Source organism: Cupressus sempervirens, chromosome 9 (genome assembly GCF_028749045.1).
Source record: "Cupressus sempervirens isolate cs-2001-9-10 chromosome 9, ASM2874904v1, whole genome shotgun sequence".
Lineage (NCBI taxonomy): Eukaryota > Viridiplantae > Streptophyta > Pinopsida > Cupressales > Cupressaceae > Cupressus > Cupressus sempervirens.
In genome coordinates, this window is record NC_143126.1 from 133039856 (window position 1) to 133111944 (window position 72089).

General features: G+C 35.7%; 2 protein-coding genes across 2 annotated transcripts; both read left to right on the top strand.

Moving 5' to 3' along the window:
- The first annotated feature begins 41123 nt into the window (after positions 1 to 41123).
- Positions 41124 to 42507, top strand: MAMYB (Duplicated homeodomain-like superfamily protein). Its single transcript, XM_089799279.1, has one exon. It carries the CDS (start codon positions 41307 to 41309, stop codon positions 42252 to 42254), a length of 948 nt encoding a protein of 315 aa, XP_089655405.1. The 5' UTR covers positions 41124 to 41306; the 3' UTR covers positions 42255 to 42507.
- Positions 42508 to 42662: 155 nt separating this feature from the next.
- On the top strand, positions 42663 to 47510 carry LOC149537886 (uncharacterized). Its single transcript, XM_089799278.1, has 7 exons — positions 42663 to 43891; positions 44259 to 45010; positions 45162 to 45460; positions 45603 to 46000; positions 46110 to 46333; positions 46451 to 46638; positions 46735 to 47510. Exons 2-7 carry the CDS (start codon positions 44910 to 44912, stop codon positions 47013 to 47015), a joined length of 1491 nt encoding a protein of 496 aa, XP_089655404.1. The 5' UTR covers positions 42663 to 43891; positions 44259 to 44909; the 3' UTR covers positions 47016 to 47510.
- The last annotated feature ends 24579 nt before the right edge of the window (positions 47511 to 72089 follow it).

Consider the following 72089-nt stretch of genomic DNA (forward strand, 5'->3'; position numbering starts at 1 on the left):
GGCTTACAATGATCACTTCTGGTGATCTGCCCTATTAGGAGCACAGAGGATTGCTAGATCCACCTGGTTAGAGGATTTACAAACATACTTTACAAGTATGCACTCTGTTAGGAGATTTGAATAAAGACGGTTAAGTCTACCCTGTTAAAGGATTTACAAGAATGATTCACCTGTTAGGATGAACCAACAGATCAACTTACAACTTGACTGGATTCTTTATTGTAGATCACCTTCTATGATTTATGAAATCATTTCTGCTCCTTGTAGACCTTTCTGAGTATTCTTTACTGCTGATGAATTCGTATATCATATCTTATGTCCCTCTTTTGTGCAATATTCTATATCTTGTATATCTTTCTTGTATCTCTATTTTGAATGATATAATACATTACATATATATACCATTCCAATAATTATTCATGCAAGGTCGTCCAAACACAAGTAAATAAAATATAACTGAGTCGGCCAAATAGTAAAATAAACTCGGGTTCTTCAGATAGACTTGATTTCTGATACGCGGCATCCACTATGTTACTCGGCATCATCATGCACTCGGTAGAGGTAGGGGCTCGGTTCATACTAGTCATACAACATTGCCTGGAACTCAGTAACCATTGGTGACTCGGTAGATATAGTGTCACTCGGTAGAAACTAACTTCTTCGTTAACCTCCTGAGCTTGGTTATCACTGAGTCCTTCCTCACTGGGTCATCACTGAGTGCTTCCTCACTCGGTTAATACTGAGTGCATCTTTACTTGGTTAACACTAAGTGCATCTTCACTCAGTTAACACTAAGTGCTTCTTCACTCGGTTAGAACTGTGTCTTCGATGCTCGATTTGGACTGTATCTTCGACGCTCGGTTTGAACTGTGTGTTTAGTGCTCGGTTTGAACTGTGAGATGAGTGTTGTCACTAATGGAAAATAACTTTATGCCAACAATCTCCCCCTTTGGCATTAGTGACAAAAACAATTATGATTCAAAGTTTATGTGCAAAAATTGACATACAGTTCTGAATTTTCAAAATTGATCTTTGCAAGTCTTATTACACATATCTTTCTTACATGTATCTCCCCCATACAATATGCACAGTTTACACATATCTCTTTCACAATTATCTCTTGGAGTGTGTTATCTCTCCCTTTTTGACAATAATGCCAAATTAAACAATATATATTTACACAGAGATTCCAAAATGAGAGATAAACTCAGAATGTACCTTGAGAATAAGAGCCAATGTCTTATCCCAATTTTCTTGCAAAAGTTTGCTGGTGGAGAGTGCTATTTGAACTTCTGCAGAGAGTTCAATCATACGATCTGCAATTTTTACAGGATCATCTTCCTCCTTAGCTTTTTCAGCTTCTTCTTCCTCCATTTCATATTCCTTGTCTTCTTCCTCCATTTCATCTTCCTTGTCTTCTTCCTCCATTTCATCTTCCTTGTCTTCTTCCTCAACATTTATCATCATTGAATGCAGATCCCCTAGAATATCTTCAATATCATCATCATCACTACTGTCATTGTCCTTGATTTGAATAATATCCTCACTGGATTTATGTAGATGATAGATATGTTTCCACATGTTTGTTGCATCATTTACAACATGCTCAATGTCTTTGATTAGTATCAAACAAGTATGGAATCTAATCATCATATTACCTTCATGATCTTTCAGTGATTTCTTCACTTCTGCATTAGTGAGACTCGGCAGGAGAATTTTCAGGGTTTGCTCAAAGATATCCTTGACAGTCTTGATTGCAATTTCCCATCTTGGTTGCAACCTCTCCAATAGCTCTTTAGGGATCTGAGAGGCAATCTCATCCGGAGAGTATTTCCATCTTCCCATTTTACTCAATACCAGTTCCTCAATCTGCATTTTCTCATGTTCTGTTCTTGTTTCAAACTTCAATGCTTTGAAGTTTGTGAAGCTAGTACCTTCTTCTAATTGCTTCAACCTTGCCTCAAATGTGAGTGGAGGCTTGACAAGTACAGGTTCCTTCTTCCCCTGTCTTGTTCTCCTGGAGAAGACTGCAGTAGCTTGCTTTTTAGGTTTGGTGATAATCACCTTACCTTTCTTCCGTTGAGGCTCCTCTACTTTTTCTGACTCAGTTTCCTCTTCTTCTTCATCATCTTCTCCTTTCCCTTCAGTAATCATCAAAGGACCAATTTTCGTTTTTAGCTTTGCAATCTTCCTCTTTCCTTTGCTAATGACCTGAGGGATTTTGATTTGAAGCTCAATTCTGGCCTTAGCTTCATCATAAGTTCCAAAGACTAGTTGCTTTGGGTCTACTGGTTCATTCACCAGTGCTTCTATGATATCTCTAGTTTCATCAATATTGACCTCATAAGGAAGAGGTTTCACCCATGCAACTCGGGGCCTAACTGCCTGTATGTGTACTTTGTCACAATCTACCATAAAGCATACATCTTCTTTGTATTCCTCAACCAGTTTAGGTGGAATCCGAAACCTATTGTTCATTCTTTCCTTAAAATCTTCAAAGTAATTATCCAAAACACTGTCAAAATTTTCACCTAACTCTGCAATGAACTCATTTATTTGATAAAGAATGGGAATATCTTTTCTCCATACTACTGATCCTTTTGATGGAAAAGACTTTTGAACATAGAAAAATAAACAAATCAAAAGTGAACCGAATTTGTAGGAGTTGTTCTTTGAAGTCCTTATGCTTTCCATATTTTTATTAAATTGAGACAAAAGCAATTTAGACAGATCAAACTCAACATTCTTCTTTACTACCTTATATGCTAAATCTACTGCTTCACAAGGTACACTATTTGGACGGCTCAAACTATAAATTTTATGAGCAATGACGTGAATACCAAATCTTAATTTAGCATCAGCTACTGTACTGAGCTTAAGTCCTCTACCATCCCATTCTTCTTGGGTTAGCCTTTGCAATTCTTCCCGACCTAGGGTTTTGGTAGACTTAGCTTTGCTTAACATGGGAAGGACAGTAATCTTGTTAATCATTTTCTTTGTGATAAGCACTGGTTGCTCTAACCACAATTTCCCGTTGTGAACCTGACTGAGTACATACCTAACCCATTTAACTTGAAAATTCCTTGGCAAATGTGAAATGTGGGTTCACCCTTTTGTTTCAAGATGCGTATGCTCGGGTTTCAAATTTCCATCTACGCTCATTTCTCCTAGGGCATTATCAATTTATAGGTTTCCAAGTTCTTGAATGGAACATTTGAAATGAGAGTGAATGTCATTTATAAGGAGTACCTTTGGAGGAATTTGAAACTGAGCACCGTTAGGATCAAGTGATTCTGCAATTGTTGGTGCCAATTTGAAGTTCGGCGCCTTCCATTCTACACCTTTAACCAGCATTTCGGAGCCTCTCTTTGCCTTGGAGCTGCTACTTCCGGATGCCATTGCTGCTTGGTAAGTGAAGAAAAATTCTGAACAAATTATTTGCCCTTTAAAATTTGCTCAAAATTGCTTTAAGCTTGCTCTAGAATCGCAGAAGATAACTTAGCTCTAAGTTCATAGTGAAGAATGAGATCAAATTTTGCCCTTTTTGACAAAAAATTTGTCATTAATGCTTGGTATGACGGTAGATGAAATGACAAGTTGTCATCCACTTGCTCGGTAGATACTATCAACTCGGTGATCAAAAGAAAACATTGATGTACCAACCTAACTCGGTAAGGTTACGAACCGACCTTACTCGATTGATATAACTCGGTAAGTGAAACTTTATTATACCCTACCGAACTCAGTTAAGTCTAGGATCAAAGTGTATCTAAATACTGTTCTGATCATCTTTCTTCTTGTGGAACTGTTTAGGATAATTCTTGGAGGATGCAGTTCCATACTTTCTTTTATGAATATTAATCGAAAATGGTGGAGTCACTCATTTCTTGAGTGATATTGCCATTGCTTGACTTATCTTGTTCGGTAGATTTTGGAATCCACTGTTGCTTCATTTGCTTCCGAATGTTGTCTGCTTTGATTTTCTTCTCATCTTCAATTCTTTCTATATTCATGCAATTTTTAGCTATATGACCAAGTTCTATACATGTATAGCACCTTACAGTAGTGTCCTTCTTCCTTAGGTGATGTCTTGCACAATTTATGCCAGTATGTCCATATTCTCCACAATAGTGACATCTGCACCAGGTGTTGTAGTCCCATCCAAATATGGCTTTGACAAGTTGTTCAGCTGGATTGAATGATTTGGATCTACATTGGAATGCCTTGTGACCATGTTTTTTGCATTTGTGACAGTTGCCTTCAAATTTTGGTTTTTCTTTGCACTCATTTGCTTTGTGACCATGTTGATTGCAATTGAAGCATTTACCATTGAATTTTTCTTTTCCATTGCTCTAGCATTTGTTTGATGTATGACTTAACTTGCCACAGTGATTACAAGTGGGTTTTTGATTCCTTTGTTCACCTTGTTTGGAGGATTCACCTTCTTCCTTGTAACCAAGACCAGCTTTACCTTTATTTCTATAAAGATTTTCCTCATTTTGTTGATTTAATTGATTCATATCTACTTGGGATTTCATCATTCTTTCATTGACTTGCCTTTCAGAGATTAGATCATTTTCCAAGCTTTCATTGATTTGTCTCTCAATTCTTAAATCATTCTGTAGACTTTCATTTTGTACTCTAAGAATCTTGATTTCTTCATTTGCATTAGAGAGTTGGTCTATAAGGTCTTCATGCTGATGGGATTGATTATGAATTTTATGGCTTTTATCTTCCAATTCTTCTTGTGCTTTGTTTCTTTGTTCCAAAACTTCACATAGCCTAATTGACTTTATTTCTTGCTCTCTTTTAAGCTTTCGTACCTCTTCTTGCAGAGATCCATTCTTTTCTAAAAGTTCTTTGATTGCCTTGTCAGCTTCTTTTGAACTACTTGATGGTAACAAATCTTCAATCTTTTCTTAACATAGTGATGGTCATTCATTTGTCTTGCAAGTTCCTTTATTCTTTTTAGGGATTGAGAAAGATGCTCCTTTGCTTCTTTGAGTTGAACCATGGCCATTTCTAGATCTAACTTTTTATTTTCAATAACTTTCTTCAGTCTGAATATCTCCATAACTTAGATCTTTGCTCAAGCTGTCAAAATTTGTCCTGAGAACCAAAAAGCTTGGATACCAATTGTTGGAAATATTCAAGATATAATAGGTTACTGAGAGGGGAGGAGTGAATCAGTAACAATGAAACTTTTAAGTCAATTCAGAATAACCATATACAACATTCACTCATCTAGCCTGCTGCATAAAAGAACTATTAAACATTTAAACCATATATGCACAAAGATTTGGTGACCTAAAAACCTTCCAAAATAGAAAGTAAAACTGGGGTGGGGATGATACCCACAAAGCTTCGTTACTGCAGTATGAAGTTGGTCGGTTAAGGCTTACAATGATCACTTCTGGTGATCTGCCCTGCTAAGAGCACAGAGGATTGCTAGATCCACCTGGTTAGAGGATTTACAAACATACTTTACAAGTATGCACTTTGTTAGGAGATTTGAATAAAGATGGTTAAGTCTACCCTATTAAAGGATTTACAAGAATGATTCACCTGTTAGGATGAACCAACAAATCAACTTACAACTTGACTGGATTCTTTATTGTAGATCACCTTCTGTGATTGATGAAATCATTTCGGCTCCTTGTAGACCTTGCTGAGTATTCTTTACTGCTGATGAATTCGTATATCATATCTTATGTCCCTCTTTTGTGCAATATTCCATATCTTGTATATATTTCTTGTATCTCTATTTTGAATGATATAATACATTACATATATATACCATTCCAATAATTATTCATGCAAGGTCGGCCAAACACAAGTAAACAAAATATAACTGAGTCGGCCAAATAGTAAAATAAACTCGAGTTCTTCAGACAGACTTGATGACCTTTTGATACGCGGCATCCACTACGTTACTCGGCATCGTCATGCACTCGGTAGAGGTAGGGGCTCGATTCATACTAGTCATACAACGTTGCCTGGAACTCAGTAACCATTGGTGACTCGGCAGATATAGTGTCACTCAGTAGAAACTAACTTCTTCGTTAACCTCCTGAGCTCGATTATCACTAAGTCCTTCCTCACTCAGTCATCATTGAGTGCTTCCTCACTTGGTTAATATTGAGTGCATCTTTACTCAGTTAACACTAAGTGCATCTTCACTCGGTTAACACTAAGTGCTTCTTCACTCGGTTAGAATTGTGTCTTTGATGCTCTGTTTGGACTGTATCTTTGACGCTCAGTTTGAACTGTGCCTTCAATGCTCAGTTTGAACTGTGAGATGAGTGTTATCACTAATGGCAAATAACTTTATGCCAATAATGATACCATTAAAACTACTTGTAATAGTAAATGAACACAAGCATTTTTATTTGAACAAGATCAAATATAAAGAAAATAGATTACTCATATATATCACTAAGGGAACTTAAAATGATACTTCTTATTGAACTAACACAAATGAAACCTCTTTATATGAACCATCTTTTGAGATGCATTTTATTATATTGATTCATGAATCAAAATGAGTTTAATTCTACATTTGCATGTTCATTACTTGAGCATTCAAACACAATGATTATCCTTTGAAAATAATCTCTTTAATATACCATTTTGACTATCATGTTGCTACTATTCCTTCACTTCATTACATTTAAATGTATGCTATTGAATTTTGCAATGCAACACATATGATAATATCCAAATTTCTTCATTTCTTTCATGGATTCATTCTTCACAAAAATATACAAAAGGTCAAAATCTCACTTTTACAATGCAATACACAAAGGACATAAGTAAAGGGTTCAACTTTCACAATGAAATATAAAATAACATGGAGAAGTATTTCATCCTTCCAAATACATTACAAAATGACACATCCCTTTCTTATTTCATCAATACACGAGTGACACCAAACTTCTTCCTTGGATCTAGTAAGCACAAAACTTGTAATTACATAAGACAGAAATAACAAGAACCATGGAGATTCTCCTCCCAACCATAGGCCTCTAAAGAGAGCACCCCCGAGCTAGGGGAATACAAGGCTCAAACAGGATACCACATACAATCTTGCAAATGTATAAACACCACAATAACACACTTGAACAATCCCAGCCCAATGTATTTTCATTATGGTTCACAATAGAACCATGAACATAGGGTGAAGGAGGGCTTTTCAAAGAGGAGTCTTTCCATATCAAACAATATCTGCAATAAGCAATTTCCATGCACTTTTGGGGCTTTCACAATCATCCTCCTCTTCACAATAAATTTTTGAACACACTACCATCAACTATAGCTTTCTTGGAGCCCATACTCAATAAACTTCCCTCCACCATATTTACCTTATCACTCCGAAGAAAGATATGAATGATTATGGCTACAACGGAGCCCATACTCCAAGGCTCTCAACTACATTGTGAAGCCCAACTAAGCCCTTCACCTTGGACTTCTCTTCCCTTCCCAAAGGGTGAGTTAAGTTCTTACACCCATAAACAACACTCATATCCAAAAACAATGGAAATAAGAGACAATAAAACAATGCAACCAATCCTCATGTACATCACAATGCAATCTACTTACAATATGAACTCACACTCCTTCATGCTCATGAATGCAAAACCATTATGCAAGTTTTCAAGAAAAATAACTACATGGCAAGAAGCACCAACCTTGGTCCTATGCAAAATGGCCATGAAAGTTGAAGAAGAGTGACCTTTTCCTTCCCTCCAAGTCTCCAAAACCCTAAGTGTCTCTAAAGTTAGAAAGTGGGTAGACAACTCATTCATTTCCCCCAAGCCATCTAAAAAGGCCTCTAACTCCCCACTAGCTAAAAATGGCCCTAACAAGAAGCCTCCCTTTTCTTGCATCCTTGTCCCCTTCTAAAATTGTAGCCTTGATCAAGTAGGAGGTGGTGAAAGAAAATATGTGAACACTCAAGTTTCTAAATTCTTGGAAAGTGACTTGTTTGGAGGGTCTCCAAAGTCATCTAAACCAACTTATGGTGGAATTTAGACCCCCCAACCCATACTACTATCATGTGGACACTAATTTTTCACCAAAATAACCCCATAGGACTACTTTTAGATCCCCTAAAGTTACTAGGAAGTTGGGATTAGAATTTCAAATGGATGAAGACTTCTCCTAACATTTTTCTGTGTGAGTTAACTTGGGTACTACATTGGGGTTAGGTTTAGGTTAGGTTACTTCTTGCCAAAACCCTGAATGGCATGTCATCTACACATGGACAATACAAATGTCAAATGGCACATTAAAACACATTACATCTCATAATGACATGTCTCCAATTTCTCATTAAATTAAATCCATCACACATATACAATTCACATTGACAAAAAGAAAAACACATTACAATCAGGTTTCAAATCTTCCAAAGACTCAACCTTGGCTTAACCGTGTTCACATAAGTTTGAGCCTCGATTCTCCAATTTAATTTCATGGTTAATTTCCTACACAGTAAATGTTGGAAATATATAAGAGGAGTAATTGAGAGGGGAGGGGTGGATCAATTACCACAAAAATAAATTCTAGATCCCTTAGATGTCAGCACAAAACATAAACTTCACTAAAAATATTGATGCTTGATAAACATATAAGCACTCGATTTACACTAGTAAATGTTATAACTCGACAAATGCTTAACATGAAAATCTTAAGATATTATTTTTGATTAACCTTACTTAACTTAGTTGCATACACATAAAATAAATAGCATGAACACAAGTGACACCAAGATTTAATGTGGAAACCCAATTTGGGAAAAACCACCAATTGCAACTGGTTACTGATTTTCACTCTTTTGAAGTAAGTCCTGTTAGGAGCCAACCCTGTTAAAGGTTATAAAACATGTTGTTAGGTGTGACCCTATTATAAGATTTGATCACCCTATTAGGAGTGGCCTTATTAGAGGTCTTTAGACACTTTAATCTATAAATGCCACCTTGTTAGAGGATTTACAAATAGTTGTTAAGCTAACTTTATTAAGATATTTAGATCATTGCTATAATGGTTGGATAGTAACAATGAGATGACCTAATTTCTAATGCAAATGAATTACTAATTACAGATCTCAATTCTAGCTTTTATACTTGATCCTTTTCAATCGAATGTATCTTTGCAGCTCCATAAGGATATTTTGCAAGTATCCTTCTAATTCACTTCCTCCAAACATCTTCAAATATTCTATTCTCTTACACACTTTCAATCCTTAATTTGACCTTATATTTATATCATACATATTGTCAAGTTAGCTTGAATACAACTTAGAATAATTAATATTCATCTCCTTAGTTGGCTAGAACCAACAAACAAAACTATTGAACTCAATATGCCAAAACAAGAAAATCCTTTCTTAGCTAACCTTGCTCGGTAGACACTAACTTAGAAATAATTTTCCTATGTTAACCAAGTGAGCTTGGTTAACACTGCATATTCATGAAGTACCTTTGGTAACTGAATGACCCTGGTTAACACTAGTTCCATCCAACTTTTCCTTCATTAACCGAGTGAGCTCGATTAACACTCAACTTTAGCAAACTTCTCTTTATTGCTCGAGCAAACTTGGTAGACATTATCTTTTGAACTTGGAAAACTCTAGAATGCTCAGTAGACATAGGAAACCATTTTCAATGCCGGAGTGAGCTTGGCATACATTGATTAGTAAAGATATGTCATTTTGTGTAATATTAAAGACAATACACAATTAATCAATTGTTTTCAACAATCTCCCTCTTTGGCATTGATGGCAACACAACATGTCATAATACAATGAATTTTTTAGAGCAATAAAGTAAGTAACATATCCTTAGTTTCATTTTGATTCTCATCCTTGAGAACTCCCTCTATTAGTGTGAACTCCCTCTACCTTCAGTTTCTCCCTCTGTCAGTAAACTTTGTCTTCGACATCTTCTTCTGATAGCAAACACTCCCTCTTTGATATCATCTCTAAATATTTTAGACAAGTTCTTCCTCTTTCACATCTCTAACTGATATATGACTAAACTCTCCATAAACTCCCCCTCATCACAAAACTCTCCTTCCTTATAATTTTTTTGTGAATATGACAGCAAACTCTCCCTCTTTGACATCTCATGCCAAAGACAATATTCAGTGAATATCAATGTAGCTCATGTATTGATTCATATGCAATATGCCCTTTTCAATACTCCATCAACTGACTAATTTTCAACATGCTCTAGTTGATGCATCACTAAACTTCATTAAGTGAACTTCAAATAGGGGAATGACCCCTAACTTACCTCTTATATACAAAGATGCATCCTTAGCTAATGGCTTAGTGAATATGTTTGCAATTTATTCTTTAGAATTCACATATTCCAATCTTACCTTTTTATCTTAAACCAATTCTCTCATAAAATGATATTTTATAGCAATGTACTTGGTTTTGGTACAGGATTCTTTGATATATTAATTGCACTAGTGTTATCATAGAAGATAACCATTGGATCCTTGATTTCTATCTTTATACCTGCCAACAATTGTTTGAACCAAACAACATTGGACCAAATAATTTTTGCTACCACATACTCTACCTCTGTTGTAGACTAAGAAATACAATTATCTTCTTGCTTGTACAAGACACTAATCTTTTACCAAAAAAGAATGCTCCACCACTTGTGTCCTTGTCATCAACACTTCCTACCCAATCAACATCTATGAAGGCCTTTAAATCCAAATTGCCTCCTTTCTTATACCATAATCCATAGTCTTCAGTACCTTTTAGATACCTCGTGATTCTCTTGATTGCCATCATGTGATTTTCTTTAGAATTTGATGAGAATCTTGCGACCATACCAACTGCTAATGCAATATCAGGTCTTGTATGCACTACATATTGCAATTTTCTAATCATTGATTTGTATTTGGTCTGATCTACCTCTTTGGAATCAGTATTCTTGGAAATCTTATGTCTAGTAGACATAGGTTTTCCAACTAGTGTTGAATCCTCCATTCTAAATTTCTTTAGTTTCTCCTTAATATACTTGGATTGAGTAATGTAGATACCATCTTTATTCTGCTAAATCTACAATCCAACAAATAATTTTATCTCTCCAAACATGGACACCTCAAATTCATTACTCATCTCTTCTAAAAAAGCTTTTCATAAGTCATCATTTCCAATAAATAATGTGTCATCCACAAAGATTTCTGCCAACACAATCCTTTTGTCTAGTCCTTCTTTGATATACAGCCTGTTGTTATCATTTGTTCTTTGAAAACCAATCTTTATCAAGTAGTTATGAAGTCTTTCATACCAAGCTCTAGGAGCTTGCTTGAGACCATATAATGCTTTGTATAGTTTACAAACCATATCCTTTTTGCTAGGATCTACAAAACCTTCAGGTTGTTCTATGTAAACTTCCTCTTCAAGAATTCCAATCAAGAATGTAGATTTCACATCCATTTGATAAACTTTAAATCCTTTATGTACAACATAAGCAAGTAAAGTTCTGACACCTTCTAATCTTGCAATAGGAGAAAAATTTTCACCATAATCAATACCTTGTTCTTGAGAATAGCCTTTGCATACTAGCATTGCTTTGTTTCTTAAGACTTCTCCATCTTCATTCAGCTTATTTCTAAAAGCCACTTTGTGCCTTTTACATTCTTATCCTTGGGTCTAGGAACAAGAGTCCAAGTCTTATTTCTCTCTATCTAATCTATCTCTTCATTCATAGCTTTAATCCAACTTTCATTATCCAAAGCATCTTTCACTGATCTAGGTTCAAATTCAGCAAGCAAACATGTAACTTTCAATTTATTTCTTGTCATCATTATTCCATATGACTTGTTTTCAATGATTTGATCAGGTGCATGTGCCTTCTAACATATCTTGCTAACACATGTAATTTGGATTTAGAACTTGTTCCACTAGCATCTCCATGATCTTCTATATCAAGCTTGGGTCCTACTGTCAGTGACTTGGGTCCATCAGACTTGGTTTGCTCTAACAACAACTTGGTAGCTTTCGACTATGACTCAAGTCCACTCAAGTTACACAGGTTGCAACTCGATAGCCTTTGGAAATTTTGGGGACTCAGGAGGTGAAGTTTGTTGACTTCTAATAGGATTTGGCAATGTATCAGGTTCATAGTAGACAAGCTTTCTGTAATCCACAAGTTCTTTGCTACTCTCTTCTTCACTCTTTTCTACAAACTCATCAATTCTTACATGTGTACTTTCTATGATTTTATGAATTGATAAGTTCAAACATTTATGTGCTTTACTTTTGCAAGAGTATCCTAGGAATATGCCTTCATCGCTTTTGACATCAAATTTACTTTTCCTAGACTCTTTCAAAATATAACATTTGCTACCAAATACTTTCAAGTAACTTACATTAGGTTTGTAACCATACCATAGTTCATAAGGAGTTTGATTTAAGTCTTTCTTCAGTTGTACTCTATTCAAGGTATGCACTGTAGTACTGATTGCTTCCTTCCAGTATTTGATTGCAACACTCTTTTCTATCATCAAAGTTCTTGCACAATCCATGATGGATCTATTCCTTCTTTGAGCTATACCATTTTGATGTGGTGTACTAGGGGTTGATACTTGTCTCTTAATTCCTTTTTCAATGTATAATTCATTAAACTCATTGGAAATGAATTCACCACCTCTATCTAACCTCAAACACTTTAGCTTCTTTCTAATTTCTTTTTCTACTCTTTCTAGATACCACTTAAACTTTTGAAAAGCTTCAAACTTATCTTTCAAATACATTATAGTCAACATTCTAGAATACTCATCAACAAAAAGAATAAAATACTTATCTCCACTATAGCTCTCTATTCCAATAGGTCCACATAAGTCTATATGAACTAGCTCCAAGACTTCTTTAGAATGATAGTCTTTGCTTTTGCAACTTGTCTTTCCCATCTCACTAATTTAACAATTTTTGCATAGGCCTATATCAGGTTTCCTCATACTAGGAATACCTCTCACTCTTTTGTTCTTGCTTATCTTGATCAAATTATCAAAGTTCACATGACATAACCTTTTATTCCATAACCATATTTCTTTTACTTGAGCAATAAAACATGAACTTTCACTAAGATCTAGGTAGGATAGGTTACCTTTTGTTTGGTTACTAGGCCCAACCAAATTTCCTTTTCCATCTAGCAGTTTGGTCATCCCATTCATTAATTCTACCTTGAATCCAACATTATTCAACTGTGCCACACTCAATAGATTATATTTTAGTCCTTCAGCCCAATAAGCATTATCACATCTAAGTTCATTGATTAGTGAGATACAACCTTTTCCCTTTATGCAACATGGTTCATTGTTTCCAAATCTCACACGTCCACCATCATAATGTTCCATATGTTCAAATTTTGTTTTGTCACTAGTCATATGATGTGAGCAACCACTATCAATAATCCATGTATCATTTTTTCTAACATGAGAGATAAGTGTCATTCATCTTTTATAGCAATATAAACCATTTCATCATCTTCACTACTATCTGAATCTTTAGCCATAAACAAGATTTCTTACCTTTGTCCTTGTAGTCCTTAAAGTTCTTGAAATCCTTCTTTCCTTTGTACTTTCTATTCTTCTTTTCATCTTTGTCTTCTCTATTTGGGCATCTTGTAGCAATGTGTCCAACTTTTGCACAAGAGAAATGGATCAAAGGAATTTTACCTTTGTACTTTCTTTTGCCTTTGGGATACCTTATTGCAAGAAATGCTTCAATATCCTCAAGATCATTGTCAGAACTTTCTTCCTCTTCACTTTTAGATTATTTGCCTTTAGAATTTTCATCTTTATTCTTGAGTGATACCTTGGCTTCAAATGTAGACTTAAGATTTCTAGAGCTAGGAGTATAATTATCATAGTTATCTAGTTCAAATGCAGTCAATCTTCCAAATAGGGCATCCAAAGTTATCTTGTTATTTGGATCACATCTCATCTCTTGAATAGAAGACACTCTAATTTCATAGATAGGAAGAAGGGTTCTGAGTGCCTTGCTTACCAATGTTACGTCTTCGATTGTTCCTCTAGAGGCTTTGACAGCACTAACATTGGCTTTGAATCTCTCAACATATTTTGCAATGTGTTCATTCTCTCTCAACTTCATATGATCAAACTGACCTCTCAAGCTTTCTGTCTTGGATCCTTTTACATTATCATCACCTCCATAGATATCTTTTAGTTTGATCCACATGTCATGAGCAGTAGCACATCCTTTGACCTCATCAAACTCAACATAGTTAAGAGTTGATGCAATGTCAATCATCATGATATTATGATTTTTGTTTTCAGCAATATCTTCCATAGTTAGTGTTCTAGTAGGATCCTTTAATAATTTTCCAAGTATTTCAATCCTGAATCACTGATGGTTGCCTAGTGCAACTTCATAAGTTCTTTCCATGCTTGGAAGTTATCTTTATTCAACTTGGGAATCTCTCTCCTATAAGACATCCTGATATTTAGCTTAGGTCCTTGAAACCTTTCTCTACAAGCACCAAGAAGCTCTGATACCAATTGTTGGAAATATAAGAGGAGTAACTAAGAGGGGATGGGTGAATTAGTTACCACAAAAATAAATTCCAGATCCCTTAGATATCAGCACTGAACATAAACTTTACTGAAAATGCTGATGCTTGGTAAACATATATGCACTTAGTTTACACTAGTAAATGTTGTAACTTGAAAAATGTTTAACATGCAAATCTTAAGATATTATGTGATTAAACTTACTTAACTTAGTTGGATACACATAAAAGAAATAGCATGAACATGACACCAATATTTAACATGGAAACCCAATTTGGGAAAAACCACCAATTGCAACTAGTTACTGAATTTCACCCTTTTGAACTGGGCCCTATTAGGGGCCAACCCTATTAAAGGTTACAAAAAACACTATTAGGTGTGACCCTATTAGAAGATTTGACCACCCTATTAGGAGTGGCCTTGTTTGAGGTCTTGAGACACTTCAATCTAGAAATGCCACTTTGTTAGAGGATTTACAAATAGTTGTTAAGCCAACTCTATTAAGAGATTTAAATCACAACTATAATGGTTAGAAAGTAACAATGAGATGAGTTTATTTCTGATGCAACCGAATTGTTGATTAAAAATCTCAATTCTAGTTTGTATACTTGATCCTTTATGATTGAATGTATCTTTGTAGCTCCACAAGGATATTATGCTTATCCTTCTAATTTGCTTCCTCTAAACATCTTCAAATCTTCTATTCCCTTACACACTTTCAATCCTCAATTTGACCTTATATTTATATCATACACATTGTCAAATCAGCTTGAATACAACTTAGAATAATTAATATTCATCTCCTTAGTCAGCTAGAAACAACAAAAAAAACTATTAAACTCAATATGCCAAAACAAGAAAATCCTTTGTTAGTTGACCCTGCTCAGCAGACACTAACTCAAAAACAATTTTCCTATGTTAGCTAAGTGAACTCAGTTAACACTGCATATTCACAAAGTTCCTTTGCTAACCAAGCAAGCTCAGTTAATAGTCCCTTTAATTGAGTGAGCTCAGTCAACACTCCCCTCTCAGTTGCTCCTCTTACATTTCCAACACTAAACTCGAGCATCAATAGTCCAATTAAAATTATACAAAAAAATACATGTATATATGTGCATAACAATTTGATATCATATATTTCACATTAATTAGCAAATTTACTTATCACATTTAACTTTCCTTTCTAATCATTTTCACAAGGGATATTCAAAACATTGTAATATCAAATCTGCATATCAACATTAATCTCTATTTAACATATCAATTTAACATTCTAAATATCATCATAATCCATCTTCTATTATAGCAATGAAACATTGAATCCCTAACCATCGAATCATTAAGCATGTGAACTAGGTCCTAGTTTATATCATAAGTTAAAATCCTAACATTACAATTTAATATTTCAAGCATCTCTTCGAATCAGTTTAAGTCAAAATAGTGAAATACTGAAAACATGTATCACCAATCATTAATATATGTAGGTTAGGTCCTACAAGATAAGTGAGTATCATCAAAATACAAGTATTAAAGTAACATAACCACAAAAGTCTCTTTCTAAGTAAATCAAAAGCGTGTCAAACCATCAAGTCATGAAATATCAAATTGTGAATGTATCATCTATGCTATGATGGGTCAAGGTGAGACCTTATAGAACCTGAAATAGGAGATCATAATCAAAGGGGGATAAATGTTGAAGAAGTTGAAGAGTGTGTTATTGTTGAAGATACAGACCAAGTAATATAGTTACTAGTTTGAAGATCCAAAACTGAAAAAGTTTTATTTTTGACAATGCATACATTTGATTAACCTATGTAATGTTTTGTAATGTAAAATCTTATGTTATTTATTGCCATCAATGCCAAAGGAGGAGATTGTTAGGCCCAACTGATATTGTAATTCATAGTGGGAGATTGTTAGGTGATGATGCTATGAATATATGTACAAGATTCATATTAGTTATTATATTATCATTGATATGAAAGTCTTAATTGGTTAGATATTATGCTAACTTAAGAAAGTACCATATCATTAGATTGATGAAGATGATTTAAAGAAGGTATGATGAACACATAGTTGATATGTGAGGTATTCCATAGGTACTTGAATGAGGTGGAAAATGATTATGTAATATTGGCTTGATTACTTTACAATCATATATTATTGAGAAGTATTGAAGATCACAAGATTAACTGAGTCACAAGGTTAATGAAGGGAGACTGTATTCATCGAGTGACTATTGTATTTCTAGAGTGATTGATAAAGAAGAAAGAAGAACGTAATGTTTCCTGAGTGAGTTAATATTGACCAAGTTATATGTTTCTCAAGTAAATGTACTATTTATCAAGTGACAACCATATGCACACATTTGGAAAATTGGAATATGAGGCCAACTTTTGATGGAGATTTGAAAATTTTGAGAAGATTTGACATGAGAGTCAAAGTTTGTTGTAGGAACAATGATGGAGAAAATTGGAGAAGGATTTGATGAAGGAATGATCAGAACATGGTCCATGATGATCTAAAGGAGGCTAGTTGTGTTGCATAAAAATGTAACAATAGAATAAACAATAAGCAACTAAAGCCTATTCCTACATATTCATGCAAACCTCAAATATGAAAGACAACATGTAAATAATGATGACATGAAATCCAAAGAGCTTAAACCATTCAAAATAGCACTATACAAACCTCACAAAATCACCAAGTGGTTGATGATTTCATTGTTGTGGGATGTGGTTGCTCACAAATCCTACAACATAACAATGGGCTAGATAGTGCTTATGGAAATGAGGAGAGGGCTCTCCTTTTATAGGAAATGATATGAAACAGACGGTTGAGATTCAATGCGAGATGAAGGGCTAGGATCTCTCAGGATCAATGAGGTGTCCATGAGGTGGAGGCCAAGTGGACTCCATGTGGATTAGGGTTTTTGACCATTCAAAGGGGGGGGGAGATGCTCACACATGTGTGAGCAACCTTTGATGTGATAGGTCAATGACAGGTGTAAGAGGTGTGAGAAGCATAATTTCTCACATATGTGTGAGACACCTTGATTCTCATGTGAAGGGGGACAAATGTGCAAGAGGTGTGAGAAGTGTGAGGGGTGTGGGAAGTGTGAGTATTACTCACATATGTGTGAGCACACACTTAGGATTAAAAGGGGATTAGCAAGGTGATTAGGAAAAGTAAGTGGGATTAGGGAGTGGGTAGGTTTAGAAGGATGGGTTAGGTTAGGAAAGTGAGGTTGGGTGAGGGTTAAAGTTAGGAGCCATGTGCTCAAATAGGATTAAATTTAATATTTAATTCCAAGTGGGATTAAAAGGGGTTAATTAAGTAAACGAAGTAATTTACTTAATTAAAGTGAATGGGTTAGGATGTAAGTGGGATGAGGGGAAATAGGCTAGGATTAAATAAACCTAAATTTATTTAAATCAAGGAAAGGAGAATGTAATTAAATAAATGTAAATTTATTTAATTAAAGGTAGGAGAAGACTAGTGGAAGATGCATTGAACAAATAATGTGAAGAAATGATGAAGATATTTTCACAAATATTAGGAAAACAAGAGTCGTAGGCCAATTTGAGGAATTCAACATTTGGCGGGCAAGCTCCATTTAAAGTACACTTAAATTTTGATATCCCAACTTCCTAAGAGAAAATTGATGCAAACATTGTTGATGATTGGTTGTCAAAATTGGATAGATAATTTTTTGTTAATAATTTCTCAGATGTTGAAAAAATAACCTTCACCCTCCTCAAAGTTAAGAATTATGTAAAGTTGGCATGAGAAGTTTATGCATAAACTAAAGAAGCCCAAGTAGCACAAGATGAGCATGAATTTTCTATATTATTGGATAGTACACCCACATAGGAATATTTTTTGGAGCACATAAAACAAGAATATTACCCTAAAGATACCTAGGAACAAAAATATATGAAATTACAATTACTCTTATAGAAGAAGGACCAATTAGTTCAAGATTACACTAACATATTTCATTCTTTCTCTATGAATCTTGGTATCAAAGACTCATAAAAAAGAATAAGTTTTCAAGTAAAAAGTGGTCTTCATAGATACATCCAGACTGAGTTGGATTTCTTGAATATAGAGACATCATCTAGTGCTTTCAAATATGCATAAAAATTGGGGATAGTTCAAACAAAAAGAGAGGAGGGAAAATCCAATGAACAATAAATGGAAAGATGAAGGTAATAAACTTATAGGGACACAAACATCCAAGGAACCATTTCCAAATTCACCAGCAAAGAAGACATGGGGTGTGAAGAAATAGGCCAAGAATCAGGTATGTATAGTGTGAAGTCCATAAAAGTCCCTCTCATAACACTAAAGACTGCAAAAATATAAAGAATTTAATGATGGAAACCCATGAAAAAACTATTGAAGTATTGAATACCAAAGGTAAGTCCTACTCACTCTACATCTTTGATTAGTACAAAATAATGTAGAAGATTGATTGCCCAAACTGGTACATTTGTGTTATTAATGATTTGTCCCGAGGAAGAAAAAATATGGTATGTAGTTCCCATACCACCATCTCCATCACAAAAAAATAACAAAGGTCAATGGAACATATTTTAATAGAATATCAAAATGTGTTTGAGCTACCAGTAGGAGTACCCTTACACTACCAAGTTAGAAATTTTATCAATTTGATTCTAGGGATATGAGATCTATGTAAGAAAATGATGAGATCAAAAGGAAGATACAAGAACTGATTCAGAAGTGGCATATTCGCCCAAGTGCATCTCCTTGTGGTAGCCCAATTGTACTTGCAAAGAAAAAGGATGGAACATGGAGAATTTGAATTGATTAAGATCACTGTAAAAAAAGGACAATCCAATTCCTATATAGATGATCTATTGGAGCAACTTAAAGGGGGAAAATTCTTCACTAAAATTGATTTAAAATTAGGGTACCATCAAGTTCCAATCAATCCAACAGATTTATGGAAGACTACTTTTAAATCTAAGTATAGATTGTTTGAACAATTGGTAATTCCTTTTGGCCTTACAAATGTTGTAGCCACATTTGTGAGGATGATGAATGATGTACTCAAGTCATTCACTAATTCTTTTGTAGTGGTCTCTCTAGATGATATTCTCATAAACCTTAAGAAGAGCATCTACAACATGTGGAACAAGTATTTTCTACCTTGCAAGACCATGGAATCTATGCTAACAAGGAAAAGTTCTCTTTTGGTATGCAGAGTATTAAATATTTGGGTTATGTTATTGATAGTTTGGGTGTTCATGTTAATCCTAAAAAGATACAAGTAATTAAAGACTAACCTTCTCCAAGGAATCTCACTTAGTTGTGTAGCTTCTTAGTATTGGCTAACTTTTATTGCATATTTGTGCTTAGGTTTTCACATTTGCCTTGGCCTCTAAATTGGTCACTATGAGGAGGAATGAAAGCAATATTCAAATGGACATGTTCTCATCAAGAAGAATTTGAGGAGTTAACATAAAGGTATTAGTCATAGCCCCTTTGAAGTTTGTCTTAGATATCAGCCATTAGCACCAATAAATATTTCTATTCCATCTATGCAACCTGATTTGACATCATGCTTGGATAAGGAGAAGGAAAAATCAATAAAGTTCATTGACATAATTCACCATTTGCAAAAATAGGTTCATGAAATTTTGGAGCAAAGCCCTAAGAAGTATAAACAAAGGCATGATGAGCATCAAACTCCTCATAATTTTCAGGTTGGGGATAAGGTATGGTTGCATTTTTAGAAGGAGAGATTGCAAGGATCACATATAAAGATTAATCCCCTTCATTATGGTCCATACAAGATTATCGATAAAGTTGGTGAAAATGCATTTAAACTAAATTTGTCACCATTCTTGGGTATTACCCGGTCTCCAATGTTGATCTTTTGAAGCCTTACTTTCCTCCATTACTAGACATTGTAGATGTTGATGAGGAGATCAGTCATATAGAATTAAATCTAGAAGTGGCTAATCCACTACAAGTTGATCAAGTTATGGAGAAGTTTATGAAGAACTTGAAGAACCAAACTATTTACCTATATCATGTGGTGTAAGTAGGTCTGTTTTCTCATCAGGGGAAGTGGCTTACATATGAACAAATTTAGAAAAAATAAATCTGCACCTACTGTAGAATGTGGATGAAATGGATCCTATTGCCTCTCACGGGGGAGGAATGGTCAAAACATGGTCCATGATGATCCAGAGGAGGCTGACAAAAGCATAAATTGGAAATATCAAAATCTAAATTTCTAGCATTTTTTATGTTTCAGTAATTGGCATTTTTAGAGTTCTTTGAGGCATTTATGGGTCCTAAAAGCTTTTTGGTGATACATATTTTGATTATATTTCCAATTGTGTAGCTATGTGCTAAAAGTTATGACTTCTACAAGTAGACATAAAATTTAAAATAGTTTTTTAATAGTTTTTGTAGTTTTGATCTTTTATTTTGTAATAAACATAATGTGGATTGTTCATTTCTTTTTTAAGGGATGTTGGTGGCCCTTCAGATTCATCATACTTTGTATAAAATTGAATTAAATGAACCACTTTTTGGCTTGCATAATCTATTATCCAGAAATCGTTCTATTCACATTAGAATTAACAATACCGCATGTATCACACTGGGTGTTGTAATCTAGAATCATAATTTGAATCAAGGAAATTGAAGAAGGACAAGGATGGACACAAAGTTCTATGTAGTGTTATATTTTCTATGTGTTCAATTTCATTGTATGAAGGAACTCTATTGTAAACCTAAGATTGACAATTCTGATTAAGTGACAAAAGATGGAAGGATCTAGAAGCATTGAGAAACATATTTAAGGATGTGAACGAGATAGTCTTAGGCTACTAGTTCAAAAATTTAATATGAAAATGCAAATTTCATTATTATTTTGTTCAATATTTCATGAAGCTTAGAGAGATCTAATTGAAGGATGATGTGAAGAGCTAAGTTGTTGAAGAAGTTTTGAGCCAAGTGAGCAAAGCAGAGAGAAGATGAGAAGAAGATTTTATGGAAGATAGAGTTAGCCAAGTGAATAAAATATAGAGAAGGGGAAAGAATAGAGATATGAACAAGCAAAAGTAGTTGCTATTCTTAACATATTACTTTACACTATTTTTGTTTAACCATTGTAGCAGAAAATCCCAGAAGTACTGAGTGGACCTAACAAGTATGTGAAATCCTATATGGTAACATCGATTAGTGGTGATTGTAAGTCCTTTAAATTTGGCCACTCTTTTTAGTCAAAGACAATGAGTGATAAGGTCTAGATGATGTTTTGGTGAAATGCTCTAACAAGGTCACTTTAACAAAGTGTATGTAACCTTTAACAAGGTAGTCTCCTAATAGAAATCACTTCAAAATAGTGAAATTTTGGAGTTATGGTCCCAAGTGGTTTTTTACTTAACATGATTTCCACGTTAAAAATATTGGTGTCAAATTGCATGAATGTTATTTGTGTTACTAGTTGGTTTACATGTTTTACAGTTTATTGCAACTCGATAATAACTAAGATATCACTAGGTAATTACTGGAAATTTATTAAAAGTTGGTGATGTAAGGAATAGTTTGATAACAATTTCAAAAGAAATATATGTATGAGTTAAGTATTAAGTTGGATGTGTCTAGTGAGTGATTATATGTATTGAAGTTATTGTTGTTGAAGTTTATGATGCTTTGAGGTTGTTAAAATGTTTGAAGGGATTGTGAGATAATTGCACAAAAATAAGATGGATGAGGATATGGGATTGATTTCCTTACATGTTTTAGGAAAGTTGTTATTTCATCTTGATGGGTTCAACATCCCTCTTGACATATGAACCAAATTCAATACTTTATTTGGTACCATTTAATCAATTCAGAGCACTCCATATTGAGACTGAACTTACTTTACTTGTACTTTGTTCTTTTCCTTCTATTAAGGACTTTTTGATGAAGTTTAAACAACATAGATCTTTGCTAAACAATTGTGGAAAGACTAATATTGATAAAGAGTACATTTTCCTAATTTTGTCAAAGCTTTATGAGAACTTTAAGATTTTCTCATCTATCTTTCATTCCACCATGAATGTATTGGGTCCTACATTTACCATGCCTACATTTGGGTTTTTTTTTTAATGATCAACTTGCTAGAGAGTAAGCCAAGCTTACACAATTGGAATCTCTAATTGGATTGAAGAACCGAGAATTGGTTGTTCATCAATCAAAGGGGAAGCAAAGGTAGAAAGTGAAGCCCAAAATAGATTCAACTATTAGTGAGAGTTCCTCCAAGCCACCTCCAAAATCATATTCAAGAAAACTCACTCTATAAGGCAAAATGTCTAAGTTTGGTGAGTCCTTGTCCAAGCCTAACAAGTAAACATGTCATCTGTGCAGTTTTTATGGAGAGGAAGTTCATCCAGTTTCCAGACATTGGAAATTTTTAGAGGCATTATAGGAGGCCATGCCAAAAAATCACATTACTTCTCTAAAGCCACCACCTCCTTCCATGATCAAGGGACATGTTCTTTATTCATGCGCTCTTTCTTCAACTACTTTATGGAACATTGATTTAGGTTCTTCACACCATATGGAATACTCACATGATTTGGTCATCTCACTTGCCCATAGTGATACTTTATAGATTGTAGTTGGTGACTCCATACAACTTTTAGCTATAGGTTCTAGTTCAATTTCATCATGTTGGTTCTCTTCAAGACATTCATTTGGTTCATGATATTTCTACAAACCTCCTTTCAGTACATGAGTGGTTTTGAAGTCTATAAAGGTTCCAATTAACGAATTGACCTTCTTTATATACTTATTCAAATGTCATATTCCAATTTATCCTTTAATAATAATGTTCATGATGATACGAGAATCCCCTTACAAATGACATTTGTTTATTCTCAAACTTTTAGCAAGCTTTACTATGTCAAGGGTTGCTTGAACTTTTCATTCATTACTAGCCCCTTCCCTAAGACATTTATGTCTTTCATTACAATATTATCTTTGAATCCAATATTGCCATAATATATACACCTAAAGGATCTGATTCACCTTTTGAAGCTCTATCAAATTTTATGTTGATCTACCCCTTCTCTAGAGTAATCTATTCCTTTCTCTCAACCCCTTGATCACATGGATTAACCCAAATTTGCCCTTTTTTCATATCTTGTATTATCATACAAACAATCTTGCAAATTAATGTCCCACTTTTTTTCTTTTCTTTTTTTTCTCTAAACTTTAACATGTACCATTTTTTACCAATAAACTATATCATAGATGTGGCTTTCACCTGAACTAAGTCTCACATTGAGCATAGCACTATTTTTTGGTTAAGTTGTTTTGATTTTTAGTTGACTTTGAGTATAAACTCAAATTAAAGTAGCCATCAAAACAAATCAATTCTTGAAATAAAATTATATATTTTTGTAAATTACTATTTTAAATTATAAATTGCAACAATATTTTTTATTTAAGAGATTAAAATTTTGTCTCCAACTCAAGAATTTTAGAAACTTGCAAAATTCTTGTTTTTAGATGAATAGTGATTTTATGGGAGATTTTCATATCAATAGATGCAAAAATATTAAAATGAAATAGAGAAATAAACTTTCATTAGCCTTGCAAATTACTATGGCTTATCCACTAAAAATATTACAATATTTTCCCTAGGCTAGAACCTCCTTCCTTCAAACACTATGTTTTATTCTGGACTAGGTTTTTCTTTACAATGATCATTTTATGAGATTTATCTTAATTGATTTTACTCATCTCTTCACTATGACCTCTTTGAATTGATATATTTTTCCCCATTGTTAGTAGGTGGCTTCAAATAATTCTTCCTAGTAGTTACCTTTAAATTTTAACAATATAATCTTCATGATTTTTTCCAGTGGTGGTTCTCCTACATGTTTTATTATGGATAGATCACTATGGTGGAGAGTGGAGACTAATGTAAAGACCTTAGCATTAACTCAAAGATTCTCTACTAAAAATTGGTACAAGTATGTCATTTATATGGTGCAAGACATTTTGATTGACAATCGGGTAGGGTTTTGGGATGAAATTTCAGATGACAAGTACAATATTCCTAACACTCACAAAAAGACTAATTCTATAATTATTAAAGTTATAGGTAATATCTTTCCTAGTCATATCATGAATACTAACTAGCTCTTACAGTGGATGAAATAGAAAGATGACACTGAATTTCATATGATTTCAACTAAGCAGATTTATAATATGTCAAAAGATGGATGCTCTACATTTGATAGAATGAACCAAGGCTAGGGGTTGAGTTGGTTTGTTTCTAAATGACATTTTATCTTTAAATTTTTTCTGGCACTCCCTTTGTGAACCTAAAAAGTCTTGTTTAGATGGATGTTGTTGCTTAAGAAACTTCTTGTTAGTTTTACCATCCCCCATGATATAGGTAATACCATTACATGTGGTCTCTATTATGTCCCTGAAACTTTTGAGAATTTATGTTTTGAGTGTAGCTATGCTTGTGCTATATGGTTTATTTTCTTTAGCTCACCCATTACATAGAACAATGGTCCTAGTCTTTCATGGAGTGAAACCTTAGTTGGTTTTGTAGAATCATTTGATTTAAAAACAACACTTTTAGGTTTGTCTTAAAATGTGTGATTTTATGGCTCCTATGGAAGGATAGGAATGGAGATAATTTTCAAATGAGAAGGAGACAACTTACTGAGTTTGGACGTAAACTCATTCACTTTCAAATTGTGTCATAGGTTTTTGTTGCACTTGAAATTTCCAAGGATATATTTATGATGATGACGAGGGATGGTCAACTTTGGATACACAAGGACATGATCTTTTGTCACTATTTATCTATTCACTATGACAACTTTTATTATTTATAAACTACAAATCATTTTATTGCGTCAAAGGTGTTCCTTATACGGAAAGGATGAGCTCATTATTTCATCTAACAGTTTCAAGTCATCAAGAAGAAATGGATGACCATACTGTTAATCGCGTGCCTACATATTTTATCTGCCATTTGCTAGTTCTCACTTGTTGTTGAACTTGCTATCGTCACATCCAATTTTAACTATTCAAAATAAACAACCTTGGAAAGCCCATCTAATGGTTTACAGTGCTATAGATGGATGTGAAATGATTGAAAGAATGGTCTTTGTTCATTTCTTGGTCACAATTTTATTTTAGATTTTATATTTTCACAAGGTATCCATACATGATTTCTATAGAGTTTATGGAAACCATACATATACTTGTACGAAATTCAGGAATAAAATTTAAGATCTCATTCATAATAATCTAATTCATGGTTATGGTGTAAATGACAAAGGAGATTTTTTAATTGGTCCATTTAATAAAATTGGAAAATATATGTCAATATTACACAATCTAAGAATATTAATAATCAATAGGTATTCAAGCATACTACTAATTCAATGATGTATTTACATATGAATAAAGATATTATATATACAAAGCATGCATTTTTCTCTTCCCACACTTTTATTAATACATTTAGAGATACCACTCATAAACAAAATATGGACCTTTTCCATTGCAATAATGAATGAATGCAAACCTTATTGTGTCAACTTGTTTCATCACTTGTTTGTCATGATTTTGATATACTACATAAGCGATGGATGTGATGCAGGAGCATCTCAGGGTAGTTGGCTATCCTACATCATTAAGGGATTTTAGTGGAGTTTAGTGAACCTATTTGGGTCTTGGTTAATTATTTTTTATATATTTAATAAGTATTGTAAGCCTTTAAAGGCATTTGGTATTTAATTTTTTTTAGAGGCCGACTTGTGGCTCTTCAAGTATTTAATGTAAGGGATATTTAATTTGTATCTTACTGGGCCAACTTGTGGCTTAGTTGGGTATAAGTAGGGGTTGTGGTGAAGTCTTTTGTCATTATTCATCCATCTTGGAGAAGAGGAGGTGGTAGAGGAGAGAACTTCGATAAGAGTTAGTAGCTGAGGCTTGGGAAACAAGTAGATTGTTTGGTAGGCTTGCATGTACCAATTTGGATCTTCCTTGGAGATTTCTATTAGAGTGTGTATCTAGACTAGCTAGGGTTTGGATGGGATCTTGCAAAACTATTACTTTCTTTGTATTTGGTTGTAATTGGGAAGGCCTTACAACCTGATACATTGCATTTAATCAATTATTTTATGAATAAAGTGTTGTGATTTGGTATCAGATCTTACTTTGTTGTTGTGTTTTTACTGTGTGGTTATTTGCTAGGGGCTAGGACATCTCCTTTGGGGATTCTCTTACCTTTCACTGCATCAAGTGGTATTAAAGCAAAGGTTATTCCTAAGTGTGTAGATCGAGTGCCGAAGTTGAGGCAATTTTCACCAGGATCTTAATCTCGGAGGGTTTGCAAAAATCTTGGAAGATGCCTCCAAGAAGATTGGACCCTAGGGAAATTGATGATCTTAGTGATGTTGTGGAGGAAAGGATCTTGGAGAAGATTAGAGAAGAATTCATATTGGAGATTGCATTGATGAAGAGTGACATGATTGCTAAAATTATGAGTGCTTTAGGTGGTGTACCTCAGCATGTGGGTAGTGAAGATGGTTATGAAGAAGTTGCTAAAGAATTTGAAGTTTATGGATCGAATGGTGAGGAAAAAACTGATCGTGTGGAGAGACCTATGGGAAATAGGGTTGGTCAGTTTGCTAGACCTGGATCTCACTTGAAGTTGAAGCATAAGATGGAGGTTTCTAATTTCTTAGGTACTTTGAATACTAAAGATTTGATTGATTGGATTGGTGAATTGGAAGACTACTTTGAGTAAGAGGATATTGAGGATCCACTCAAAGTAAGGTTGGTACAAACTAAGCTGAAGAGACATGTTGCTCTTTGGTAGAAGGAACTACAAAGAGACAGAGAGGAGGAAGGGAAAATGAAGATCACTAGATGGAGGTTGATGATAACTAAATTGAAGGCTAAGTTCATTCCTGTTGATTATGAACTTGAGTTATTTAAGAGGTTGTAGAATCTGAAGTAGAAGGATATGATTGTGAAAGATTATACCAAGAGTTCTACAAGCTAACTATTCAGTTTGGATATAGAGAATTGTCAAAGGAGAAGGTGGTTAGATACATTAATGGTTTGAGATTCAATATTTAAGATGAGGTTGGTATGTTGAATATTTCTTTGGTTGAGGATGCTTATCAGTATGCTTTGAGAGCAGAGGAGAAGCTGAAGAGGAAGAATCAAGGTAGTTCCCAAGGAAAGGAGAAGCATGACTACTCAAAAAAGGCTAAACCGAGTGCAGAAGATGGACCAAAACTTGTTGAGTAGAAGAGAAGAATAGGTAGAGGTGAGTTTAAGGGTACTTGGTTTAGATGTCATGAAGAAGGACATAGATATTATGAGTGTTTGCAGAAGGTTGGTAATAGGAGAGCTATTGTTGTGAATGAAGTTGAAGACCATGAACCTGAGCAAGGAGAGAGTTTATTAGCTTGATGAGTACTAGTTGGTCATAGGACATTTGAATCTTGTTAGAGGAGCAATTTGTTCATGACTCATTATAAGTTTGGTGGTAAAGTCTGCAATGTGATTGTTGATGGTAATAGTACTAATAACCTTGTTGATAAGGAGATGGTTCAGAAACTTGGTTTGAAGAGAGTGAGACATCCTTATCATTACAGGATTAGTTTGTTGTGAGTTGAGCATACTTTGGAAGTGAGGGAGTAGTGCCTTTTTGATTTCAAGATTGGGCAATATAAGGATCAAGTGTTGTGTGATATTGTGGACATGAACAATTGCCATGTGTTGCTTGGTAGACCTTGGGAGTATGATTGTAGGGTTGTGCATGATTGTATCAAGAATGCGTTTACAATTGTGAAAGGTGGAAGGAAGCATTCCATGATTCCTTTGTAGAATGAAGAGGTTAGTGGAAGGATCTTGAGTATTGGTAGCTAAGTTGAGTTGGCATATCCTAAAAGGATTAGTGATTAGTGTAGATAGAAAAAGAGCAAGGGAAAGATTGTACAAGTTGAAGACTTGAAGGACATGCATGTGAAGAACCAGTATGGGATTTGTGTGTTGAATCCTAGAAGATGTTCTTCCAGCTATTAAGAACATCTTTTCAACTTGGGGAGTCTAATGCAGGAGCATCCTGTGGTAGTTGGCTATCCTGCATGATTAAGGGATTTTAATGGAGTTGAATGGACCTATTTGGGTCTTGGTTAATTGTTTTTGATGTATTAAATAATTATTGTAAGCCTTTAAAGGCATTTGGTATTTAATTTCTGTTGGAGGCCGACTTGTGGCTCTTCAAGTATTGAATATAAGGGATATTTAATTCATAGCTTATTGGGCTGACTTGTGACTTAGTTGGGTATAAGCAGGGGTTATTGTGAAGTCTTTAGTCATTATTCATCGATATTGGAGAAGAGGAGGTGGTAGATTAACGAATTTTGAGAAGAGCTAGTAGCTGAGGCTTAGGAAACAAGGAGATTGCTTGGTGGGCTTGCGCATACCAGTTTGGATCTTCCTTGGACATTTCTACCAGAGTGTGGATCTAGACTAGCTAGGGTTTGGATGGGATCTTGAGGGATCTTGCAGAACTGTTACCTGCTTTGTATCTGGTTGTAACCAAAAAGGCCTTACAGCTTGACACATTGCATGTAATTAGTTATTTTATGAATAAAGTGTTGTGATTTGGTATCAGATCTTTCTTTTTTGTTGTGTTTCCATTGTGTGATTATTCGTTGGGGGCTAGGACATCTCATTTGGGGATTCTCCTGCCTTGCACTGTATCAAAATGAGCTAAACTGAATGATCAATATTCAGTATGAGCTATAAAGAGTGGATGACCATACAAAATATCTTCACCACCTTTTTTTTTCCATTTGTGGTCTTCTTTCAATTTGTATCTTCACTTTTTTTGCCATTTTCTTGTTTGGTGCCATGGGAAACAATTATTGGACATGATTTGAATATTAAGCATGGGTCCAAAATGCAAGACAAAAGTATTTCAAAATGACAAATTACAAAGCTCAAAGCTCAAAGAGATGTTTTGGTGATTTGATCATGATGCTGAAAAAAGTGTAATGGTGTTGGACCTCAATGCACTTTAAAGTTATTTAGGACTCAAATCAACCAACAAATAGTTGAGTTTAGTTCTTGTGAGCTAGATACCAATGAAAATTGATAAGATGGATGACAAATATGGAGATTTGTAATAACCAAGAAAAATTAAATCAATAAAAATACTAATATTTAACATAATCATACGTGAAAGACATTTCATTCACAAAGATATCTCTTATATATATTTCTATAAGAATGTTACAAACGATTTGTAATAGTTTATATTATGATAGAAATGACATGTAATCAAATGAAATCTTTTTCACACTTATAATATTTCTAGAAATTACAGTTCATAATTATTTTAAACAAAAGTTCACCTACTAAAACATTTGAAATATATTAAATAGCTAGTAACAAATTTGGTGTACCCATTGCACACTAAGGTGCCATTGCTAGTAAATATGATGATGCTTATTACAAATACAATGACATAGTTGATCATTGAAAATTATTATTATTTTTAAATATGTAGACACTATTTTGGTTCATATTCAATAGTTATATTCAGTTATTATTTACCAACTCCAATTTATATCTAATTTATCATAATGTGTCAATCATGATTGAATCAACTTACTTCATGCTATATTCTAAGGATGTTCACGACAACATTTATACAACAATCAAATTCTCTAATGTTAGCAAAATGGAACTTAATTTTTTTGTTTTGTTTTTTCCTTCTTAACTCTCCTCATAAAAAATAAGTTTCTAATTGCTACCTAGACACTAATTAAGAATGCTTCTAGACTTGACAAGAGCCCTGGTTGAGCTAGAGTACTTGCCTTGTGACTGTTAGATATTATCAATAAATCTTTAAAAAAATTAATTTATTATTAATAATGAAGAGTAACTTTCAAAAATAAAAAATCATAAATTGATAGTTAAAATAAAAGACAAAAGTATAAGATTGACAACAACATTTTAAAGCATGGAACTGACTAGAAGTAAAATTACTGAGAAAACAAAACAAAATGAATGGATGGATGGAAATAATTTTATAGATTAATAGTAATGCATAAAAAAACACATGCATTACCACAACTAGCATATAGAATAGCAATCTAAGTGTACAAATAAATTTCATCGACCTTCTCTCTCTCTCTCTCTCTCTCTCTCTCTCTCTCTCTCTCTCTCTCTCTCTCTCTCTCTCTCTCTCTCTCTCTCTCTCTCTCTCTCTCTCTCTCTCTCTCTCTCTCTCTCTCTCTCTCTCTCTCTCTCTCTTTGAAGATTCTATCACATGAATCACTAAGCATAAAAAGGAGCAGGAGCAATTAATTATATTCACAATTGGAAGGTCACTAATACTGATCTCACCAATGCAAATACAAAAAAGGCGCAAAAATAGTCCCTACATTTACAATGTTTTTGACAACAAGATTTGGAGATGGATATTTAAAGGGATGTGTAGTTGATGTAGATGATGGACCCATTCTAATGGGGGCTTCCCCTAATGCATGAGTTGTAAGTCCTTGATGTTGGGACTTATATAATTCCACTTGTGACTAAGGTTGGGGAGGGTGGGCTTGAAACATGGGCTAGAGATGAAGCTGCACAAAATACACAATTTTTTTTTTTTTAATTATTAGATTTGTCCACAAGTTTTAAAATGCATACATGTTGTAAAAATTCTTGTAACAACATAGTTACAACAATTGAAAGCTAATTCAACTAGTGCTTGTTTGGGGTGGATGGATGCATTAGCTGGTAAAGCTGGAGGTTCTCTACCTATTGAGGATCAAGATCCTTCATGGTGTTGAAGGTGATAATTTTCTTTTACCAGATAGTGTCATGGAGTTTGTTTCATCTTCCCTCCAGCTCTGCCTAGTAGGTCATTTCATTACTTTCAATCCATTGATCGAGATAGTTAGAAAATGGGTTGGTAAAAATGGAAGGTCAAAGGGAGTGTTAGTGATTTGACCATGTATACTAGATTTTTTTCTTTAAATTCATGGTAGTGAAGGATCTGGCTACGATACTCTTTGAGACCTAGTATTATGGGAAGCACTACTTGGTGGTTGCTAAGTGACACCATTCAAACCATCCATGGAACTCTGAAAGCTTTCTCCTATCTAGATAACACTTCATGGCCTCTCTTTAAATTTTTGGGATGAAAAGATCCTTGGGTGGTCTAGGAACTCTTTTGATCACTATGTGTCTATTAACACTGTTACCCTATATAAAAGACTAGACTTGTTTATGCTAGATTCTGTGTGCTTTGCCTACCCATGTCACCCTCAATACTAAGTGGGGAAAAAATAGAAAGCCACATAATATGATAATGTTGGGTTATATTTCCAAAACTACTCTAAGTTTACTCATGTCATCTTGAATCGCAAGGCTTCCAAGCCAAAGTAGAAGGAGAAAGTGGGCTCGCTTGGAATTGTGAAAGAAAGTGTTGAGAAGGGCGAATATTCTTCCCTACTACCATGATATCCACTGAGAGGGAAATGTACTTTATTGAAGGAATGCCATCCTTCCCTCTAGCAGTGTTAGTCCTCAAGGAAATGAGGAGGAACAAGACTGAAGACTACCCTTTCTTCCAAGGGATTAAAGATATTCTTAAGACTCCAAATAACTGAGAGGAGACTAACACTCAAAATGAGGAGGGTCCTCCAAAAGAAGGTGAATTTAGGGTTATGACTGATGGGAAAATATATATTGAAGGTGCTAGTGGTGTTGTTGGCTCTAATGATTTGGGTTGCAAAAATGGCCAAAAAGCTTAATTGGGGTGAGGGCTGAAGCCTATCCTCTCCTAATAGGGAGCTTTTGTCTTTCTATTCCCTAATCCTCCCTCTTAAGGAGATGACCAATTGAGTGGGTGGTGACGAGATGGTAATTTGAATAGCCCCTTCCTTTACTTAGGGTAGTGAAGTTGATGATTGGCAAGTCCGAAAGAGAAAGACTCAAGGGGGCAAGAAAGTGGATGTTGGCAATGCTCTCAAACAAGGAAGGCAATATATTAGGAGTTCAAGGGTAAAAAAATTCACAAGGGAAGTTTCCAGTGACAAGCAGTTGACCTTGGACATCACCTCAAAATGTAAGAATGAAGTTTCTTTCTTGGAATATTCGTGGGTTGAATAAACCCCCAAAATAGTATGCCTTAAGACAATATTTTATTTCTCTAAAGATTGGCATTCTTCTTATTCAAGAAGTGAAAATGTTGAATTATAACTTTTCCAAGTTGGTAGAGAAACTATGGTCGGGGCCATCTATAGCTATAGCTATAGTGAAGAAGAGGGTTCTTTAGGTGGGATTGCTACCCTATGGAATACTAATGTTGTTTTTGGAAAGACTCTATTAAATAATAATAGCTTTGTTGTCACTAAACATAATCTTGGTAGGTGCATTTGGAACATTGTTAATGTCTATGCTCCTAATACTCGGTTAGGGAGAGTGGTTTATGGAAAGATATTTTAGCCTTTTTAGATAATAGTGCTAATAAAATGGTTACGTGCATAGGGGAATTTAACACTTCCCTCTATCCTTCCAAGAAATGTTGTGTGGGGGGGGGGGGGGGGTGGATTATTTCACAAAAATCATGTAGAATTTGATGGAGTTCATTAAGAGGAATGAATTAATCGATGTGGACCTTAAAGGTGCTCCCTTTACTTGGTCTAATAATAGAAAAGGTTAGGATCTTATTCAGGTTAAGTTGGATAGGCTTCTTGTCTTAGTGGATCACCAATGGCTGACAACTTCCATGCTCTTTGCTCTTCCTAGGATAGTGTTTGATTATTCCCCAATCTTATTGAATTGGTCTGATGGTCTCTTTAGTGGGCTAAAGCCTTTTAGGTATGAGATCATGTGGCAATCTCACCTTGATTTTAAAAGTTGTGTTGAGGAGTGGTGGAACATCTATGTTGAAGGGACTATAATGTATATATTTATTGTTGAGCTTGATAATGTCAGGAGAAATATGATCATTTGGGGCAAATGTTCCTTTTGATCTAAGAAAAATGATGAAATGGAGAAAAAAATAGATCTCCTTTAGAAGGCTATGGCTCATAGAGATGACTCAAAAAGCACGCTATTAGAAGAAGTGAGTTACACGAGTCAATGTACAAATTTCCTTGTGAAGGAGGAAGTTTTCTGGTAGCAGAGATCAAGAATCAAATAACTCTACGAGGGGGATGGGAACACAACCTTCTTCCATAAGTCTTCTTCTAAGCATAAGAAAAGGAATACAATTGTCTCTATTGAGGATAATAATCATAATATTAGAAGAAGATACTTGCATGAGTCAATGGACAAATTTCCTTATGAAAGAAGTTTTCTTGAAGCAAAGATCAAGAATCCAATAACTCTACAAGGGATAAGGACAAAGCCTTCTTCCATAAGTCTTCTTCTAAGCATAAGAAAAGGAATACTATTGTCTCTATTAAGGATAGTAATCATAATACCCTAATATATCCTAAGGATATTGGTTAGATGGGTGGCTAAATTCATCTCAGAGACTTTTGTCAGTCAAAATAGACATTTTAACCTTGAGACTAGAAGGAGGTTGATTTGTTCAATTCCTAGGGTTCTTATAGAAGAAGATAATGAAAGCATGTTAAGTTTGATTACCAAGGAGGAGGTTAAATGGGTTGTGTTCTCCATGGAAGTGTATAAAGCCCCTGGTCTTGATGACTTTCCCCAAGCCTTCTTCCATTCCTTTTTGGAAGTTATTAAAAAAGATCTCACTAGGGCTACCAGGGACTTCTTTAGAATTGGGAAGTTATTGAGGAGGCTCAAGAACCTGTTTATTTCTTTGGTTCCCAAGATTGCTAACCTGAAGACTTTGGCTAATTATAAACCAATTAGTTTGTGCAACAAGGTGTATAAAGTGATCTCCAAGATTCTTGTTAATATAATCAAACCTTACCTAGAATTCATAGGTAATCCCCAAAAAGGTTTTGTACCGGGCTAATTTTTTTTAGATGTGGTGATAATCGCTCATGAAGTTATCCACTCTATGGATAAAAGTAGGAATCCAGGTATGAATCTCAAGTTAGACATTTCTAAAGCTTATGATAAAGTTAATTGGGATTTTTCATATAAAGTTTTAGATGGACTTGGGTTTAGGAGTGGTGTGAGCAGGTTAATAAGAACCATGATAGCGATGGTGATTTTTTTGGTGTTGGTTAATGACACTCCATGGGGATCTTTTGGAGTGGGGAGAGGATTAAGGCAAGGGGATCCAATCTTTCCTTATCTTTTCATCATGGTTGCAGAGGTTCTGGGCAGATCCTTCACCAATTTGGCCAACTCTGGATGTATTGTTGGTATTAATCCTACCACCTCCCTACCCCCTGAAGTGATAAAACATTTTTTTTGATGATGCCTCCTTATATGGCTGCTCATTGATGATTGAAGTGAGGTCTTGGAGAAATCTCCTTGATGATCATAAAGAGGATTTAAGACAACAGATAAATCTTAGTAAGAACAAGGTCTATTTTTTTAATACTGATATGAACCAACAAAGATGTATAATTTAATATCTTGTGTTGCCAACTTGTTGGTCTTCCTGGTTCCTACCTTATTCTTCCCCTAATGGTGAAAAAAGCCATCAACCAAGTTTTGAACTTGATCTTAGAACGAATGCAAAAGAAATTAGCAGGTTGGAAAGGAAAATTGTTGAGTACTACTCGAAAGCTCTAATTACTTACTGCATCACTTCAAGGGATTTCTTTTTTTTTTATTTTGTTATTTAGATTCTCCTAGACTATGGTTGAGAAGCTTGAGAAACTACAAATGAATTTTCTATAGTTCAAAAATGAAGAAACAAATAGATTAAGCCTTATTAATTGGATTACAGTTTGCAAGCCAAAGGATAAGGGAGGGTTGGGAGTCAGAAAGATTTAAGGCCTTAACAAAGATCTTCTCACTAAAATTGGATGGTGATTAGCTGACAATCAAGATGAATGATGTAGGATTATGAAAGCCAAACATCCTAATAACATTCCTTTTGTTTATTGTATGAAAGATAATGATTTGCCTTTGGGTTCTGAAATCTAGAACAATTTACTCAAAAATAATAACCTTGTTAGGGATAAGATGTAATGGCTGGTGGGACGTGGGGAGATGATTAGGTTATGAGATGATGAATGGCTTGATGGTAAGCCCCTGGCTTTTAGTAAATTTTGCTGCATGGAGGAAGCTTTGAATAGGGTTTATGGAGAAAATATTAGTGACTGTATAACTAGACAAAGGATGTGGAAATCCATCACCGAGGTTGTTATTCCAATTCATCTCAAACCTCTAGTTATGGATCTGATGGAATGCCTTAATTCTCATAGAATCTTTAGGTATTCTAATGAGGAAAAAAATTCTAATGGTTGCTTTTCAGTTAATTTAGACTATCTTATTCTCTTTAGTAAAGATCAAACTCCTCTGACCCATTGGAAGAAGGTTTGGAACAACCAGCTAATTCCCAAGGTGAAATTCTTCTAGTTAATGACACTTCATGGTGAAATCCCAATTGTTGACAACCTTAGGAAGAGAGGATTTGATATCCCTAACATGTGTTACCTTTGTAAGGCTGAAGAGGAAAGTGTAAAGCACATCTTTCTTGACTATCCTTATGCTTTGAAAGTCTAGTCCACTATCTGCACATATTTCCCTTGGACTAGGTTTTTTCATAATGATTTGCGACAATTTTTATTTAAAATTGGGATTGCCCTTTCTTCCATCCCCTTTTAAGGATACTTTGGAATCTCATTTCCATCCATATCTACTGGGGAATCTAGAAGGAGATAAATAATCAAATTTTTAGGGAAGAAGAAAGATCAGGGGAGGTGGTGAGTAACGTGTTACACAAGCTCTTGATGGAAAACATTTAATGCAGTAAATGAAAGAAACAACCAGACCCCCAATCTATAGGGGAACAAAAGATGGTGATGAATTGGAAAATCTTAGGTTCCTTTCATGATTTTGATAACTCAAAATCCATTGTGAGAAAGAGGACTGAATAGTTTCCACCCAGGTTCTCAATGTTGAAACTCAACTTTTATGGGGTTGCAAGAGGATGATGTGCTACGGGTGGTGGGTTGTTAGAAACTCAAAAGGTAACTAACTAATGGTTTATGCAAGAAACCTTGGAAATCTTTCTAATAATATTGCGGAGGCTATGACTCTCTACTTAGGATTACATCTGGTATTAGCTTTGGATGGAAACCCCTATATGTGGAGGGACTTAAAGGTGATTGGTGATGGGGTGTATGAATCTTGGATGGGCCATTGCTGGCATAATGTATGATATCTGGCACCCCCTAGCAACTTTAGATACCTATGACTTGCAACACGCTTACATAGAAGGTAATAAGGTGATAGATGCTATGGCTAGCTTGGGCTTGCATGCTTACGGTTTAAGGTGCTAGCAAAATATGGAAAGCTTGTTGGTTGACATACTCACCCTTATGGAAAGGGAGAAAAATAATGCACATAAGGAAGAATGATGTGTCCCTTTTTGTGGATTTTTATTAGTTAGATAAGATGACAAGATATTTAAAGTACAAAGTTAATGACTTTTTAACTTCAATTTGTACCTCTTGGATGGTGTTACAAACTTGTTATGATAGAACATTGAATTAAAATAAATTGCGTAAAAATAGGATTGATGTGACTATTAATTGGAAGCAAAGATGTCTAATAATTATAAAGCCCTCTAGTAAGATTACGAAAAAGAATAAGCAAGACCTTATCAGGATTAATTAATTTAATATATGGGGATTTCAAATGAATCACATTTTGCATGATCTTCGATGAAGGCTTATATTTATGATTGATCAGAGAGGTGGCAGTTCACATGTGGTCTGTCTTGTGGAGAAGGGATGTAATTTTTAAGACCACTCTCTGCAATAATTATGACAACTTCTAACTTTTTAGGAATGAAAGATACATAAATTACTTTCATCCTATCAAAGATTTAAAGTGCTATCTTGGCTTCTGGCATAATTATCTTAAGTTTGCAAATATGGAGTTCTCAGTGGCTACTGGTTTGGAGGAAAATATGGGTGGTGACCTGGTGAGAATTGAACCCACCAACATTGAGGATAGTGCGAGAAAGCCTTGCACTTGGATTATGCTAAAGGATGGAGGTTTGGTCCCCCTAATGGAAGCCGTGATAGGCTATGATGAGAGTTGCTCTCTACAATTTATTAGTTCTTGGATAGGTAAGAGAGTGGTGATTCATGTGATATCCTTTCAGGTGAATGAAGATAACATTGCTATGGCGATGGGGATTTTGATAAAATGATGAAAATGACAAAAAGTTACTAATGTTTTAGATGAGAGGAGCCTTAACAATTTTTTTAGAGATGGTGAGGAGCTAATCTAACATAGAGCTAGTTTCCTACATGATAAAATCCCAGAACCTTGGAATGAGGTATGCTTGGTTATCATGAAACACCTAACCTTGGAGGGTATATTTGGGGTTTTCTACTATTATCACTTTCCTTTGCTGAACCATTTTTGTAATCGTGACAATATTTCTATTCATTTTTTCCTGTTTCACGAGCTTGAAGACTATTTTAAAAGTCAAGGAGAAAAATAGAAAGGGCATGGATGATACCATCCTCTATTAATGTCTTATTCTTCGCCTATTTAATCTCTGTCTCACTCTCTGCCCACTTAGGTGTTTCACTGTCGAGAATATTCTAGCCCTAACGATTCCCATGAGAATTGGTTGTGGTGGAGGGTCTAGGGCCCCCATTCCTTAGCTCTCATCTAGCTCTACCCCATCATGAAAACCTAAGAAAAATAAACCTTTTTTTTTTTGGAGTCAAGATGTAGATGAAAAGTCTAAAATTTTAAAAAAATTGTTGATGTTGATCTTGGAGATTCGAAATAGGAGACTAGGGGGAGGGGTCATAGGAGGTCAGGTAGATTAGCCAAAAGTTAAGTTAGATAGAAGAAGAAGGTGAATAAGTATCTAGACATGGCGGAGGAGGTGTTGCACTTTGGAGAAAGTGAAAAGAAAAAATCCTAGAATAAAAGAGATGGTTAGGAGGAAGGTAGAGGAAGGGGATGGGGAAGAGGGAGAGGTGGATATTGGAGAGGATACCTTAGATTCTATGGAGGGGAAGTCAAAAGTGAAGGAGGAAGTGAGTAATAATTCCTACCATGTCTTTGCCAACTTCTCCATTAAGCCTTGTAACTTCAACCATGATACCTACTCAGGTAACCAAGTCTCAAAAGATATTTTGCCTATGACTTCCTCCTCTCTTGGGAGGAATGATACAAAAGAAAAAGAGAGTTTTTTTTCTAACCCCCTTGTGTTACAAGTTAAGGAGAAAGACCCCCCACGGGGAATTGTGTTGTTTTCCTTACTCTAGCTAAAACTGTGGTAGATACCACTAGTGAGCTAAATGAGCACAAAGTGAGGTTCTCAGCTCTGGATGAGAGCTTGAGAACCCTTTCAAGGTTTGTTGTGAAAGTGACTCATGCTATGGCCACTACCCTTAAACTACTATTGTAGGAGAAAGGCCTTGGGGCAAAGGACTCCAAGCTGCTCTATGAGTTCCTCACTGAGGACTGGGCTAATGTGTTGTTGGCTAGAAAGGGAAAATAGAAGGCTAAGATTTAGCCTTTCTCTTATTGTCATATTATTTTTTGTTTACTCGATTATGGTGGGGTAATCTAGTCTTGATACTTTTTACTAGCCTTGTATGACTTTAAACTATATGCTTTTAAGACTTTATATGTTAAGAAGGTTTAAGTGGTATAGTTACTACTGTAACTGTGGTTTTTTTGTTAACTGTAATATGGATGCTGGTAGTATTTATGTTATGGTTATGAAGGAATCTATGTTGGGTGCAACTTGGGGGGTCACTTTTGTTTTTGATATTAAGGGTGGTATGCTAATGTTCTTTAGTTGCTGGTAGTCTACTGTTTGGACTGTTGCTATTTTGTAGAAGGGCCAACCCCCTAGTTTTGGGTGCTTTAATATAAAAAGTAATGTGGTATATACATTTTGATTTTTCTATAGCTATATAGTCTATTATATATTTTATCTTCTATTAGGGATGAGATCCGTAGGGAATTGAGCTTATGTTTTCCATCCACAAGTGGTCTGTTGAAACTAGTTGCAGCAAAGGATGTAGTTCATGGAAGGGGATCATGCTCTTATTTTGATGTTGTGGAATTGAAAAATTACAAACATGAATTGAAGGCACACTTTAACTTCTAAATTGGGTGGTAGCTACATTTTCTTTAATATTTGCCTAAAATGCCCTTTTTAATGTGAGAGTCTTAATTTACAGATAAATATGGATCATCTACTTGAACTATGTTCCTACAATTTTTCATCTAAGATTCCTTATTTGCAATTCAAATTTCACAATTGCTTATTTGTAGTGAAGTTTGTGGTAATGCAACGAGAGACATAGTTGGTGACACAAGTGGCGATGTGGTCGGAGACAAATGTGGAGACATTGGTTGTGATTTTCTCGGAGACATCACTGTTGGAAAAGACGTTGCAAAATAAAATACAAAAAGCATCATTACCAAATTTATATATTTCAAGTTAGATGAGAGCATCGAATCCTAATGTTGATGCTCATATATCATAGAACAAATGGCCATATAATTATTAGAGTAAATTTTCCTACAAGGAGATAATCGAAGGAGTGGTAACATGCCTAAGTAGTAAGACTTGGAGACTTGCAGTTATTTATGTAACAATTACTTAAATTAAAAGGTAAATTTAGATTTATAACCAAGAGCATGCTAGGTATGGTAGCCGTAGAACTGCCAGGCACAATTGCAGTTAGCATAGTGAAGCCGCTTGCTAAAACCCAAAACAAAATAAAAAATATTGAGCTTAACAAAAAGATAAATTCAAAACATGATAGAAGCTAAAGCAAATTTAAAGGCTCTAAAACATAAAATATGAAGTTCTAAAATCACAAACTGGATTCACTAAACAATGATTAATATATTTTTAGACGCTACTAAATGTACCGACATAAATTACAAACTACAAAAGTCATAAATGTTACTGAATGCAACCTAACATCCATAGCTCTAAACTAACAAACCTGATTTTTAATTTTTTTTGGAAATAACAAATACGTTAAACGATCTACTCGTAATCTTATAAAAAATGTTAAAGAAATAGAGTAAACAAAGAGAAAAAAACATGATGTCACCGCCTCCAACATTTTTAGGTCAATGCTTTTTCTATCTTATGAAATGGATCCTCAAGCTTCTCTGGCCTCCATCTGAACACTTTCTTTACATAGTCCCATCTGACCAATCTTATAGAAATAATTAAATCCTAATATAATTTTAAAAACCAATTAACAAAATATAAATCTCTCTATAAACTTTAGAGCTTCAACAATTTTTATTGTGAGATTAATTAGATGTAGACAATTGAAAATGCTAATAATTTAATTTTGTCACTAAACAAAATCTAAATTTTAAATAATAATAATATTTCCAAAACAAAGCACTCAGAGACATTACGTGTAAGCATTTGATCGAAGCGCGAACTTTGCAAGCCTTGAAGAAGAAGTTGTCCTTTCAACAATCATATTTGCAGTTGACTCTGAAGGTTCTCGGGATTTAGAAGATCGAATCCGTTGAACGTAAGTTTCATGGCCTGTTTGTGGCAACTGAACTCTTAGTCATAAACGGCAATGGATTACTACGATGAGGATGCAAGACCTCGTTTCCAGGTACAAAAATCCCGCATACCCATTTCTCAAAATATCAGGAAAGCAGACGAGATTGATAAAAAACAAGCTGCATTGTGCATAACAATAGGAATCGTCATCTTCAGCTATGGCTGTCTATTGCCAGGCATTTGGCAGTTCTTATTAACATGGATTGGCATTTCAATGGTGCTGGGCCCCTTGGCCCCGATTTCTGTCACCGGCGGCGATTGTAGGGTTGGCGTGGGTGACCCAATTGAAGATCTACCAGATTTGCAAATTGAACCACCGAAAGAAGATTTTGAAAGAAAAAGTCATAGGTCGAAAACCAGGAGATCGGAACATCACAATGCCGTAAAACCTATTTTGAATGGTTCGGAGGAGACCGTAGGGAATCAAACTCTAGAAAACAGTTTATCTAAAGGTTCTAGGGTTCCTGCGGTTTCAGAGGATTCCAGGGTTTCTAAAGTTTCTAGGGTTTTGAGTAATGAAGAATGGTCGGCCGAGGAGGTTGAATTGTTGAAAAAGCAGCTGGCTAAAAACCCTCCTGGCAAGCCCGGGCGATGGGAAGCCATTGCGGAGGCATTGGGCGGCAGTATAACCGTGGAGTGTGTTATTAAGAAGGCTAAATCTCTGGGTGAAAAGAAGCCTGTAGATGACGATTCCTACTCGAAATTTCTTGAGCATAGGAAAGTTTTGGACAGGCCCGATTTACCGGAGCCTGATAAAGCACCAATGTTGGAGGAGAAAACAGGGTGGAGCGATTTAGAGGACAGGGCATTGCTGAATGCTCTCAAGGCTTTTCCAAAGGATACAAATATGCGGTGGGACAAGATTGCTGCTGCTGTTCCTGGTAAATCTAAACCTCAATGCATGAAAAGATTTTCTGAGTTAAAACAGAATTTTCGCAGTTCAAAGGCATCAGAAACATGAAGGAAGGAAAAGATGATGGGACAACCAAATGCTGTTGATTTTCTTCACTTTGAAAAAATTCTAAGTATAATCTCTTTGCGGAATAACATTGGGATCGGGTGCCATGATCAAGGGGTATCTCTTCCGGCAGAGTAATTAGATAGCAAATAGGCCACTTTACCTAACTCCTCATGTATCCTGGATATTGGTTATGCATGGTTTATCATTAAGTTCATGTCATTCTAATTAAATAACAAGGGAATATTAGCAGCAAGTGGGCTTCTTGTTTTTCTTGAAGTTAAATGTAATTTGCAAGAGTAAGCACTTTCTCTTCTTCTAACGATTTTTTATAGATTTGCAAATGTTTCCATTTGACTAGATTTTAGTTAACAAGAATCCAGAATTTAAAATTGAAGCCATATTTTGGCTTTGCAGAGATTATCATCATTCGCTTTTTTAACAGTATCTGAAATTTGCTTTTGATATGAAACGCAACCTGTCAATGTGAAGGAACTGTTCACTTAAGATTTGTATGCCACATTTATAAACCATTTTAAAGATTACCAAATGCCTTGTAAGTGTAGTTTGCCAAGTTAAATGAAATCTGCACATATCTGATATCACATAGAATACCATCCTTTTCCAGGATAACTAATAAAATAAAATTGACGAAGTATTTGAATTCCTATTAGATTACACTAACTTCAAACCTTTTTTGTGCCCACTACCTAAATGTCATGACCTCGACAGTAAAAGAATTAATCAAATACTATAAAGGACAATAACCAGTAATTTTAATCTAAAGACTACAATCTAATGAGAAACAATGGTTAACTAAGCCTGATTGTAATAAAAATATAATCAAGGGAAAGTAAGAGCAATAAGGGTAGCATTTCAATAAAGAAGATAGTATAATATTGATCAGATATCCTTATGAAGAGTCAGTACATTTGGAAAGGATGATGAGGAAGGGACACACCTTCTCATCTACATTGGAAGATATATATACTGCACACGGACCATGGAGAGAATCATCGAAGAAAAGAATCAGATTGATCAGCATTTATTAAAATAGAAACTGTTAAGTCAGCATATGCGAACCACGATCTGTAGTTAATATACTTATCTGATAGTTTGGTATGAAGCATAATGAATTGTTTGGTTTGTTATATTTCTTCCTTTGATATTCGTAAATATTCCATTGCCTTTAACATATGCATAGTCAGTAATGAAGTACGCATTATGGTGATGAGATTCCATTAAGACTTGGAACCATAGATGGAAAACTCGCCGAGTACTCGGCGAGTTTTTAAAACTTGCCGAGTTTCCTAGCTCGGTGAGTTTTTCACCAGTTAACTCGCCGATTTAAAAACTCAGTAGTCTAGTAAAAACTTGTCGAGTAATCGGCAAAAACTTGGTGAGTCTTTATTAAAAACTCGCGATTTACTGGTGAAGGTTTTGCCTGTGGCCTATGACGGGTTAAAGCGGCAGTGAGTGTGTTTTTTCTCATTCTTTCTTGTATTTGCATTGTTTAGAGCCTTGAGGAGTGAAGAGAAGAAGGTTTGGAGGCATTCTTCGCTGATTGCAAGTGATTCATGGCGAATTTGAGTGGATTGTAGAGGATTCTAACCGATTTTAGAAGACAAATTTCTTTCCAAGTATGTTCATCTTATCATAGTTTGAAAACTTTTTATAGTTTTATAACAAATGTTTTTTTGTTTTTGTTGTTGTTTGTAAATGTTTTCAAATCATTTAAAATCTTTTTGAATCATTTGAAACCCTAGCTTCTAAGGATATGGTTGAAGTTTGAAGTTTGAAGTTTGAAGTTTGAATCATTTTGAATCATTTGAAACCCAATAGCTTCTAAGGATATGGTTGAAGTTTGTTGTTTGCTAAGGATATGGTTGAAGTTTGTTGTTTGCTAAGGATATGGTTGAAGTTTGAAGTTTGAAGTTTGAATCATTTGAAACCCTAGCTTCTAAGTTCTAACTTTGTTTATTCATTTTTCAATAAATTTATGTGTAGGGCAGCGGTCAAGCATTAAAAAAAATGACAAATCCGCAAGAAGAGTGGCCACAAACACCATGCCCTTCTGGATATATAGGCACTCGGCCTAAAAATGCGAGATAAGACATGGCGGTTTGCCTATGAAGCTCCAAATGATGTTGGGAAAGTCATATGCATTCCATGTGAGAGAATTATTTCTGGAGGCATAAACTGCCTCAAATACCACCTTGCAGGCATAAAGAAACATGATTCAAATCCTTGTCTCAAGGTAACTGATGAAGAAAAAAGATTCATCAATGCCCTACTTGCAGTTGCTGAAGAGAAAAAATTGAATAGGGGGAGGGCAAAATTAGCTATGAGGGCAGCCATAGCTGAATCTGAAGGAGCTCCTTTTGATATGCAAGAGGAAGAAGAAGCACTTGAGAACATACCAGGATCTCTTCGTGGCCTATAGATCCGCAAACAAAATTTCTCTTTTACTAGTTCCACTTCTTCTACATCTCCTACTTCTTCATCACCATCCGGATCCCCATCAGGGATAGGGGTTTATTTTGTGCCAGGAACACACTTGGAGCACAACCATCATTAGAGGGCATTGCATGGTTTAAGGAGGTGCATGAGCAAACTGATATTGCAGCATTTGATTTTTGATTTTTCAACAATATCTCAATGAATGCCGCTGATAGTCCCTATTGGGTCAATATGGTCAATGCAATAACAATATCAGGCAAAGGGTACAAGCCGCCTAATCGCAAGGATATGAGTGGAAGGTTAGTATTTTACTATTTAAATTTTAGTAATTGTAAATAATTGTGATTCACTTTAGTTCATTTTTATATTTTAAATCTTAATTGTTATAACTTATTTCCTATTTTTTACTAACACTTACACTTTATTTAATATTACACCTAAATTTTGTAGGTTGCTTGACAAAGCAGTTGGTAGGGCAACATTATTGATAGAAGACCAAAAGAAAGAGTGGAAGAAGTATGGCTGCACCATTTTATCTGATGGGTGGACAGATGGAAGAAGTAGAACCATTATTAATTTCTTGGTTGCTTGCAAAGGTGATGTGGTGTTTTGGAAATCTGTCGATGCCTCCAACAAAGTGAAAAATGCAGCCACATTGGCTTTAATGTTGGAGAATGTTGTCATGGAGGTGGGAATAGAGAATGTGGTGCAAATAATCACAGATAATGCAGTAGCATATGTGGCAGCAGGTAAATTTAATTTTTTATATTCAAATCAATATGAATCATAAATGTAATGCTATGGTATTATTCAATTTATATTTGATGTAATTTGTAAATACTAAATATGGAAAGTTTGTTACTGATTATTGATTTTTTGCTAATTTTTTAGGTAGAATCCTGCAAGAGAGGCATCCCACACTTTTTTGGTCACCTTGTGTAGCACATGTCCTTGACCTTCTTTTGGAGGACATAGGAAAACTTGATTGGGTGAGTCCAATTGTGGAAGATGCTAGGCGAGTCACGAAATATATCTATAATCACCCATGGGTTCTCAGTTTGATGAGAAAAGCCACTAAAGGCAAAGATTTGATGAGACCTGCTATGAAAAGGTTTGCAACGGTCTTCTTGACGTTGCAAAGTATTATTGAACACATATTGGCTTTGAAGCAAATGTTTGTGTGTGCTGATTGGGTTGCTTCACCTTACTCAAAGAAGCCCGAAGGAGAGGCTGTGGCACAGATAGTCTTTGATGATAGCTTTTTTGCAAAGGCTAAGGGGATTGTGGAGGTAACTTCAAAAATCAAAACATTATATTTTTAGTTTATTCAAGTTTCATTATCAATTCATAACTTACTATGTTATTAACTAATTTGTATTTTTCAAATTTCAAATGTAGATGTCTCTGCCTCTGGTTCTAGTCTTGTGCATATGTGATGGGCAACAATCCCCAACGGGAGGTCTTTATGAGGCCATGGATAGGGCGAAAGAGGTTGTTAGAAGTTACTATCATGGGGACAGTCTCAGATTTGACCCCATTTGGGAAATGATTGATAGGAGGTGGAACAATATGCTCCACCAACCTATTCATGCAGTAGGCTACTTCCTCAATCCCAAATTCAGGTACTATGAATCATGATAATTGATTGTCCTTGAAGTTGGGATTTCACTAAGACTTTATTTTACTTTACTTTTTAAGGTTGTGTAGTAAGACTTGATATCATTTTCTATTTGTTTTAGGGCTGATGATTCCTACTCAGATCCTAATGGAGAGGTCATGGAAGGTCTCTCTAAATGCATTGAGAGAATGATATCAAGTGAAGAGGAGAGAGACTTTATTGTGACCGAACAACAAATCTATGTGGAATCGAGAGGTCCTTTGTTCTCTTCTATGCTAGCAAAGAGAGCAAGATTTACTCAAGCACCAGGTAAAGCGTCAAACTTTAAAACTTTTGCTAATTGATAAGTTGTGCTTTTGATTAGTTTTTTTATTGCTTTATAACTTTTTTTATTTTGTTTTGCAGATGCTTGGTGGGCAAGTTGGGGTGGCAATACCCCCAGTTTAAGGAAATTTGCTCTCAGATTCCTATCCCAACCTTGTAGCTCATCCCATTGTGAGCACAATTGGAGCTTATTTGAGTCCATCCACACAAAGAAAAGAAACAAAATGACTCAAAAACGGCTTAATGACCTTGTTTATGTTCACTATAATCTTAAGTTGCGCATAAAAAAGGCACAACTCTTAGAACTACTTGGTCTACTTGATCTAGATGAGATAGATCCTTATTTTGATTGGATAGCATAGGAGCCAGGTCCATTGTTTGCACCAAATGAGATCGCTGATTTGGAGAGGCAGGCCATGGAGGGGGAGGCTAACGTTGATTTTCAGTTCACTATGGATGACATTGAGGATGAGGATGAGGACGAGGACGAGGATGATTCAGGCGAGGATCAGGCATTACCATTAGGAGGAGATATCTAGGATGCCGAGCCAATCAGTAGGGACGTTGAGCGAGGGGGCACAGCCACAGAGTTCATAGTCACGCAACTCACGCCCTATCCCAGTGCGGGGCACTTCTTCTAGGACTAGACCCCCTCGCTTTCCTGCTAGTGCAAGTGGAAAGAGGAAGATGTGATTGAGTCATTGACATTGTATTGATGTATTTAGACTTTTAGTATTTACTTCTAGTTTGACAGATTGAAACTATTTACTATTTTGCTTCCTACCATGAGCATTCTGCATGAGAATGCAATTTTGTACGCACTATGCATTTATATATATCTAAACTCTGTTTGTTTCTTTTGTATTGTCTTTAATTAACTTAGTAGATGCATCTTCTCATTAAATTTTGCAAAATAAATGTATTTTTAATTAAATTTCAGCGGTTTTTTAGGTTTCCGAGTTTTTTTTTTAAATTGCCGAGTTTTTCTTGATTAAACTTTTGGGGGCCTTGGCGAGTTTTTGCCTTTGGCGAGTTTTCCAACTATGCTTGGAACCATTATGCCATCCCATCATGGAGGGGGGATATGTTACATACAAGGAATGAAAGTAGCTTAACAATCCTGTTGAGTAGTGGGACTGGGGGGCCAATTTGCAGGCGTCTCTTTGTGCTTTTGGGATTGATGGATAAGCCTGACCCGCCTCATGCAAACCCCACAACACTTCATAATGTGGATAAGTTATTGAGGAAGATCTTAAGAGGATCCTACTTGTACATTTTATTAATTCTATTAATGTGTAGGGTTGTATTTATAATATTGTGGAATTACTTATATTTATCCTCCATAATGATGGCTATCATTTTTAAACATAATCTATACCTTATATGGGAATTCTAGGGCAACTTAGAGTTAAGACCTAATGGGGAACATTATAATTGGTATCAAAGCATCTTTCATGCTATCCTGTGAAAGATAGTTATACAACCTAAGGGGCTCAAAGGGCCATAGAAAAAGAAAGAAGGAAACTTGCTTCCACCAATAATCTTACAGCCACAAGAAGATATGCGAACTTGATGGGAAATGAATTGAGGACCCTCATTGAAACTTCAATAGAGCAAAATGAGAGAATGACCAAAGTTTTCCACCAAGCAATATAAAATGTTAACAACACTAATTCTAGGCCCAACTAGTACAATGGGAGGGATAACCACTCCAACCACTTTAGAAATGACAACCTAAGGGTATCAACCCCTAGACCATCAACACCCTTTGTTCTACCCAGGGAAGAAGGCATGGTGGAGGAAGAAGCAAACAATCAAAGTATAATTAATGTGGAAGAACTTGCAAAAGCATACTCAAGAGTGGATCTTGAATGAAGGAGGATGTATCTGTTAGAGATTATTGTGATATTAAGATATGAAATTCCAATTAAAAGAGCAATTTGACAAAGATTTGAAGGGGAAGAATAAGATAGGAAGACAAAAGTATAAATAATGTGGAAGAACTTGCAAAAGCATGCTCAAGAGTGGAACTCGAAATGAAGAAGGATGTATACTTTAGAGATTATTGTCATATTAAGATATGAAATTCCAAATAAAAGAGGAACTTGACAAATACTTAAAAGGAGAAGATTAGGAAGATTACGCTCTTCATGCAATGTGTTCTTGGGTCCAAAAGTTGATGCCTACATTGCACTTGGCCCCATGACAAAAGAAAATAACATAAAATCTGCTGTACTCCACCTAGAGGGGACATCCCATGGTTGGTGGCACCAAGCCCTTATTACGCAAGAGCACCAACACATAACAACCTACAATGAGTTAACCCAAGAGCTCATCCAAAGATTTGACCAAACTTACATTACTAAGGCATCAAGGAATCGTAGAAAATATCACTGAGTTCCAAAGACTTTTATTATTGGTACCATAAGTATACCAAAATATTTTAGCCTGCTTGTTTGTTAAAGAATTAAAAGACTCTATTTTGGTCTTGGTAAATGCCCTTAACTATACATCAGATAAGGAAGCAATTCAAAGGTACTAAATCTACATCACACCTAAAGAGGACAAGTATCGAGCAAAGAGTCAATTGTCAAATACTCGTACCAAACCTTTTTGTAAAAAGGAGAAAAGGGAGAAACCTTTTATACATTATAAAGAAATGAGGGAATGCTCCAAAAAGGGGATTATGCCTCAAGTTCAAGGAAAAAAGGGAACCGAGACATATTTGAAAAGACAACGAGAAGATTTAAATTTGTGCTTTAGATGCAAGGAAGAATGGAGACCAAGGCACAAGTGCGAAAATGAGAGTCTAGCACACCATATGGAGGCATTTTTCACCAAAGAAGTATGGGAAGAGGAGGAAGAAAATCCTAGTTGAGAAGAAGAGGTGAAGAAGATGAAGAGCTTCTAGAACCATAGCTACCATTTTCTGGATCTCTAAACTACCAACCATTTTGAATCAAGATTACTCAAAAGGGAAGAAAAGTAATTGCCCTTGTGGATAATAGGGCATCCCACTACTTTATCAATGAAGGTCTAGTTGAAAAGTTGAAATTGAAAACTAAGGACCTCAAGAGTTTTACAGTGGTCCTAGTTTCTAGAGCTATAGCTCAATGCACCAAGATAATTCCTCGACTAGAAATCACCCTAGGGAAACATCCCATCAAAGAGGATTTTTATGTGGTAATGTCACATGTCGATTTGATATTGGGTACTCATTGGGTACACTCCTTGAGACGATTGAACGATTCATTTTTGACCTCCCGAATTTGGAAATTTGTTTGCAACATAAAGGACAAGAAGTTACTTTGAGGGGGTTACTCGACGTGTCCTCAAAAGTAGTTTTATCCAAAAGAATAGAGATGATCTTTAGACATGGGCACATAATGCATGATTAACAACAATATTTCTACTTGAAACAAGAAAATTCACATTGATGTCCGACCTATTTCAGCTAGACATAAGAAAATGTTCAATGATTTGTCCATTGAACTACCCATAAAGAGAGGATTTGAACTCATGATCCAATTGGAAGGAGGATCGTAGCCTGTTTCACCATCGTTTTAGATGCCCTTGAAAATTCGAAGAGGAAATCAAATTAGATTGTCATGCTCTAGCCCTTTTGCTTTTTAGTAGTGTTGGTAAAGAAAAAATATGACATTATGGGAATATGCATAGACCCTAGGGCCTTTAAAAAGAAGACAATAAAATATGCTATCTCATTCCAAGAATTGATGAATTAATTAATGAACTCCATGAAGCACAATACTCCTCCATGATTGATCTACAATTCGGATATCACCGAATAAGAATGAAGAGAGAATATATTCCAAAGACAAATTTTAGGTGTCATGGTATTTTGAATTCTTGGTCCTACCTTTTGGCATTAATAATGCTTTTGTAATATAGAAATCGTGCATGAACCTTATTTTTTTAAAACAACTAAGGAGGTTTCTATCTTCAACTGCATCCTTATCTACAACATGACATGGCAAGAACATCTTCAAAATATTGAGGAAGTCTGTTAGGATTAAACCATAGACGAAAACAACAATTACATGCAAATATAAACAATATCAGAAAATATTGAATTGCACAGAAGAGAACACAAGACACCAAGATTTAACATGGTTCACTAAATCCTTGAGCTACATCCACCAAACAACAAGTCCAATATTATTACGATCTAGTGATTACAACCTGATTACAATTCGTAATCCCTTACAGCTCAATACTGCTGCAAGAAGCAATTTTTGCATTACACATAATGAAACAATACCTAACCCTAAGCCCTTTTATACAAGTATTTTTTGCCACTTTAGGGCTACAACATGTCGGCCATATGCCGGCCACGACCCAATTTATTTTCAAAGAATTATGATGTACAATACTTCCTTGATCGGTCACGACAAACTAACAATCTCCCACTTGGGGACTGATTAGGGTCCACACTAAACAACAATCTCCCACTTGAAGATTGATCCTATAGCAATACTGCTACCACATGGGGCTCCCACTGGATTAAATCACCTTGGACTCTGCTGTTCTTCTATTCTGTTTAGTCTAGAAGACCAACCAAAGCTGAAGAGAAGTTCAACTTCTCCCTTGTCACTACCTTCATAAACATATCCGTTGTATTGTCATTTATATGTATCTTGTCTAGCTTTAACTATCCATCATCCAAAACTGACCGAATGAAATGGTACCAAAACTGTATATGTTTTGTCTTTGAATGCAGAGCAAAATTCTTTGCAAGATGAATGACACTCTGACTATCTGTAAACAAATAATTATCCTTCTGAGGTTGTCATAATTATTCAAGGAAAAATTGGAGCCATATCATCTCCTTAGCTACCTCTGTAACAGCAACATACTCTGCCTCTGTAGTGGATAAAGCGTTCACCTTCTGCAACCTAGAAACCCAACTCATTGCTGCCCCACCAACAGTAAATACATAACCTATGGTACTCCACTTGGTATTAATATCCCTTGCCAAATTTGAGTCAAGATAGCCTTGTAAGTCAGTAGTAGAGCCCCCGAAGTGTAAACACTTATTGGATGTTCCTCTCAAATTTCTGAGAATCCATTTGACTGCATTCCAATGCTCAATTCCTGGATGACTCATATACCTGATAACAACTCTCACTGTATGTGCAATATCTGGTCTTGTACATACCATAGCATTCATCAAGCTTCCTATAGCTGAAGCATAAGGTACCTTGGACATCTTATCCTCCTCTTGTGTCTTTGGACACATCTCCTTAGTCACCTTCAAATGACCAAGTAAAAGTATGCTGATAGCTTTAGCATTCTCCCTAGATAAACGTTGCAACACCTTCGCAATATAATTACTTTGAGAAAATGTCAATTTCTTGTTCTTCCTATCTCTGCAAATCTTTATTCCAAGGATTTGTTTTGTTGCCCCCAAATCCTTCATAGCAAATGAATGTGCTAACTGTTCCTTTAACCCCTTAATGTGATCTATGTTAGATCCAACTACAAGCATATCATCAACATATAAACATAAAATAATGTAGTTGTCATCATCCAACCTCTTAAAGTAATCACAATGATTTGAATGACACCTACCGTATCCATGCTCATGCATAAAATGTCAAATTTCAGATACCATTGCCGAGGTGCTTGCTTTAGGCCATATAAACTTTCATATAATCTGCACACTAAGTTCTCCTTACCTTTGACCTCAAATCCCTGTGGATGTGCCATATATATCTATTCATCCAAATCACCATGAAGGAAGGCTGTTTTAACATCAAGCTGCTCTAAATGCAAATCTTCAGTAGCCACAATACTTAAAACAGTGCAAATAGAAGTCATTTTTACAACAGGAGAGAATATCTCATCAAAATCAATGCCCTTTTTCTGTGCAAATCCTTTTACAACTAGCCTGACTTAAAATCTTTTCTTACCTCCATCCTCTTCTTTCAACCCATAAACCATTTATTGTGTAAAGCGCTTTTACCTCCAAGAAACTTGCATAAATCCCATGTCTTATTGTTGAACAAAGAATCCATTTCTTCTTTCATTGTAGACTCCCACTGAATCTTTGTATCCCCCTTTACAGCTTCATCATAACATTCATGTTCACCAGTATTAGTAAGTAAAATAAAATACAAGGAAGGAGAAAATCTTTTTGGAGGTCTACTTAGCTTTGTTGACTGTCTAACATTCACTGGGGTGTGTGGTATTTGTTGTTGCGGTTGTTGCAGATCATGAGGAATTGCTGAAACACCAGCTTTTGGAGTATCATCGAACATTACATAATCATCTTCTTTCTTCTCATGTTGGTGCAATAGATCTTTATACAACACTTTCTCATTGAATATGATATCCCTGCTTCTTACAATTTTATGATTTTTGAAAATCCCAAAGCCTATAACCAAATTCATTAATGCCATATCCAACAAATATACATTTTTTTGACTTAGCTTCCAACTTGGTTATATTTTTAAAATCAACATGTGAAAATGCTTCACAACTGAAGGTTTTGAGAAAAGAATAACTCACTTTCTTACCAGTCCGTGCTTCCTCTGGAATACCAGACCCAAAGGAGTAGAGGGACTTCTATTAATCAAATATACAACAATATTGATAGCCTCTGCCCACATGTTTAAGGGCAACCTTGCATGCAACCTCATACTTCGTGTACGCTCCATTATAGTTTTGTTCATGCGTTCAACGACTCCATTTTCCTATGGAGTCCTTGGAATAGTTTTCTATCTACGAATACCATTAGTGGAGCAATAATCTTCAAATTTATGATTGCAATACTCACCACCATTATCAGATCTGAGACATTTTAATTTTTTACTAGTCTCATTTTCAACCAAACATTTTCATTTCTTAAAAGTTTGAAATACATCAGATTTTTCTCGAAGGAAATAAATCCATACTTTTCTAGTTGCATCATCAATATATGTAACATGATAATGAGAGCCACCAAGAGAAGATACTTGAGCTGGTCCCCATACATTTGTATGCACAAGCTCTAATCTCTCACTTTTGTTTTCCTTCCCAATCTTTACAAAACTCCCTCTCTTTTGTTTTCTATACACACAATTTTCACAGAAATCCATGTTAACACATTTCAGACTTGCTAAAACTTTCTTTAAATGAAAGTACTTTCATACCTTTCTCACTCGTGCCCAAGTCTGTTGTGCCAGAATATTGTATCAGAATCTACAACAACAATTTATTCTCCTTGCTCAACTGCAGCAACTGTTATTGAACATTCATTTTTCTTTGAAACAATTAAAGTAGAAGGAACAATATGACTTGTACAAAGATATAAGGTGCCTACTTTCACACCTTTTGCTACTACAAGGAAACTTTTTGAACCTTCCAATTTTTATCATTAAAAGTAACTACACAACTCTCATCATCAAATTACCCTGTTGAAATTAAATTCCTACCCAGCCTTGGAACATGTCTTACCTCATGTAGTAGCCAATGATCTCCATTCTGCAACTTAATCTTAGCTTTTCCCTTTCCAACAATCTGATAGGGTTCATTATCCCTCAAATAAACAAGCCCAAAATCTCCTTGGACATAATCAATAAAATAACCTCTATGAGGTGTAGCATGAAATGAAGCACCAGAATCTAAAACCTATGAATCATCAACACTTTTTAGAGTAAGAAGCAAAGCATCCTCTTCAGATTTGTTAATTACCACATTTACCTCCTTGTTCCTTTCTGGTTTATCTCCTTCATTGTTCTTTCGAGTCCAACAATCTTTCTTCTTATGCCCTGGTTTCCCATTGTACCAGCAATCTCTCGGTCCTCTGGATTAAGACCTCTTCTCTTTGACTTTTTTTCTTGATTTCCCATGATTTTCGGAATTATTTCCTCTCTCAGTCATTCAGCCTTTGCTTTGTGCGTTCAAAACACTTCCTGATGTAGATCCACTTGAGGTTTTCTTACGAGTTTTCTCACTCAAAATAACACCAATTACATCATCATATTTTAGGGTATTAGATCCAGAAACAAAATTACTCACAACCATTACCAAGCGATTCCAACTTTTAGGCAAAAAACACAAAATCAAGAGAGCCTTAATTTTTTTATTAAAATTAATACTCACAAAAGATAATTGACTAGTAACATACACACAATTTTCACAAAAATCCATATTAACACATTTCAAACTTGGTAAAACTTTCTTTGAATGAAGTACTTCCGTACCTTTCTCACTCATGTGCCCAAGTCTGTTGTGATAGAACACTGTATCAGAATCTACAACAACAATTTGTTCTCCTTGCTCAACTGCGGCGACTGTTCCTGAACATTTATTTTTCTTTGAAATAATCAAAGTAGAAGAAACAATATGACTTGTACAAAGATATAAGGTGCCTACTTTCACACTTTTTGCTACTACAAGGGAACTTTTTGAAACCTTCCAATTTTTATCATTAAAAATAACTACACAACCCTCATTACCGAGTTGCCCTGCTAAAATTAAATTCCCACCCAGCCTTGGAACATGTCTTACCTCGTGTAGTAGCCAATGATTCCCATTCCACAACTTAATCTTAACTTTTCCCTTTCCAACAATCTGACATTGTTCATTATCCCCCAAATAAACAAGCCCAAAATCCCCTTGGAAATAATCAATAAAATAACCTCTATTAGGAGTAGCATGAAATGAAGCACCAGAATCTAAAACCCATGAATCAACAACACTTTTTAGAGAAAGAAGCAAAACATCATCTTTAGATTTGTTACTTACCACATTTGCCTCCTTGTTCCCTTCTGTTTATCTTGTTCATTGTTCTTTCGAGTGCAACAATCTTTCTTCTTTTGCCTTGGTTTCCCACTGTACCAGCAATCTCTCGATCCTTTGGATTAAGACCTCTTCCCCTTTGACTTTCTTCTTGATTTCCCACGATTTTTGGAATTATTTCCTCTTAGTCGTTCTGCCTCTGCTTTGTGCGTTCAAAGCACTTCCTGATGTGGATCCACCTAATGTTTTCCTACGAGTTTCCTCACTCAAAATAACACCAATTACATCATCATATTTTAGGGTATTAGATCCAAAAACAGAATTACTCATAGCTATTCCAACTTTCAGGCAAAGAACACAAAATCAAGAGAGCTTTAATTTCTTTATTAAAATTAATACCCACAAAAGATAATTGACTAGTAACATTATTAAACTCATTTAAATGCTCTGCAATAGATCCACCTTCTGCCATCTTCATATTAAATAACCACTTCATGAGAAATACCTTATTTGAAACAGAGGGCTTTTCATACAATTTTGTTAGGGTTTCCATCAACTCTTCTGTCATCTTCGCTTTTGTAATATTAAATGTCATCGACAGTGCCAAACATAACCGAATATTCCAAGTGCCTTTCTGTCTAAAATCTCCTAGTCCTCATCTGTCATAGTTCCATGTTTCTTTGTTTTTCCTTCCAACGACTTCAATAAATCCTTCTAATAAAGATAGTCCTCCATTTGCATCTTCCATAATTGAAAGTTTTGCCCATTAAATTTGTCAACCTTCAGCTTACCCCCGTCTGCTATCGCTCTCACTCAATAGTGAGACTCTCACTCAATAGTGAGACTCTCACTCAACCGTGAGACTTTCTTGTAGAGGAGAATTGAAAAACAACCTCGCTCTGATACCACTTGTTAGGATTAAACCACAGACAGAAATAACAATTACATGCAAATATAAAACAATATCAAAAAATATTGAAACGTATGGAAGAGAACACAAGACACCAAAATTTAACTTGGTTCATCGAATCCCTGGGTTATGTCCACCAAACAACAAGTCCAATATTATTATGATCCAATGATTACAACCTGATTACAATCCGTAATCCCTTACAACTCAATATCGCCGCAAGAAGCAATTTTCACATCACACATAATGAAACAATACTTGACCCTAAGCCCTTTTATACAAGTATTTTTGCCACTTTAGGGTTACAACATGTTGGCTATACATCGGCTGAGACTTTCTAAAAACCTTAAAAATGAGTTTGGGCTAGAAGAAATTCCTTACCTTGGTCATAGAATCAATGTACAAGGAGTGCGCATGAATGAAGAGAAAATCAAAGCCATTAAGGAATTACCACAACTAAGAACCTTAACACATCTACAGGGTTTTGTGGGATTATGCAGTTACAATTAAAGATTATTAAAGTGTTTTTCTAAATTAGCTTCTCTGCTCACAAACTTTACCAAAAGGGGGCCCTTGTGCGGAATGAAGAGGCTCATGGGCTTTTGAGAAACTAAAAGAGGCAATGAGCTTGTGCCCCATCATAGCCATTCCCAATTTTACGTTACCTTTTCAATTACAATGGATTATTCTAGGGAAACCATTGGAGGAGTACTTATCCAAGACAAACTCTCAATTGCATTTGAAAGCTGAAAACACACTGAAGCCTAGAGACACTATTGCACATATGATGAAGATATGTTAGCCATCATGTATGCCTTGACCACGATAAGACAATATTTGGTTTACAGGAAGTTTCATGTGAAAACTGATTATAACAGCTTGAGATTCCTTATTTATTGACAGGACCTAAGTGATGGCAGCAAAAACGGGTAAGCAAGATACATGCCTTTGACTTTTTTGAATATGCGAAAGGGAAAAACAATGTTGTAGAAGATGCACTATTGGGACAAACCATTTGTACTCCATGATGAGCATTGCAACTGATTGGAAGAATGACATCATTGCTGAATATGTTAAGAACCCACATGCTTATAATATTCTAGAAGGAAATATGCCCAATGAAGAATACAAAGTAGTAGAAGAGCTGATCCTGTACAAGAATGGGGTATTCATGGTTTCCAATTCTAAAATAAAGGACAGGATCATCAAGAAATATCATGATAGCCCCTTAGTTGGTCTCTAGGGATACTACAAAACCAACAAAGAAGGGGAAAATACTCTTAGAAGGGACTTAAAAGGAATGTCCGTAAACACATATAAGAATGTATGCATGTCAAAGAAACAAAACTGAACAAAACATTCAGCTGAGCTACTACAAACTTGTAATTTCCCTGCTATGAAATAGAATTTCATAATAAATAATATAAAATTAAAATATAAAAATAAATAAATAATAATAAAATGTAATTCAATATAATTACAAGCTAATTAAGTTTAATGAAAGGTCAAGGAATATGCAATGAAGAATTGCGACTCCCTCAACATAAGATATAAAAGTGAGGAGAGTTCATTTGAAAGGGGATATGCAAGAAGGGAGAATGAGCAGGCATATGAATTAAAGAAGGATTAGTTGAAGAAGAAAGTAATGGGAAGAAAATAAGGAAGTGACTCTTTCAAAAGAGCAGCAATAATGAAGGGATGTAACTCATTCAAAGGATGGTAATTATGAAAGGTTGTGAATTTCTCAAAGGGCGGAAATGATGACGGGTTGTAACTATTTCAAAGGGTGGTAATTACTAATTGTGAATGGTTGCGACTCTCTTGAAGGGCAGAAATGATGATGAGCTGTGACTCTTTCGAAGGTGTTGATTGGGAAAGGTTGTGACCATTGCAAAGGGCAGAAGGATATTGTTGATGTTAGTTATGTACCACTACATAACATATAGCAATTGAATGCTTGATATGGAATATCAAACACTCAACCCTCTCTTGAAAAGTAAATACTCATGAAGAACATGAGAAATACTCCAAGGTTCCTTACACTTGTGGATACTAACTCAGTTATATTAATGTGATTTGCTGGTTAATCACGTAGGTGGGCATACGTTGTTCTTTCAAGGATGTTGGACTTTTGCGGTGATGATGATGAAATCTAGCTTTGCAATGTATATTAGTGCTAAATGATGTTGATGGCGATGATGGAGGGTATGTCCACCAATAACACTCTGATTTTCTAACTTGTTCCAAGAATGAATTCCAACTACTACACTACTCGCTGCTTTACTTCTACTCCTATGAATGGAAAGATTAGCAAATGGACGGGGATCAAATCTGATGAAAGCTTACCAGCGGCACTACCTCCATAGATGCAATGATTCAAGGAAAAAAGACTAGATTACCATGCAAGGCTTCCTAACAAGCGGCTAGGATGCTAGTGGCTTAGTTTATAGATCCCTATCAAACATCCACTAATATCACCATGCAACTATCCATCTATTCTTTGATAAAATCTACTTTAACAACTTCAATGGAATTTAACTTAAACTATTGGAAGTAGAAACCATGCAATAACACCAAGTGTTCTTAATCGCCATGCAAGGCACACCAATGATAAGAGAAGCAATTTTGGTATTATCTTAAGCAACAATTTTTTTCAACCCTTTACAAATGAGAGCAAATGGCCTTATATAGAGGCCAAAATTACAACCAATTGTAGAGATTAAGAGGCAAAATCAACGATCCAGATCAAATCCCATAAACCCTAATTAGGGTTGCCACCCCATCGGCCAATGAGAAGATGCCACCTCACCAATGTACCAATGAAAAAAAAGAAAAGTGGCAACCAATGAGAAGGCACCAAAGTGGTAGCCAATCAGAATCAGACACCTATCCTACCCAAGAAGAAGGAGGATTCGCCACTTGGGCTTACATCAAATCATCTTCTAATAAAATTCTCATTTCCTTAGCCAAGGCAATGAACTTGGCTAGCCTGTTGTTGACTTCCTTCATGGAAGGGCAAGGCGTGTGCTTCATCCTGAGCTCAACTGAATTCATCATGTTGCTCGTTGCTTGTAGTGTCTTCTCATGATCCTTCTCATACTCTTTCACATATCTGATAAAGGCATTGAGGGAGGCAAGGGTGCCCAAATGCTTCTTCCTAATGGCAACCTTCCTCAACTCATCCGATCTCGACCCAAACTTTGTCTCATTGATGCTTTCCTTTTTGATATCTTCAAAATGAAGTGCAACCCCAACATTGCTCATCATGGTTGAAATAGAAGTGTCAACACCTGAGCTGTGCTGTGCAATCTCATTTCGTATCTCTTCAAGTATCCGCAATCTGATGGTGAAAGCAATATACGACTCCACCGTACTCATTTCTCCTTCATCCACCAACTTGGTTCTCTCCAAATATCTCTCCGGTAGCCCAATAAATGCCCGTAGCCTCGGAATGACTAAGTCCTTGACTAGAAGGAAATCCTTCTACTCTCCTTCAAATGTTTTGAATTGGTCTCTAATAGCCACTACTGACCTGAATGTCGAGATAAAGGAAGGAAAGAAATTTCGCCCACCTTGAATTATATCATTGATCCAATCTTTGATTTCGTGCAATTGAGCCGATATCTCTTCTATGTTGCTCTTGTTGTCTTGTGGAAGGGTCGCGTGATGCAACTATTGGATAGATTGACAATCTCTCCAATACTTGTTTTCAGCCTCTAACTTTACAATCCTCTCGTTTGCCTTCTTCAACCTTTCTCTAATTGAAACCATGCCATCTTGGATCTCCTCACACTCCATGCCATCCGTGATTCTTCCCAAGTTATACTCTACTATCTCATACTCCTGGGCTACAATCTCATCCATTGCCTTGTTAACCTTTGGTATAACAATCTGAACTTTTCAGTGACCCTCATCATTGCTCCTGATTACCTTTGCCACCATTTTTGCAATTTTTTGTTTCTTACTATCTTCCTTTTCCATTAACCCTTGAATATCTTCAATTGTTCGAACAATCACCACCTCGCCTCTTGGTACAAGCATTTGCTTTAATCATAGTGGTGTAGTGCGTCTCCCCAAACCTGGATTCCGTTCGACTAGCAAAGCATCACCAACAGCTTCAGGCGCTTGGTTTACTTCCTCAATATCAATTGGTGATGTAGTGCAAAGTAGGAGAATCCTCAAAGGAGATGTCCTAGCCCCCAACAATATAACCACATAGCGGAAACACAATAAGAAGAACCAATAATGCAAGATTTGATACCAACTCAAAATAAATTGTTCATAAATATAATTGATTACATGTAATATGCTCGACTGTAAGGCCTTCTGGGTTAGGGCCAAATATAAATAGCAATTACAAAATCAGTTCTGCAAGATCCAACAAGATCCACGTACAAATTCGATTCTAGCTAGTCTAGATCCACAGCTAGATAAGAACACCAAGAAAATCCACACTTGTACCCTCAGGTCCACCAAACAATCTTTTGGTTCCCAACTCGCAGCCGTAGCTCTTCAAAATTCGCATCTATACTCTATCCCCTTCTCTTAGTTGGAAAAATGAATCACTCCCTAAAGACTCCACAAAACCCCTTATATCCAATTAAGCCACAAGTTGGCCCAATGCATTACAAACTAAATTAAATCTCTTACATTAAATATAGGTCGAGCCACAATTCGGCTACAACACTAAATTAAATACCCATACATAAATTAAATGCCAAAAAACGGCTCACAGACAACTCGACAGCAACAAAAACCAAGATCAATACCGGCACTCGGCACATACAGGAACACTCGGCATCCACTTGAAAACTTGGCACCAACAGGTTCACTTGGCATCCACTAAGAGCTACAGTAACTCGGCATCCATTAGATGCTACAGTAACTCGACATCCATTAGAGCTATAGTAACTCGACATCTACTAGAGCTATAGTAACTCGGCATACACTACCTAGCTTGGAAGCAATAGAAAATTGGAAACCACTGGCACTCGGCTCCAACATGTAGGATTGTAAGAAAGCCTAGGATGCTTCTGTATCAGACACCCTAGGTTCGAAAGGATGTTCTAGTAACTAGAAAAACATCTTCTGGGATTCAACACATAAATTCCAAACTGGTTCTTCACATACATATCAACCAAATCTTCAACTTGTACACTCTTTCCTTTGTTCTTCTTTTGCTTCTTCACATCCATCTTAGGTGTGCTACAGGTTTGCTTTCCATGTTGATCTCCAACCTTCTTAGAATCTGCCAACTCAACTTGTCTCAGGTTCCTCCTATTGAGCTCTTCATTCTGCAAAGGAATGAGGGAAAACTTCTTGCCACCTTTCTCAACAATAAACACATTCTTGACACAATCATGCACAGCTTTGCAATCATACTGCCAAGGTCTACCAAGTGACACATGACAACTGTTCATATCCACAATATCACACAACACTTGATCCTTATACTACCCAATTTGGAAATCAACAAGGCATTGCTCCCTTACTTCCAAAGCATGTTCACCTTGTAACCAATGAATCCTATAAGGATAAGGATGTCTCACTCTCTTCAAACCAAGTTTCTGAACCATCTCCTTAGCAACAAGGTTATCCGTACTACCACCATCCACAATCACCTTGCAGATTTTACTACCAGACTTACAAGTCCTGAACAAACTAGTTCTTTGGCAAGAAACCAATGTCCTCTCACCAATTAGTACTCGTCGAGCCAACAAACTCTCTCCTTGCCCAAGCTAACTATCCTGGACTGCAACCTCATTCACAACAGCAATTGTCCTCCCAATCGGACATTCAAAAGATCTATGTCTTTCTGCTTAGTGGACCTGACGGTATAAGTGTGGATTTTCTTGGTGTTCTTATCCAATTGTGGATCTGGACTAGCTGGAATCGAGTTTGTAAGTGGATCTTGTTGGATCTTGCAGAACTGATTTTGTAATTGCTATTTGTATTTGGCCCTAACCCGGAAGGCCTTACAGCCGGGCATATTGCATGTAATCAGTTATATTTATGAACAATTTATTGTGAGTTGGTATCAAATCTTGCATTATTGTTTCTTGCTATTGTGTTTCCGCTATGTGGTAATATTGCTGGGGGCTAGGACATCTTCTTTAGGGATTCTCCTGTCGTGCACTGCGTCAATTGGCCTATCCTCTTCTTCACTAGTGACTATCATATCATTTCCATGCTGGTTCTCCGAGAGAGGAGAGTATTTGGTATTGTCACTGTAACCACTTGATTCTGAATCATAGCTCACCTCTATCGAGACCCTTTGTCCACTTGCATTAACCCCTTGGCTACTAGCCTCAATTATGCTCTCCCTTGATTGTGTTGCATTCTGTTTCTTTGCTGGAGGCTCTTGATGTTCTTTACTTTTCTCAACCTCCAAATTTCTCTTCTTGCTCTTAACTACTCTTTGTTGCTGGCTATTGCCCCCACCTTTCTGTTTGACCGACTTTGCTGGACCTTCTTCCTCCGGTTTCATCATCTCATAAGTAAGGCATACCTTCTGACTTTGTAATTGCCTTAACTTGTCATTGTGCCATGACTCAATGTGTAGATCAATTGTCCTTGTAATTGCCTCTAAGGAGGGATCTTGATGATCATCCCAATCCACTAGACTCAACTCTGTTCCATCCACTGTATCATAATCTTCTCTTAGCACATTTTCATCATCTTCTAGTTGATCGGGAATATCAAGGCCTCTCCATTTGATTGCCCTCATGATGCCTATTGACAATTTTGAGAAAGCTAGCTTCCTGACATGAAAGTCATCCAATGCATTCCTAGAAATCTTCTATAGTAGGAATATGTTTTAATGTGTTTTCGTGAGATGCCTTGATAAGACCATTAGGATTGAATCCCTGTCTTGTTCTATACCATCCTAGATGATATCGCTCTAACTCCTCCGCAGTTGCAAAGGCAACAGGATTGGGGCAAGTATCATTGCCTATTCCAAATGAGAAGGTAATCCCTGTCTCACCTTTAAGTTTCATCATTTTGTCATAATGCTCAAGTTGCCTAGCCAACTCCATCTAAAGTATCTTGTCGGGTGGGTATCTTGGAAGTCTCTTGGGACAAACTGTACTTCTTGCTACTCTAATATATGTGCATTGTAGAAATTGGATGAACCAACTCCCATACTTCTTAACTTTTGCTTCTGCTTCCAGTGAGAGCCTCCTAGCATGTGTCCCTTGTAATATTCTTACCGTCTTCATGGCAAAGGCGTCATAAAACATCTTATAATCTTTGGTGTTGTGCAAATGAAGCTTGGATAGCACTCATGCACCAAACATTGCCCTAACCCATTGCCAATCACTCCTAAGGTCTTAAGTCTAAGATTTTCATATAGTCTAGCAATCAAATAGAAAAGATAGGATCCCATGTAGAATTGCTTTTGAATTTGTATTGTCCTTAGTTGCAACTCTAAATTTTCACATATAATTTTAGCCCAATCAAACTTTCTCTTTCCATTTTCAATTTCATCAATAAAATAGTACATCTAGTTCTCGAATTGCATACCTTGAGCCACGCCCACGATCTGGCTGAGAAGCACAATAAGGTCGCTATACTCCAATTTGAAATCTGATTTGGTGAGCCTTGACTTGGTAACTCCCTTCTTGCCTTTGTGTAACCAATTCTGCTTTAGATGAATGAAGTAGGCCTTCTGATTATCCTAAAAGAACTTGGCTGCCCGATCTATCATTACCACTGTCATGCCTTTATGCTGGGGAATATTGAATACTTCTTCGACCACTTGTCTGCTTATGTTAGCCAACACTCTCTTCCCTTCATAAAAAATGATGGACTTGGTTACAATATCAAATCGTGATGCACACTCCATTACCAATTCCGGACAAGGCAAGGTAGGAGGGAAAGCCGCTGTGTGTACAATTCCGCTCTTGTAGATCTTCTTCGCCATGGGGGATTGTCCTTTCTTCAATCTATCCTTCAATTGTACCATGTTCACCATGCCGATATTGGTATCACTTATTCACCTCATTTTTGAGAAGAAGGTGGTCTTAGGCATCATGTATTCTTTGTCTTTTTTGGTATTCGTTCCCTTTGGGTTCTTGCTTGTTCTAACATCCACCATCTTAAACACTTATTTTTGCCCTTTCGTTCTAAATGATATGGACTACACTTATTAATCTCCAAATTTCTTTCTATCAATGAAACATAGCTTATGTCTGCCTCTCCAAATTCTATCTCTACACTTATCAATCTCCAAACTTCAATCCTAGGGGTGGGACTACCACTTATTTCTGCCTCATCGTTACCTTAGGATGGACTACACTTATATCTCCCAACTTCAATCCTAGGGTGGTCTAACTTATTTCTGCCTCTCCAAGTGTCCTATCATGAAATTTACACTTATATTTCCCAACTTCAGCCTATCAATGGAAATGATGAAGTGGTGGATGAAAAGTGCAAGAAGAAGATAAGGGAAACGAACCAAGCAATAACAAGGAATAAAATCCACATTTAAAACCAATCTTCACCTCTAAAAATGAATGAGAATCTTACCTTAAATCTGCCTTCTACCAACAATCGGGCCCCTTCAAATTCAGATCTGATCTTAGAAATTTCAATCCTTCTCCAAAATATGATGCCCTAGCAAACGGATTATTTGCAAAAATCTGCCCTTGTTATCAAATTTCGACCTCCTTGCCAAAATTGTCCAACTTGAAGGAAAATTGTTGCCCTAGGGCAGAAAAGTTTGCTCCAAATCAGAATTTCAACCTCCATAATTCGCCCACAAATTGCAAAAAATCAGATCTCAAATTGCCATGTCTCTCCACCAAACAAAATCGCCATAGCTGGAGGACAAAATTGCTGCCCTAAGAGGAAAATCAGACCCCAAAATTGCTGCCAATCTTGCAAAAATTAGATCCTCTCCTCACAAAATCGCCTTAGGGCAAAAATCGCCCAACCAAGGAAGAAAAAATTGCTACCAATCTCTAGCAAAGGAGTGGAAATGAATGAAGAAATAAGAGTGGGGGGGAGGAAGCCCCTTCTTTTATCCTCCTGTTGATCTCCAAAGTGGGTTGACCTACTTGGAGGGAAACAAAATTTAAGTTAAACCCCCAAAGATGGCCTAGTTTTAAATGAAACATGAAAATAACTAAGCCCTATAACAGAATTGGCCCTTTTTATTGCTAGTTTGACTCATAATTGCAAAATAGAAACAAGGTAAGCCTAGGAGATGTCAAAATTTTCATTTAACAATATTTTGGCAATTAAAATATTATTAAAATCGAATCTAGCAAGCCAAAATCAGTTTTTAATTCCAAATTATCAATTTCTTTTAACATTTTAAAAATCTTCTAGGCAAAATTTCAACCAAATTAACGAGATTTTGCAGTTTAATCCAATTTCAATTTGCAATTAAAATAAAGCCTTATTTGGCAATTCAATTTCATTCAAAATTCAATTCCACCATCAAAATTTCTTTTCACCGAATTTTTTTCAAGATTTCCAAAATGACCAAGTCCACAAATTCACTTTGAAAATGCTCAAGCTTATACAATTATATCAAATTTTCAAAAAAAAATTTAAGTCCAAAATTTGCAAATTTGTCCTACTAGATATTATTTTAATCATTGAAAAAATGTTGTTGAATTCTGCTTGGCCTAAGGACGAAATTACATGTTCCGGAAAATCAAGTTTCGCACCGGGTGAAAACAAACCAAATTCCCTCTTGGCCCAAAGGCATCCAAGGTGTAAAATTGCCAATTCAAAAACCTCTGGACAACTCCAAATTTTACCAAGGCAACCGAAAAATTCCCAACATTTGCGAAAATTGCCAAGACCTCCCCAAAAAATGGAGTCCTTAAAAATTTTAGGGCGATGGTGTGAAAACCTCACAACAGATATCAATTCACAGTGGGATTTAGGAAGAGTATTAATCAGATAAAAAGAGGAATAGATCAATCAAACAGCAGCAGAGGTAAGGGCAGAATGATATTTTCAGCAAGATGGATAAGAGCAGATATATGTATCAATAAAAGCAATTACGGCAAATTAATGGACAGGGAGGAAGGAGTGAGAAAGGATTTCTCATAAATATCCGAATAAAAGGAACCGGATCAGATTGGACGTAACAGCAGACATAGGAAAAAGATTAATCACATAAATAAGGGGAATAAATCAATAAAACAGCAGCAATTAGTTTGGAAAGAGCATGATTAGGTTAAGAAAGGACACTTCTTATGCCAAAGGGAAGAATATAATGTGAATAGCGATCAATGAAAACAAACATATACTATACAATTGTCCTTGTTACAGCAGTCTTAGTTGCAGGATTTGGCTCTTAATGCCCCAGTCTTTGTCTAGTTCGAACTTGGTACCAGTCCGGTATGCATACTTGCTGGGCTGGGGTGGGCACCAACGCACACTTGTTCATTCGGGGCAAACTCAGACACTTGGGCACTGCTTTTTTGCAACATCCTTTTGATGTCCATGACTTCCAAAAGTGAAATGAAACCCTAAAAATGAGTTTTAAAACACTTGGGAGTTTTTTTTTCTCATTTTCTTTGCAAGTTACTGTTTTTCTCTTGTACGTTGAGCAAAATTTTGGATTCTAGCATTAAATGGTGAAATATCCTATAATTGTTGGGTTTGAGAAATACTACGGGTTCATCTTGTTTTACACTTCAGAATTATTTCTTTAGGGAAATTGACTTGTGCATGCAATAGTGAAATTCATATGGCATGAAAACAAATTTTCATAAGGAAATGAACTCTTTGTACTAAATTAATGGGATAACAGAATTATGACATACTTGATTTGATTTCTGAGAAAAGCTGTAATAAAAAAACTTGCTGTGGGTTTCTGTCTACTTTCTAAGCATTCCCCTCTTCTAATCTGTATGCTATTCCCTTAATATGCATTTCTAAGCATTCCCGTCTTCTAATCTGTATGCTATACCCTTAATATGCATTTCTAAGCATTCACCTCTTCTAATCTGTATGCTATTCCCTTAATATGCATTTCTGCAACATAAGATCTGACTGATTGGAAAAAACTTGTACAATTCTTCTGTGCTTGTTGAATGGATTGAGAATCTGATTTTAGGGATGTGTCTGAACTATATCTTGAATCCCTTTCTGTCTGGGTGTATTACACCTAATTGTGGCTCTGGCTCCTGATTTATGACCTGTAGATATAGCTCGAAAAGATATGATCAGGCTGATGAAAATCAATCAAGAACTTTGGGTATGTGTTCAAGTTCTATGCTAAGGGGTTTCGTCCTGAGGAAAAAACATGAAGCTCATCTTGCATAGAGAAAAATCATTATATTGATCAATCAAATGAATCCCCGATCTTCTTGTCAACCCCTTTATAAATCCTTCATTAACCAAAAAAATATGCGTTTCCTTCCTAATTCAACTTACGTGATTTTGGGGAAATATTCATTGTCTTTTAATTAATCATAGCACCCCTAAGTTACATGCTAAGAATGATAAGCAGCCCTTCTGTGGCAAAACTGTGGATGAGAAATGAGGCAGAATTATCTTAGAATAAACTCAAATGAATCCTTGATAGACTTCCTTGGTTTGCTATTTTAATGTCAATCCAGGTTTGTAATCTTGTGAAAGATATTGGGGCTATCTGACTAAGGGACGAAGATAGTGAATTAGTGGACTGAATTCAACTAAAACACATTTATTGTTTGCTTCAGAAATCAATTCAGACTTCCTGTACACTCAGTGACAAGGAACTTTTGGCAATGAGAGAAAATGCAAGAGATTGTTATTTGATTTTCAGAAACAAATTAATTCTGATCGAGATCTGATCAATAATGAATTCACACCAGAAGCTTAGCAATTAAACAATAATCTATCCAGATTCAATATTCAATACGCTATACTACTTTACAGAAATAACAAAACACAAAGCATCATACTAACTGAACACAAAACGAATTAATCAGATAAACTTAAAGGAAAGATCACCAGATAAGATGAGCAGTGTGCCCCCTCCTTGGTCACCACGTGATTCAAATGTCTCTAATCTTGCACTAGTCTAATGGAACATTCATATGCACAGTTGATGATCCACATTTTCAGATTAGGAGCAGTAGTATCTTCTTACGCATTAGAAACTATATATCAGTCTTCTAAGGATACATATTTATACTCAAAACAGGGTAGCTGTCTTATAATGATTTGTCATGGCTGGTGGCCAACAAACCAAATATGTTTCAACAAAAAAAATCAATGTGTGTTGGCCACAACTTATTTTTCGAATCCCCCGTTTAAAATTCTAATCGTGATGTTCCCATTTTGATATACAAATAATAATAATGGAATTTTATTAAACAAAGACTAATAATAAAATAAATTTTAGTAAAATAGTGTAATCTATTCCTAACATAATAACTCATTATTAAAATAATAATATAATATGTAAATAATAATAATATATATTGTGATAATATTATATACTTAAGTAATAACACTTTTAAAATATGCAGTAAATAAATAATAATTAATATAACAGCAATGATAAATAATAATCATTGTGCTGCTGTCTGTGTGTGGGCTCTGGGCTGGCTTTGGGCAGCTGTTCTGAAAAGTTTTCTTCTTTGCAGCGTTTAGTCTTAGTGCAGTCCGGGCTCTAGAGTCCCCTTAAAATCTGATTGTATTGGGTTTAGGGGCCTCATCAAAAACCGCTTTTTCATTAATAAAAAACAAAGATAAATAATAATAAGATGAATCAAAGAATAAATAGGACAATAGTCAGCAGATATAAAAGAAACAGTCTACATATTAAGAAGATATCGTGAAGAGCAGAGAACAGTGAACTTAAGAAGATATCGTGAAGAGCAGAGAACAGTGAACTTAAATAAATTATGTGCATCAATTATCATTAATATATATAACAGCGACTGGAGAAAACAAATATGAATAATCATGCCAATAACAAGTCTGATAAATGAAAAATATATAAAACTCAGGAGTACAAAGCAGACTAATTAGTTTGAAAGATTGATATTTAAGGACAAAGATTATAGGAAATAAGCTAAGTCAGCGATCATCTGCTTACCACATGAGGAGGATGACTAAAGGATGCATTGTTTATCGTAATAAACAGTGGCCATAGATATTTTAATTGACACTCAATTTGTTCATAGTAAAAAAAACATGCCTTAATGATTCGGCGATCTATTTGAGATAAGGTCAACTTATTAAACTAACACACAGTTATGAATAGCTGCAATTCAGAAAAGGGAGATATATGTCTTTAACTACCTAAAAGGCACAAACCTTTGGTGAATAAGGTATAAGTCGGTATCTAATAGCAAGGAATAAAAAAAAAGTACGGGAAGGGAATAAGGAAGAAGGAAGAATAGACACACAGAAATTTAAGTGCAAACAGACAGAAAGAAGCAATAAAGGAAATTGTTACTCAGCACTGCCTACAACTAATGTTCAATATATACACACAGATATGTCAACACAAAACCAGGAATTCACCATCTTTGCAGGGACAATCAGTAGTCCCAGTTCATCCAAACCGTAGCCTTAGTCGAGCAAAGAGTCATCACAAATCACAGCTATGTGTAGCCATTGCCAAAAGTCAAATACAGAGCATTACCAGTGATGGGAGATTACAAGAGAGGACCAAAGGTGAATGGCCTTAAATAGGAGATAAATTAATTGTGCCAGGTCGATTTAGGTACCAGAGTTAATCACAAAGATTATGTAGGCGACATCAAATTGCAAAGGAATTGTATATTCACTAGCATTGGCGGCAGTAAGTGACATCATTTACATCCACTCACAGGCAATTTGGACGCCTGATGATATATTGTTTGCAATTACTTGTAGTAGTATCACAGTTTTGCTTCAATCAGAGATCCCCAGTCTATTGGTTGACAGTCTATAAATGTATGCATATATGAATTTTCTGAGACATTTTTCATCTCTGTGGTATCAACATCTATGGATCTGATATCCATATCTGTGATTCCCCACATACATATATAAAATGGACATTACAAATAGAGGTGTATAGGAGGTTTCATTCCATGCCAGAAGGAGCACAATAGAAGAATATCATTCATATTTGGAATGCCATTTGATGAGATAAATGCCATTTGATTAAGGGGGCCAATCTAATAGACCAACCTGATAAGTGTAACTAGACTTTTGATTCTGCATGCTGAATGTTATCTTTCAGGGTCCTGAGGATATCTTGATAATTCCGTATTGTTTCCTTCACACAAGGGACCTCACTTTCATCAACAACCAAATCCACAAATGCTAAACCATCATACCTCCTTCACACAAGGGACCTCGCTATCATCAACAACCAAATCCACAAATGCTAAACCATCATACCCATAAAGGCCCTAAAGGGAGACATGTCAATCGATATATGAAATGTGGTATTGTAAACTAACCTAAGTGAAACCATCTGATTCAACCATGCTGCAGGACTTAAACGTAGTTACGAGGACCCTCAACCCATTTATAGTCTCAATGTGTTACATACCGTACGATATTCCATAGGGCATCTGTACCACACCATTTCTTTCATATGACAATACGACACCATATAGAGTAAACTTGGGTCCCACATACAATGTTTGGGATGCGTTCTCTATCCCATTCAGCAGCTCATGAGTCATCACTTACAGGCTCTATGTTTCGTCCAAGATTTTCATCTGCTTTTTCCAGTTCGACAACACACTAACACCATACAACAATTTGTCAGTCCATCCTGTATGACACTTGCGACATTTCATCCAAGTAGTCATTTCCCTATGATAATTTTATCATGTGTGAACAAAATTCCATAATGCACAGATGAGATAATTTCTTGTATGTGCAGAGCAATTCCATCGCATGTGGACATAGCTTTATTGTTTATCATGTACGACAATCCCATCTTGTATGATCAACACATATCTTGAGCATTGTACAACCATGTATGCAGTTCATACAAATCCTGACAACAACAGTGCTTGCCTTCAGACCATACACTATATGAGCCCTCCAATCAATCATATTGCATTAACAATGATGGATGGAAGTAAGCTTTATTATGCTAAATGCCATACAAGTTTCCATAATCATTCTTCTGTACAGGAAAATAACTGTGGGTTTTGATGGTTTTCTATGCCAAAGTGATGCAGAGCCTCACCTTGGAAAACTCAGGAGGAAAACAGTCACTCAACTGAGTTGCTTCAAGGGGCACATACACCCTCCAGGATCAAACTAAAATCATTCTTAACAATTAACAAACTGATTCTCTTTATACATATTTAAATGAGAACATGCAACATGAACTTGAGGAACAATTAAAAACTCCTGCAAACTGTTAACAAACTGATTTTTCAATATCCAGTGAAAACTGTCATGCGACATGAACTTTCTCAACCTCTTGTCGCAACATTTTTTTGCACCAAACTTAATAAAATCCGACCTGACTTTTCTGCAATTTGTTTGACATACTTTTTCAGGAAAATAAAACCTAAAATCAACCTGACCATAGATTGACCATCAAATAGCATTTACAAATCTTTAAACCTACACCATCTTTTCTCCTTGTGTGGATTTTAGAAGTTGGGCTTAATAAAGATCGATCAAATTTCTCTACATTTGAATCGAAATACAAGGACAACTTGGTTCCTTTCAAAAATAAAACTGGATGGTTTCAAACTAATTTCTAATCAACCATAAATTATTTCATAACAATCATGTGATTAAACATGACGGTGAATAGATAAATACATTCACCGATCTACTATTTGGATTCTGCGTGGCTGCA

Excerpts from the sequence above, each read along its gene's own strand:
- MAMYB (XM_089799279.1), top strand. The coding sequence starts at position 41,307 with ATGGATTACTACGATGAGGATGCAAGACCTCGTTTCCAGGTACAAAAA.
- LOC149537886 (XM_089799278.1), top strand. The coding sequence starts at position 44,910 with ATGAATGCCGCTGATAGTCCCTATTGGGTCAATATGGTCAATGCAATA. Across the intron at positions 45,011-45,161 it reads CGCAAGGATATGAGTGGAAG|GTTGCTTGACAAAGCAGTTG; the intron begins GTTAGTATTTTA and ends TAAATTTTGTAG. Across the intron at positions 46,001-46,109 it reads AGGCTAAGGGGATTGTGGAG|ATGTCTCTGCCTCTGGTTCT; the intron begins GTAACTTCAAAA and ends TTTCAAATGTAG.